This window comes from Cajanus cajan, chromosome 11 (assembly GCF_000230855.2).
Source record: "Cajanus cajan strain Asha chromosome 11, NIPB_CcT2T_4, whole genome shotgun sequence".
Lineage (NCBI taxonomy): Eukaryota > Viridiplantae > Streptophyta > Magnoliopsida > Fabales > Fabaceae > Cajanus > Cajanus cajan.
Genome location: NC_138527.1, coordinates 35,527,373 through 35,599,461, shown reverse-complemented (window position 1 = coordinate 35,599,461; position 72,089 = coordinate 35,527,373). Strand labels below are relative to the sequence as shown.

At 31.0% G+C, this 72,089-nt stretch overlaps 8 protein-coding genes across 10 annotated transcripts in view; 5 read left to right on the top strand and 3 right to left on the bottom strand.

Annotated features, from left to right (window-relative positions):
• The window catches only part of LOC109801032 (zinc knuckle (CCHC-type) family protein), a 4,595-nt gene extending 4,547 nt beyond the window's left edge, over positions 1-48 (top strand). The window contains exon 7 of the mRNA XM_020361999.3: positions 1-48. This exon is cut by the window's left edge and continues 1,125 nt beyond it. The gene's annotated coding sequence lies outside the window, so the exon portion shown is untranslated.
• A 1,360-nt stretch (positions 49-1,408) lies between these two features.
• Positions 1,409-3,149, bottom strand: LOC109801002 (upstream activation factor subunit UAF30). Its single transcript, XM_020361959.3, has 2 exons — positions 2,762-3,149; positions 1,409-1,810 (listed from the first exon to the last, which is right to left on the bottom strand). Exons 1-2 carry the CDS (start codon positions 3,026-3,028, stop codon positions 1,685-1,687), a joined length of 393 nt encoding a protein of 130 aa, XP_020217548.2. The 5' UTR covers positions 3,029-3,149; the 3' UTR covers positions 1,409-1,684.
• A 1,867-nt stretch (positions 3,150-5,016) lies between these two features.
• Positions 5,017-5,782, top strand: LOC109801406 (uncharacterized). Its single transcript, XM_020362463.3, has 2 exons — positions 5,017-5,266; positions 5,380-5,782. Exons 1-2 carry the CDS (start codon positions 5,081-5,083, stop codon positions 5,590-5,592), a joined length of 399 nt encoding a protein of 132 aa, XP_020218052.1. The 5' UTR covers positions 5,017-5,080; the 3' UTR covers positions 5,593-5,782.
• Positions 5,783-14,566: 8,784 nt separating this feature from the next.
• LOC109800756 (F-box family protein) lies at positions 14,567-18,042 on the top strand. Its single transcript, XM_020361616.3, has 9 exons — positions 14,567-14,857; positions 14,983-15,192; positions 15,498-15,571; positions 15,938-16,013; positions 16,185-16,295; positions 16,622-16,796; positions 16,924-17,042; positions 17,483-17,549; positions 17,633-18,042. Exons 1-9 carry the CDS (start codon positions 14,780-14,782, stop codon positions 17,701-17,703), a joined length of 981 nt encoding a protein of 326 aa, XP_020217205.1. The 5' UTR covers positions 14,567-14,779; the 3' UTR covers positions 17,704-18,042.
• Positions 18,043-23,357: 5,315 nt separating this feature from the next.
• LOC109801369 (glycine-rich protein A3) lies at positions 23,358-25,701 on the top strand. 2 transcript variants are annotated; one of them, XM_020362423.3, is made up of 3 exons: positions 23,358-23,514; positions 24,031-24,359; positions 25,284-25,701. In XM_020362423.3, exons 2-3 carry the CDS (start codon positions 24,068-24,070, stop codon positions 25,514-25,516), a joined length of 525 nt encoding a protein of 174 aa, XP_020218012.1. In that variant the 5' UTR covers positions 23,358-23,514; positions 24,031-24,067; the 3' UTR covers positions 25,517-25,701. The 2 variants fall into 2 exon arrangements, with proteins under 2 accessions (XP_020218012.1, XP_082922434.1); XM_083066308.1 differs by lacking the exon at positions 23,358-23,514 and adding an exon at positions 23,707-23,874.
• Positions 25,702-30,192: 4,491 nt separating this feature from the next.
• ABCE2 (RNAse l inhibitor protein 2) lies at positions 30,193-35,523 on the top strand. The gene is made up of 12 exons (XM_020362296.3): positions 30,193-30,453; positions 30,539-30,624; positions 30,716-30,813; positions 30,888-31,005; positions 31,089-31,178; positions 32,487-32,791; positions 32,906-33,101; positions 33,460-33,645; positions 33,729-34,001; positions 34,448-34,693; positions 34,800-34,937; positions 35,020-35,523. The coding sequence occupies exons 1-11, from the start codon at positions 30,351-30,353 to the stop codon at positions 34,917-34,919; spliced, it is 1,821 nt and encodes a 606-aa protein (XP_020217885.1). The 5' UTR covers positions 30,193-30,350; the 3' UTR covers positions 34,920-34,937; positions 35,020-35,523.
• A 565-nt stretch (positions 35,524-36,088) lies between these two features.
• On the bottom strand, positions 36,089-39,364 carry LOC109800467 (Tetratricopeptide repeat (TPR)-like superfamily protein). The gene has a single exon (XM_020361248.3). It carries the CDS (start codon positions 39,048-39,050, stop codon positions 36,216-36,218), a length of 2,835 nt encoding a protein of 944 aa, XP_020216837.1. The 5' UTR covers positions 39,051-39,364; the 3' UTR covers positions 36,089-36,215.
• A 125-nt stretch (positions 39,365-39,489) lies between these two features.
• Positions 39,490-48,557, bottom strand: LOC109801505 (arabinosyltransferase XEG113). 2 transcript variants are annotated; one of them, XM_020362588.3, is made up of 13 exons: positions 48,211-48,557; positions 47,440-47,736; positions 47,082-47,287; positions 46,576-46,681; positions 44,788-45,044; positions 44,476-44,611; positions 43,773-43,867; positions 43,620-43,673; positions 42,064-42,177; positions 40,594-40,692; positions 40,384-40,503; positions 40,106-40,192; positions 39,490-40,032 (listed from the first exon to the last, which is right to left on the bottom strand). In XM_020362588.3, exons 1-13 carry the CDS (start codon positions 48,353-48,355, stop codon positions 39,865-39,867), a joined length of 1,884 nt encoding a protein of 627 aa, XP_020218177.1. In that variant the 5' UTR covers positions 48,356-48,557; the 3' UTR covers positions 39,490-39,864. The 2 variants fall into 2 exon arrangements, with proteins under 2 accessions (XP_020218177.1, XP_082922433.1); XM_083066307.1 differs by lacking the exon at positions 48,211-48,557 and adding an exon at positions 47,832-48,166.
• Positions 48,558-72,089: the final 23,532 nt, after the last annotated feature.

Below are 72,089 nucleotides of genomic sequence, written 5' to 3'. Positions count from 1 at the left end.
TATTTCCCCCTGTTCTAAATGAAGTTTGCTCTTTTGAGATTTTATTCACTCATTGAACAAGACTAATCGAAATGTTTTTCACGCTCAGGCCCTTATAGAATATGGGACTCTATAATCACTAAATTCAAGCATTAATGTAAATTATCGGTCATTGTAAATGAAAACATATTTCTACGTAAAATTATAATTTTCATCCTTAAAATTCCGGTTCTACTTTAGGCTTTTTATTTCCATTTTATCTAATCTAATATAAATAGTGATGATAATAATGATAGTCTAAGATTTGGTCAATGGTGGTTATTTTAAGTCAGTTGTTAGGGTCTAAAGACAAAATTTACAGACACGAGAATAACTTTAAAAATATAATATAAATCATATATAATGCTAAATATAATAATTTTCGATTAGAAAATGATTATAAATCTCAACGAAATTGCAGTGAATCTTTAATAATAGGTTATTAGGTTTTATAATTTATCTAATATTTTAGTTTGAATTATATGTTAAATATTTATTATATAACTAAAATTTAAAATAAATTATATACATAAATAAATATTATTTTTTATTTAAATATATAAATTATATTCAAAATTTAAACAAGAATATATTTTTAAATGTATAAATTATATTTTAGATTTATGATAAATAATTTATATTATAATACAATATTATTTTTATTGATATTTTTTTTTTGTAAAGATAGGAAAGATTACAAAGACTCGCAATGAAAAATAAACTTGTCTTCATGTTTCTAACTATCCCAACCTCCCACCCAACCACTAGGCTAACCCTAGTGGTTTATTGATAATTTATTTAAGATATTAAATTTTAATTCATAAATAATTATGATAAATAAAAATTAAATCAAATATAAAATTAAAAAAAATTCTTAAAAACCTATTCAAAGAAAAAAAAATCTTTAAAAACACTGCACATGATAAGAGTTCTAGATACAGGAGTTGATAAAAGTTAATATTGACTATTAAAGGTTTACTTTAATTTCTAAATATTGAAAACTTTGTTATCAATAAAAGAATATTCCGAATGATTTTAAATTACCTTAAAATAAAAAACATACTCATGCTAAAAGTAAAATATAATCATCATATATAACATTTTGTAATTGAATAATAATATAAAACCTTTAATTCACAACACTGAATAGTACAATGAAAATAGCCGAATACGGCATAAAGAGAGAATGACATGTAAGTTCCTTTTCATATAATAATTTGTCATTTCAATTTCTTTGATAAAAAAATAGTGTGAAGGTAAAAATTAACAATGAATCACTGAATCATGTAATTTGTACTGGTGATACGGAATCGCATTAGTTTATCCATTTATAGCAAGATTCAAAATCAGTTGATATTCATCACACGATGCCAATTGTTAGCCAGTCAAATAATAATAGAATATCGCGAATAGCTTAACCATAAAATTCTAATAAAAAATGGTGATGTTCACAAAGGGCTTGGAAAGATAATGCACATATACTAAAACCCTAACAATGCGAAAGCAGACAGTGACAAAATCACACCACTTTCAAACCTTCAAGTCCGATAACACAAATTTCCATGTTTCTTAACGGTTGGTCTCAAACCATGTACTTGAAGACAAAATAACCTACTTAATGTACTGAGACAGGTTACCATCATTAAGAGTACATCAAAGCTGAAAATCATCCTGATTTCACAAAATGGTTAGACAGCAATCTAGCAATCTCGGTGAACCCAACCTTATCTTTCCCATCAAAAATGGTCTTCAGCTTTGCATCACAGAAGATCTCCTTCTTATTTGAAGGATTCTGCAAAAGAATAGCCTTGTCATGCCATTGTAAAGACAGACAACACCGAAGATACAAAACAGCAGAGAAGAAAAAAAGGGTCATAATCCAAAACAAATTATCCTGCTTCTATAACCAATGTTATGAAAGCTTCACCTTATTTATTGACAAAAAACATTACAAATAAATGGAAAAACGTACTGCAGAAAAATGCCAGCATAAAAGGAGGGCCAACAAACATCAATATTGCTATTAGAAGCTCACAACTGAACTAAAGCATACATCTCAAAGATAATGATCAATAGATCAAACAATGACACCCAAGAAAACTTATAAATAATCAGTACAGTATCCACCTCCGAAAAGCAAATTACCATTGCATAATAACTATCTTATTAGAAAACAAGTGAATCCCTATTTTTGTAAGCATATAACTTTAGCCCTTGCATTTACAAAATCCTCATTTTAGTCCATGACTTAGCAAATCGTCATTCCCTTCAATCCTTTTTGCAAAAAAGACAGTATAAAATCAAGCGAAAAAGGGGTAAAGTGAATGACTTATTCCAACACTAAACCTTTCAGTTTCAACGAGTAGAACATGGTCTCCTCACTACATAGCATATCACATCTACAAATCAAAACCATAAAATGCAAAAGGCTAAAAGCAACAAAAGGATGCCCTAATTATAACAAACAGAGATGAACATTCTTCAACGTCAGAGACAGAGAAGCACAAAACCAAATGAATAGCCTCATTGACGCAACTAAACTAGTAGCGTGACTTAACAAGCACATACATATATTCAAGAGTTAAACCTAACACTATAAGCAACACACACTAACGATTATCACAAATAATGGCCTAAATCGCAAACACGTTGTTTTTTCTCGAGTGCGAAATAGAAAAAATCAATTGAAAAGGCGAATATCGCAAAGAGAAACAACAGCGGTGAGTGAAAACGAAAACGAGACCTGAAGATTTTGCAGCTTGATGTATTCCCAGACTCTTTTGACGGCGTCGGTTCGCGACACTTGAGGAGCGCCGAGGAAGTGGCCGAGCTCGGAAGAGACCGGAACCACCTTCTGTATGCCAGAGATGGTTCTCGTCGGGGACGTCTTCTTCGGCGCGGCTTTCGCGGCGGCTCCCTCGGACGGGGCGGCTTTCTTGGCCGCGCTCTTCGCCGCCGCCGCCATGAAGGCTCTTCCGGCGCTCGCTCCGAAAACCCTAGCAGGTGCCATGATCGCTACGCGGAAACCCTTTTCGTTTTGAGATTGTGAAACGTCGAAACCCTAGACTGGGAGTGTGAGAGTCTGAGGGTTTTGGTTCCCTCCCTCGCTCCTCGATCATCCCACGGAACTTTTCGATTGTTACTAGTTCCTGCAGTCAGGAGTGACGTGGCGGATTTTGATTGGCTGTGAACGTACGTAGAGATGACGTGTTCGAGTTTATGTGAAACCCGCCTACAGTTCTATACAATTCGAATTTTACAAAAATTTATTTTCGGTTTTTTTCGGTTTTTCTCTGCTTTTTTTTATCTTACGGTAAAAAAATTTTAAAAAATTATTTTCAAAACCATCTTACTTTTGTATTAAAATAGTATGTTTTAGAGGAAAAAGTATTTGTGTCTGACTTTGATTCCCATCAACTTGAGAGCTTTATTAATGGATAATTTATAAATATGTTTGTAGGTGTTTATAAAATTTTAGAGTTTATTTTAAGAGTTAATAAGTTTTTTTTACACTAGTAATCAATTATATATTTTAATAGTATTATGTCAGTTGCTTATATAATAAAATAAAAATAAAATAAAATTATTTAAAAGATATAATTAGTTGTCAGTATAAAAATTTTTACACTGACAGTGTATGAATGATTAACTCTTATTTTAATCTTAATAAGATTTCAAAATTCAATTCACCTAAGTTTTTTATAAGCAAAAACAAAATGTTAAAATATTGATAAACTGTTAATAAAATTAGATTCCACCTTCTAAAACAAAATTTTATAATCAAGTTTTGTAGATAGAAAAAAATATTTATCCGTATAAGTTATATTAAAAGTGTATAGACAAATTTTTTTTAAAATTATGACAAAATTAGTTGATAGATTTCCTTACAAAAATCAAGGTTTGTTTAAAATAGGATCTTTGATATATTACAAAGCTTACATTTTCTTAAATAAAGACACCATTATCATAAAAGATATTAGAGATATATAAATGATGGTGTAAACTTACACATGAGTTATTGTGTAAAGGGATAGATACATGTAAAATGTACTTTGATTTTTAAGTCAATAACATTTTTTATCATAATATTAGCATGCAATAATATTTTAAACAAAATTTAAGTATAATTTTTTTTATATATAATTGATGTTATTTTTCAATCAAAATTAAAGTTTTACTTTAATAATATGTATTTGCATGTAGTTTAAACTTGAGCAATATATATTTGCATATATTACCTAAATATATATCTATTACAATCAGAGGATAGCACTAATCACATCAAAAGAAATGCATCTAAGTTTTGTCATAATGTACCCTAGACAATGAGACAATATAATTATAAATATATGTAGGAATGTGAGTGACACTTTATCTAACCTTATTTTACTAATATTTTTCTATTGTTAGTTGAAAGTAATAAATCTTATTGAATAACATCAAAAGAGGATGTGGTTAAAAGAGTATTTAGTGAGAAACAAATGATTCTAAACATATAAAAGACAAAATAACATGGTTAATTGTATTATTAAAAGCAAAAAGATCATAAATAAAACTAAAAATCAAATAGCAATTATATATATTTGTATCCCTTTTATATTGTTATAGATGACACATAAATAAACATAAATATCATTATCCTTTATCTAACCTAATGATGTGTTTAGTAAATAAGATGAGAAAAGAAAAATAAAAAAAGGAAATAAGTAAATAAGAAGTAGAGTAAAAATTAAAATTATTCATTTTAAAATAAATAAATATAAATTATATATATATATATGATTTCGTAAAACATAAATTTTTGAAGGACTTAAAAGTCTAAAACATAATCAATTATTTTTATAATTTTACATATTAGTTAAAAAAAACCACTAACTCAAGACTTTAATTAAATAAAAATAAAGTAATTTTAATATAAAAATAAATACAGTAAACACCAGGAGAGAAAAAAAAAAAAAAAAAAAAAAAAAGAATCGCACTCATTAAAATTATTTTGAGGGACAATGTTAGATGTTAGAAGTTAGAAGAAGGCAGGGTTGGAGCAGCCGCGAATCGTGTTGAAATGGGGCCGTTGGGTCGGAGGAGCATGTCGACGGTGTCGAAAGCGGTGGCGGAAATCACCGGCACCGGAAAAACCAAAACCCGCAAATCTTCCAGTGAACTCTGCAACTTCCTCGGCATCCCTCATCACTCTCGCTCCGAAATCTCCCTCATTCTGTCCAACTTCATCAAACTCTACAATTCCAAGGTTCCCCCATTTCATTATCAAAATCCTTTCTTTCATATCCCTCACTACTCCTCGCTCAATTTAGGTTTTTTTTTTTTTTATATATTGAATCGTTGTTTATGTATGGTGTGCAGAGTCCTGGTATTAAAAAGGACAAGATTTGGGAGCAGAATTTGCAGACGCTTTTGCGTGGCAGAAACACTGTTGGTTTTCCCGAGATTGCGAAAATTCTGTCTCCGGAATTCGGTCAGGGTGCGATTAATATGAAGGGCAGTAATGTGGATTCCTCCGCGGATGCCGCAAAGGGGAAAGGCCCTCAAAGGAAAGGGAAGTCCTCTAAGAAGTAGGACTTGCACGAGGTATTCCTTCTTCTAGGACGTAGTTACTAGTTAGATACTTGAAACTTTGTGTCTTTGCTCAATCTGCAATTTTGCAGCATAATGTCATGATTGAATTCCAGTGACAACCTATTCAAACTAATTTGGCTGTTCTGTTGTTGTCCTTCTAAATAATTTTATTCCTTCTAGTTACTCCATAGTCACAACACATTGCCTTCCACTTTCAATTATTTTATTAAGCTGATTTGATGTGCATTAACTAGGCTTAATGTTCATTATCATTTGGTTTTCAATTCTTCCATCATTTATGCATCATTCGATGACGAATATCACTTGGTTAGTTGGTTGGTTGGATCAATTTCAATGGTATGCGAATTCTTCTAAGCGTTCTAAAGCACCATACAAATTCAACAAAACCTCTAATATCCACACAATTAGAAAAATCTCTTTTATTATGTGCCACTAACTATTGCCCTTTTGAAAAATTATTATTCTGATAAATGTTGTCTCTATCTAACATTATTCAGGGGGAACTGAAACAACTAACTTGTGGTGTCAAAAATGATCCACAACTGTGTTTGAGAGATACAAAACGGTTCTTAGCATTCAATCTTAAACGTCGGGTCATTACCTTGACTTTTTAAGCGGATTAAAATGCATAATGTTATTTTCCTTGCTTGTTATCTTGACTTCATATATATATATATATATATATATATTGCATTGAGGCAGTTGAATTTATGTTGAAGTAGGAACAGAGTTAGTATTCCCTAAATCTATTAAAAATAAGTCTTGTACGTCCAACTCAGTCAGGGAGAGTTGATAAAGTCTCATTACATGAGTTCCATCAGAAGTATACTATTATAGCATTATTCCTCAGTTGAATTGAACTAAAACTTTTCAAATTCTCATGCTGTGTGTATGGGAGCTCCGCCATAATTTTGTTCTACCTAACTGGGTGATATCCATCATGAGTTTCATATCTACTTTTTTCACTTCTTAGAATATGATATCCATCAGCACTAGAATCCTTTGATGAATAATGATGCTTTTTTTTTTGTTCTTCTTTCTATTCCATCTCTTAGAAAGAAAAAAACTTAAATAAAAATACTTAATAACATAGCAATACATTTATACAAAACTTCTATCCCAAGCACACACAATGGAGCCTAGACAGTTCTCAAGTAAAATCCAATCCATGAAATCATTTAATCTATGGTTATCCATATAACTTTTGGAATGTTCAGAACCTTGGGAGGTTTGAACCTTCTATTTTGATCATCAGAATTTAGACTTCCTTGGTAGTGATCAAAACCATAATTTCTGTTATGCTGTTGATAATTGCAATGGGCTGTTGATAAATGCTTATGGCTGCTCCTTTTGACCTTGGGTTGTTTCTGGTGATTAGAATCATCAGATGAATAAGAAAGCTAATCCCTGCTCTTTTTATCAGCATGATCACCAGCATGACCAGATTCCTCGTGTGAATAAGAATGTCTGTTTCTGCTATATTTCCTCTTATGCTATTGTATATTCTTTCGACTTTGATCATCCCTGTCAGAATCTTCAGATGAATAAGACTGCTCATCACTGTTCTTGTAGCTTCTCCGGTATGTTGACTTCTTAGAAAAGTTAGTTAATAACTCAGGGATATTATCCATACCAAGAAAACCTGAAACCTTCTTGGAAATACATCTGAGACTTCTAAGCATATGAATAATTTTTTAAAAAAAAAGCTGCTAGCAGATACCTCCTACTCATCAAATATGTCTTTACCAACGATCTGCTGGTTGGGATCATATGGTTTGAACCTTCCACGAGGGGGACTGATTCCTGGTCTCTGCTTGAGTTCCCATTATAGGGGCTGCATCATTTGCCAAACAACACAAGAAAATATATAACATTATACCATCTTTTAAGAGGGAACGAAAAAGTGATACACATCTTCATTGCATCTAGACTACAATTTGCATGAACAAATATAAGAATTAGTCCCCAAGAATAGACTGTGCACACTAAAGGACATTGGAGGGAGGCTTAATAAAAATTTGTCTATAGACTTTAGAAAATCTGAAGGCATCTAAAATTGTCCTGAACGAGGTTGAGCTTTCATCTAGACTACAATTTCTTACAAGGAATATTTGTATATAAGGAAGTTATGAGAAGTATATCGCAATTTAGTAGCTTCAAACAGTGCAATTGAGTTGGAGAACAATGTATTAATTATTTATATAAAGGTGAAGAAATAAAAGAAAACCAGGGACTTCTTTTTTCAAACTTGTAATTTTGTCAACAATAAAAAATCCCAAAATTTAATGAAACAAAACTCTACTGCTGCGTAAGTGTACCAATCCACAATATCAAAGGCAGTCATAAAGTTTCTTAAATTTCCCAAACAAGGGTTCAATTAAATGTGCAACTAACCTCAGTAGGATCTGTGTGGGCAAGGATAGCATTCAAGGGATCATCTCTTTTCAATCCGCTTTCCTCGTAAGGCATTATAACATCCTTCAAGGGACATTCACGATCACCACTTTGGTGACCATAGTTCCCGCATCTTAATATATTTTACATTACGGACTTCAACTCCAAAATGTTTCACCCTGGCAGAATTCATCTTTTTGTAGATATAGAACTCATCTTTTTGTAGAGCCTAAATTGGTAAATATTTGCTCCATTTATCCTTATTCCAACTTTGATATGTTCAGAGCCACATTCAACAACATAGCCAGCAAGTTATCCAAGAAAGTCAACGGTAAAGAATTTAAGCTTATCGCTGAGATCTATCTGTTGTGTTTGGCCCATAACATGGACAAACCCAACTCAGTGGCAAAATTTGTATTTCTTTTATGGCTTATATGTAGTTTTCGTCATTGTAATTTACTATTCTTTCATTTTTGGTCCATATAAATTTTTTAGTTATCCTTTTATCTCTAATCTTTTATAACGTTTCAAAAATAGATTTTACCATCAACTCTTATTAAAAGATATCTTATGTGGCAAATAAAATATGTTATATTTATTATATTTCATTTTATCAATATCACATAGGTAAATTGATTTTAATTTTTTTAGACAAGTTCAAAACGCACTTTGTTATTGTCACTTCATCATACTCTTCACGTGCACCCTCTCTAAGTCATGAAACATAAAGTTGGACCACCGACTTTCCTTCTTTGATGAGGTGTCCCACTAGTTGCTATCGTAGCAATCCAATAAGTGGCGATAGTCTTGAACTAATCGTTGTCATTCTTCTTGGCATTGGAGGAGGTGATATCGATAGTAATGCCAACAAAGTGGTGGACATTTTAGTGATACATGAGCTCTTGTACGATGGGGGAGTAACTGAGCGTAAGGTCGAACTCCTCCATAGTGAGGTGGCAGTTAGTGACAACCTTGTAGAGGTAGTGGTTGTTGAGGACAAACTCAATGTTAGTGTCAAGATTGCAATATACGAAAAGCAACTCCTCATCGTGGGGATTGGGATTGAGATTGGGAGGTTTAGGATTTATAGTGTCATAATTGAATCAAAGAGAAGTGTGATCTCAAGGTTGAGAATGAGGGTTTAGGTACAATGAAATGCATTTTGAACTTTTATAAAAAAAAAAAAAAAAAAAAAAATTAATTTACTTTTGTAATAATGGTAAAGTGAAATATAACATATACAACGTTTGTCACATAGAACTTCTTCTAATGAAGGTTAACAGTAAAAACTATTTATTAAACGTTATGAAAGCTTAGAGATTAAGCATTAACAACTAAATTTACATGGACCAAAAGTGAACAAGTGACAAATTGTAAGGACGGAAATTCTATTTAAACATTTTTTATTTGCTCACTTATTTGTTGCTATAGCATATAAACAAGACATAGTGTATATTCAAATATAAGTTTAAAATATTTTTTTGAGAATTTTTCAAGACATAGAGTTTGTTCAAATACAAGTTTAGTAGAGTTTATGAGAACTTCTTTACTGGAAAAAAAAATACTCTTTATTTAAAGTAAGAAAGCTCTAAAAATAACACTCGTAAGGTTTTATCCAAAGAATCTCATATTATGATGCTCATCAATGAGTGAGGGAAATGTAGGGAAAAAAAATAGAATGGTCATCTTAACAAATTTGCAGTGCTTGCCTGCTTTAATCAAACCACCAAACTATAACTCAGCCTTTCATTGTATGAGGTACAGTTCATACGGGATGATTAACCAATTGTTTTTTCAAATGTGAAAGTTGCTGGCAACTCACTGATTTTCAGTTGGCATTTTTTTTTCTTTCAGTTAGTACAATAGTTTAAGTTGATTTCATGGAGTTTGAATTCTAATTATTGAGAATACAAAAATATTCAAGTTAGAACGAAATATTAATGTATTTGGTATTTGACAAATTTTTTAAAGAGGTTAGGCTCTTTATTTGTCGAGAGAAACTCCTTTGCAATGAAGAAAATAATAATAATAATAATAATAATAATAATAATAATAATAATAATGAAGTCGATTTTATTTGAATTGATATTGAGATTTTATTTTTAAAAATTAGGTATATTTAGGTATTACATTTAAATTTTTCTCAACTCAATTATATTCTCCATATATTTAAATATAAAGCAATAATATTGTGATTAAAAAATTATAAAATCTTGATTGTTTTTATAAAATAATGTTTTAAAATATTAAACATCAAAAAAGAAAATATACATATGAAAAGAAAAATAATAAAATGAAGTCATGTATAAAGGTGTTGTTGGTCTTGGTATTTTGTATTGGTCTGATACCGAATAATAAAAAGAAAAAACACTTTTAGAAGATTAAAATATATCATTCTTATGTATTCTAATGTATTTTTAAGATGAATGGGATTATTAGCGGCTGTAAACAATTACGAACATGATTTATAAGAGTATTTTTATTTTCTCTTTAATTTTTAAGATTATGTCAAAAAAGTAATTTTCAAGATTATCAGTGACTAATTTTAGGCAAATTTAATTTTATCGTTTATATATATATATATATATATATATATATATATATATATATATATATATATATTGTGCTTTATATCTTTTCTAGTTAAAAATTTCTCTTTTTGTTATGAACTGGGATGGTTTTTAACCGTTAGAAATTATGATTTTTATTTTTTTCAAGTGTGAGAATTACAAACAGACCAAATTGAAAAGAAAAACATTGGGAAATATTCAAAAAAAAAAAAAAAACTAAACTAAACTGAAATAAGAAATAACAATAAAATAAAAGTTAGAAGAGTAAAATATTAGGCGTTCAAAATGGTTAAACATTTTTTTAGTGCAAGTAAATCAAGCAAGTTTTGATTTTTCTCCTCACAAAAAAAAAATATTCTTTTATTTTTCATTTTCTAAGAGCCAAAACTAAAATTTGACCGAATCATATAGACAAAATATATTGTTTATGAGTTTTAGAAGTATTGACTTTTTTTTAATGAAAACAAAATCATTTTATATGAATTAAAAATATTTTTAATTCTCTTATTATAAATATTGTGCTAATAATTTTAGAAATTTAGCACATAAAATGATACTTTAAACATTCTTGCAAACAACTTTGGAACTTTTGGTTATAATATTCGTTTAATTTCTGAATTTACATAGCCAGTGATAAGAGTTGAAAATTAGTGATTGTAATTTTTAAATTTGTAACATCTGAAAACTTTTATAATTAATAATGTTTTTTATAATTATTAATTAGGATGGTTTTAATAAATGCTTTTATTATTGAATTAAATGATTTTTAATTATATACATATTTTATTTTAATTTTGAAGGAACGGAAGTATAATTTGCTTGTATTGTGAAGAATTAGGAGAACCTTAGAGTTTGTGGGAGACTTTAAAGATCCACATCTTTTGTCTAGCATTCATCGAAGTAAGAGGAAAACACGTAATTTCACTATGAGCGTAGAGTTTATGTTAGATAATGAAATTGATCTTCAATCTCTTCTCTATTGTGTGCATTGTATGAGAGATAAATCTTAATTTCTCCATATTGTTACTATATTGCTCATATATTATTATTATATTATTGTTATGTGTTTGATTATCCAATTATATTCTATGTTATAAGTCAAAGTAAGATACTTATCGCTCCCTGTTTTTTATGTTTGTTTTATGTGAATGTTGTTGTAGGTGAGACTTACACATGATGCTAATGATGTTGAAGACAAGGCATAGACTTTGTCTTCAGTTCATGTTCTGATAGGATGTGATATGAAGATTAATTAAGATTTGAATTTGATTATATATTAATGTTGGGATGATTATTAGTTTCCACAATTGTTATTTTATTGGTAGACACTTGTTGGTATTTCATTTTTGGTATCTTATGTGATCTCTTGTTTGACCTAAGTTATTTTTTTAATTATGAACTCCTTTCTTTTTTATTTTAAATATTACACTTAATATGATATGTGAAGTAGAGAATCTCTTAAAAGTGAAAAAAAAAAAAGTAATTATACAAAACTCATTTGTATTAAATAAACTTAAAATGTAGTACTATGTATTAATTTTTGAACAAAGGTAAGTATATATATATATATATATATATATATATATATATATGTGTGTGTGTGTGTATATTCTTTAAAAAATAGAACGAGTACATAAATTAAATTCTTTTAAAAATTAAATTTTTCTTAATTATGTCACTTGTAAAAGTATTTAACAAATGATTAATCATTGATAAAAAAATTATTGGATATTCTCATTTACTTAAAATAAAAATAAGCAATGATTATTAAAAAATTATAAAAGTAGTTAATAGTTATTTGAGGATTTGACATACATAGTGATGAGATAAGTTATCATTCATTTAAGTAAAAATTAAATGAATATAATTACTAATTTACTCATCAATGTTCTTTAATGATTGTAATGATTAACATTAACCGGTATTTCTTTACTAACAACATGGTAAAATACCCCCTTCTTAACTACATCTCTATTGTCACAAGATTCAAATTTAATATCATGTTTAAGGAGGATAAATGACTTATCGGTAAAGTAATATTTTATATTTTAAATTAATTTTAAAACAAGTATATTTTTTAAAATGATTAAATCAACTTTTATTCATTTTACAAATACTATAAATAGTAAGTTTAGATCTTAAATGAATGAAAAAATTTGTAAGGATCAAAACCAAGACTTACATATTTTGTAAAGATTAAAAATATATTTAAGTAATATGTATTGTGAAAAAACTAATAACTTAAAACATTAAAAAAAAAACACACTATACATATTAATGAGTCACCATTGTGTTGTCATTTCGACTTCACTCTTTTAATAACCAATCTCATTGGTTTGAAAAGTGATTTAAGTATTTTATATTTATTTATAGGATTAAACTTTTTTAAAGTAATGACTGTGCTTTTGAAGATAAAATATACCCAATGTTGATTAAAAAAATCAACTATTAAAAATTAAGATAAAATTAAATTTATATATAATAAAATTTAAATTTAATAATATTATCAATTGATAAATTTTAATTTATAATTTTTATTATTTTATTATTTTCTTTAATGCAATCTCTTAATTTTAGAGGAGACAAAAATGATTGTTTCTAAAATATGAATAACTAGCATTTTAATCCAATACACAATAAAATTATTGATTTTATATAATTATATTTATAACAAATAAATATTTTTTATTATATTATACTTAAAATTACAATAAACAAATAGTTTTGAATATATAAAAAAATATTTTATATTTGTGGCAAATAATTTATATTATGATATAAGATTGTTTTTAATAATTTATAATCTCTTAAAATATTAAAATAATATAAAACAATATATTAAAAAAAAGATGTTAAAAAAATATTGAAATGATTATAAAAATGATGTAGAGGAGTAATATTTAAATTTTAAAAATAAAATATATAATAAATCATTTTATATAAAAATATAAAACATAATTGTACATTAGAAATGTGAATCTTTTTTGTGATAAGTAAATATTCAAATAAAAATGAATTAGAGAGAGTGTGAGAGTTTACAAAGTACAAATTTATTAGAATTTATATACAAAAAAATATTTTGGTGGGATATGCTTTATTGCATTTTTGTAAAGCTTGTCACAATTAAGGTTTAGTGCTCACAATTAAAAGTTCATAACATAAATATGAGAAATTTAAACCCAAATAATTTATCTTGAATGTTATTGTTGATATATTTATTTTAACTATTTAATATTGATATTTTTTTAAAAATAGTTTAAAATTTTAATTTAATCTTATAAAATTAATTTATAAGATATTAATTATTTTTCACCTATATATATTATTATAACTTTATGTTTAGATGATGTGAGATTTTCAACGCATCTATTTATTAGACATTTCAAATGTAAATTTTGAAAGATTAAATATATATGGATAGTTTGATAACAACCTAATATAAAGTATATGATAAGTCCAAAAACAATCAATAATTTCTAAAATATATATTCTTATATTATTTAAAAAAATCAGTTAAAAGTGTAACTCAATTTTATAAAATTAATTTATTAGATAAAATTTACTTTTCACTAATATGCACTATGACCTTATTCTTACATATTAAGGATTGATAACAAAAATAATTAAAATAATATTAATTAATAATTATTTATTTTCGATCAATCATTTAAAACTAAAGACATTTAAGTTTTTACTATTAGTATTGATAAAAATGTTTTTTAAGAAAAAAATTCAAATTTTCATATCTAATTACTTGATAATTTGAATTTCATAATTAAAAATGACACAAATCTAATTAAACTCAACCTAAATTATTTAACCAATATTTCATGTATACTAATACATAAATTTTATGTTTTCTAATAGAAAGATGTAAAATTATGTTTTCTAATACATAAATTTTAAGCTGTAATAAGTGAAGGTGCAAGAGATGATGTGGGTGAGACTCTTGGACAGTAGCCAAGATATTTATACCTCCCAACACTACTTGTGAATCGGACAAACCCACATGGTAGTAGATCGGGTCGGGTCAATCCGGAGAAATCCAACCGTCCATTCCGTTTCGCATCTATCATCATCTCTTTGTCTTCCACAACCGCCTTTCATATTCCGGCCACCGGTCTTCTCTCTTCGTTTTCCCTCCGGCCGGTTCTTCTCCTTCGATCTCTCACCAATCCCCTTCCTAGGGTTTCCTTCGCACCATGACTCTTTCCGACGACGAGGACGAGAATCTCGCTCAATTTCTTGAATCAGAAGTCCTCTCCGAGGTATCTGACAAGGTATTCCTATTACGCACGCTTTTTAACTTATTTTCTTTTGTTAAACGATAGATTAGGGTTTTGATTTGGGGGTCTGAGATAAAAAGGTTTGTTTTCTAATAGTTATGCTGGAAACGTTGTTGCAGGAAGAGGAAAATGTGGAGGAACCCAAAGCGAAGAAAAAGCGCGTAGAGGAGGTTGAGAGTACCAAGCTAAAACAAAGTTCTGATTCAGCACCTGTGCCGAAGGACAATGTTGTCAATAATGGGGTGGTGCCGAGAAGGATTGAGACTGGTTCTTTCAGCAAAATTCCACCGGAGCTTTTCCATCATATCCTTAAATTTCTGTCCTCCGAGGTTATCTCTTAACACTTTATTTTATTTTTTGCATTTGTGTGTGTTTTGGTATAGACATTGGGGTAGTCCCAGCCAGAAAGCAAGTATATTCTCGGTTTAAAAATAAGTGTATAGAAATTAGGTTAGTCCCTTTATCTCTTATTTCTGATAATTCTGATTAACCAATAGGTCTATAAACACAGTGGCGATTGGCCTGAGCCAGGAGAGTCCGATGGAAATATATATTTTTAAATGGTTTTTGATAGATGATTCCCTTTAACCGTGGGTCCTCTATGTAGCTGACTATGGTTTTTTGATGGGTGCAGGACCTTGTTTCTTGTTCGTTAGTCTGTAGGTTTCTGAATTATGCTGCATCTGATGAGGCATTGTGGCGACGCCTGTAAGTACATATTGTTTCCTCCTCAAAATTGCATTTTTTTTTTAAGTTTTGTTGATATTTGTTTGAGATTTAGCATCTGATAGGTTACATGGACTTAGTTTGGATTATATAGTATTTCAATTTGGGAGTTGGCTTCTTGGTCAATCAGCTAGTGCTGATGTTCTACTTAGCTCAGGAGTGCTGGTCCCATATCTTCTGGGTATGAGACAGAGAACTCCCCTGTTTGAAGTGGAGCCCCCTACTACCAGCTTGGCTTTGAGGAGTTGGTTCTCCTCGTGTTATTTATGTTTCATGTGTAATGAGATGTGTCATTAAAAATGCATGAACTGTATATTAATGCCTATTGTCATGGTAAAATTTGCTCAGGTACTGCATGCGATGGGGCCTTCTCCCCCCTACAAGAAAGCTAAGGGAATGCCCATGGAAAAAGTTATACATTCAGGTGCTTGGACTTTTTCCATATATATTTATTTTGGTAGTCTTTCATGTGCATGTGTTCATCTATTGGTGATTTTTGGTTGAGGATTTTGTTGGCATCAACTGAAATGGAGTTAATGAACCTTGTTTTGTGAAATTTTGTGTGGATCTCACAACTTCTGCTATTATTATGCAGCGTGATGAAGAGGACATGGTCCAACTTGTTAGAAGCTGCCAAAATGAGTTTAAGGAGTACTACATTCAAATGCAAGCAGCTAAGCGAAGTCAAGCACCTCTTCCTTCACAGGTAATGATGGAAACTATTATAGTGTGGAGTGGAGCTATATACTAATATGTTGGGATCCTTTCAGCTATGTGAAAAACAAAGCTAGATTAACAGTTCTAGTCCTTATACAGCTTTTCATGAAGTTTATACAGCAATGCTGATTGCTTTTGCTCCTAGTGTGTCTATCCTAATTGAGATTTGTAATGTTATGCTAATGTAGTGTGGCAAAGTAAACTTGCATCTTTAATATTATGATCCCTTTTCATCTTTTTTTTTTTTACCTCTATAAAATAGAGGCCTCTTCACTGTTTGTTATTTCTCCCCCCCTTTTTTTTCTGCATGTGAAGTTGAAGGACGATAGGATAATTCTTGACAAAACATTGGCTGATCAAGTGTCATCATGGAAAAGCAGCAGGGGCCTAAATGATACAGTGGTGGCTGGTCATGCTTGTTCTGGGTTTACATGCTCTTTCTACCAAATTGGAGATGTATTTATTTGTGAGAAGACTGGTCAAGTTCATGGTGAGAAATTATCTATGCCAGTGTTTTTATGTGCTTTAATTACTTGACTTTTTTTGAACTTCTATTTTAAATTCTTTGGTCTGGGGTAGAGGTAGAGCTTATAATTTGTGTTTATTTTCTTTTCTAGTTTGCGATGATACATGTAGAGAAGTAGTGTTGGATCCTACAAACTCGCTTTTGGTCTGTACAATATCGGGGCACTGTTTTGATAGATTGGTGTCCCAGTCAGAACTGGAGCCTGATGCTGTAAGTCTGAATGTCCTTTAACATAATTTTTTTATATTGTTTTACTGTAATACATATCCATGCAAATTAATCTATAGAATAAATTGCACATACCCTTTTGTTGTTTCGTGAGATTGCACACACTCCTTGCTTTTTCTACTCTTACACTTGCTCCTTAATTGTTTTGAAAAATATTACACTACCCCTCTTAATTATTTGCAAAGATTAATGGAGGTTTCTGTAAACATTAAATAAAACAAGTGGGGGTTATGTATAATTTCACAAAACTTAAGAATAGTCAGTGTAATTTTCTCTTAATTTATTAAAGAGGAAAGTATCTATTATAATTCTGAATTATAATCTTAACAGTTAAACTTTTTTTATCAAACTTAAGTTAATGGTTACTTCACTTCTATGTAACTTATCTTTCTAATGGTTTCTTATTTCTTTTTAAATTTCAGGAGCAGCAGCAAGGTGGTGGGATTGATGAGGCAGACGCAGAACCATTTATGGGATCTGGGCGTTTTGGTAAATTTATCTCTTTTGCTTTCGTTCCCAAGTTCCTTTTGCACATGCATGTCATTATGACACATCTTTTTCCATTTTAACAGCACGAGCTTATTTACTGGGATACAATTGTGCTGATGAAAAGGAGCTTGAAGCTACTTTGAGGTTTTGCTAATCCCCACTTCGAGCTCTTCTGGGGTGGATAATCCCAGGTCTCACCATTTACGGATTTACCTATTTACTATTTAGTAGTTAACATTAAATATATTGCAGTTTCTCTTGGCAGAGGAATATTTGTTTAGTCTCAGTTATAGAACTTTGCATTTGTCTTCCTGTCTGTTATATTTATAGTTGTATGCTTTAATGTATAGTCGAATTTCTGTAGAGAAAAATATCTTTTCTCGTTACTACATTGTTGGTTCTTTATGTTCCAAAAGTCATAATTAGTGTGACATTTTTCGATCGGTGAGGTATTCACCAAAATAATTCTCAAAATTAATTGCGTTTTTATCCCTATAGTATTGTACATGCGATTTTGGTTTCTATAGTTTTAATATCTTAAATTAAGTACTCGTTCTTTTCAAATTAGTAAAGTTTAATTCAATAATTTATACTTTATCGAGCCTATTTTTATATTATAAATTAAAATACATAATTCGAAATGAGATTTTACTCTATTTACTTTCTCAATATTTTTATTATTATTTGTGTTATATATTTAAAATTGTATTTTACGCACTCCGCAATTAATCAAAAGATTTATCTCTCAAATAACTGTTTATTTATATTGATTTATTAATTTATTTAAAAAAAACTTAAAAGAAAATTATCAATAATTAAAAAATATATATGTATCATAATGGAAAATGTTTATTGTACATTTTGTTTTTGTGAGAAAAAGGAGCCAAAGTCCCAAATTAAGAACCTCTATTAAAAGAAACATAGGTGGAATTTGCAACAATAACAAAGATACAAAATCTGGAACAAAATTAAAAACTTTGAAGTCACTAGCTACGCATAAGCCACGGTTTGCTAAGGCATCTACTACTCGGTTAGCCTCCCTATGAACAAGATCAAAGGAAACTTAACGAGCACAGGCCAGGATCTTGATTTCTTGAATAACATTGAAACAATGATGAGAGGGGATACAACCTGAGCTGAAACTTCCTCACATAAATCCTGACCTTGACGCAATTTTTGATCAAAAACAAAATCATTTCTTCTCCCAAATTGCATCAAGAGTGCATGCAAAGGTTGCGTACCAACCGGCCGGAAGAAAATCCCTCCCGTTAAGATTAAATTCCATCCATTCTTCAATGTTGCATGTATAAAAAATCTGCGAGCTGTTTCCGTCCAACAGACCATCCCATGCTTCCTTGGTTCTGCTAGTCTCTCATAAGATGTATGATTGTTTCCCTTTCCTCCAAGCACACTGAGCAAGTATCACTCACCCCAATGTGTCTCCTGAATTGGTTCTCAATTGTGAGCATCAGGTCCCTAAATACTTTCCACATGATCATGCAAGTTCTTTCTGACACCTTCAACTTCCAAATATATTTGTACATGCCCTGCTTCATATCAACATCAACCTCTAACAATGATAAGTGTGCTTGTTTAGTAAAAAATTAACATCCACTGAACCTCCCCATATCACCACATTATTCCCAAAGACTTGACATGGAAAACTTATTGCTCGTATTTTGTGAATAGTCGACGTGGGTAAAACTTCATTTAGTTGGGAATGTCCCAAGAAACATGGTTATGATTGTAAGCATTTACTGGCTTTTCACATTCCAGATCTGTTATGGTACGCTAAGCAACATTCAACAAAATCCCATTCTTTGGGACTCAATAATCACTCCAAAAGCGGATCATACTACCATTATTAAGCTTCCATGCGAGGTTGTTTTCTAGCATGGGCCAACAAGCTTTTATGCCTTGCTAGAGATTTGGCATTGAGTTTATGAATGTAAGCAATGTCAAATCACGTCTATGATGTTATCTAGAATTCCAATATCTTCTAGAGTTTCTTTAACAAAAGACCAACTAAGCCTATCATAGGTTTTTTTTCAAGTTAATCTTGATTGTCATCCAGCTAAGTCGACCTTTCTTATTATGGCATTGAGTGAAAGACCTCTTGGACAATGAAAATGTTATTCAAGACATGCCTATTGGGGATGAAGTTACATTGACAAGGGGAGACCAGTTTTGGCATCAAACTTCAAAGTCTATTGTATATGATTTTAGTAGCAGTCTTGTATGTCACATTACAAAGACTTACAAGACAAAACTCTCTTATGAACCAGATTAATCTTAAGAATCAAGGATATAAGGTTCCATTGATGGTATTTCCTACTAAATTCCACTAGGTTTGATAGAAAAGTGCTTGTAGTCCATCCGGCCCAGGGGCTTTTAAGTGCTCCCATAGAAAAGATCATCCTTTTAATCTCTTCCAAATTCGCTTTTCTCTGCAACATTAATTTTTGGTTTTTCGACAACACTAATTATTAACCATGTCATGTGAAAATGTCACAAAATATTTAAAATTTTTGTTTGGGTTGAATCTATGTAAAATTTTGTTTATTTTTAGTTCTCTATTTTTAAAATAGAGTTTTCTTCTTCTCTTTTCTAAGATGCATCAAGGTTTTATTTCGGTTACAAAATGAAATTTTAATTTAAGCCAATTATTTACACCATATATGTGATACATGCTAATTGAACGGGAAAAAAAAAGTATTAACTAAGCATTAAATTGGATTAACAAAGTGAATGACAGACAAAATTTAACACATTATAAAAAAAAACAAGAGAGAGAGAGAGCACCAAAAGTGGATGTTTTAAAAGTAATAAACTAAAAATAAACTTTTAAATATTTACATAGATAAAAAAAATTATTTAACTCTTGTTATTTTAATTCATGATCTTGAATTTAAATAATATGTTGAATATTTGAAGGAGGATTTTTGTCGTTTATGGTAATTTTAACATGCCTGAAAATAATTTTTTAATAAAAAAAATACATGTAATTTATAAATAAAAAAATGTTAATTATTGAATCAAATTTACATTTGTAAAAATTATCTTGTCATCTAACGCCACAAAATAAAATGTGATCACATCATGTTAGATTTTAAAAATTAGACAGTTATTAGTAATTGGATGAAATATCATTGATTTGAAAATTATGAAAATCTGATTTATGTAACTAAAACTTCAAAAAGCTAAAATCAAGGAATTAAAAATATGATTAAACTAATACTCTTACGTGTGATAAAAAAATTTGAAAATGTTATCCCATGAAAGTCGAGGATGACTATTGTTGCATAGTTAGAAATGAGAGGATTGAGCAAATCATAAAATTACTATTTAATTGTTCATTATGATAGATGTTTGGGTGGGTTTTACTTAGGGGTGAGCAGAAATTCCGTCCCCGACCGAATTCGAAGTGCCCGCAGGTAAGTTCCTTTGTGCGGCCGGTTTTTTGCGGTTTCTCGGTTTTTCGGGTTTGTTAGAGTTGGTTTATTATGGGTTTTGTTGGTCGGGTTCGGATTAAAAAATTTGAATCCGTAGATATCTATACCCGACCGACCCAAAATAATTCAAAGGTGTATATTTATTCTTTTAGCACCGCGAGAGGAACCCTAGCCGCTGCTTACGAAAGTGACGAAACCTTCTCTTCTTGTGCTCAAAAAACCTAACCACCGCCGCTCAGCCTCAACGCCCTATTAAGCTTGTTCTGAAGAACAAACTTGTCCTTGATTTCAGTGGCGACCTTGAGGCGGTTCAGAAGCTCGCCAACATTCCCACCGCGTCCTTCCTTGTGTGTCGGAGATATAAAGCGAGTGCACCGGAAGACTGGGGAATGGGTTGAGTAAACTCCCCTGGGGTCGGAAGGGAAGGAGGTCCTCATACGGAGTCGCACACTTACTTGAGCAGTGCGGAAGACTGGGGAATGGGTTGAGTAAACTCCCCTGGGGCCGGAAAAATAACAGACGAAGCCTTGATTTTGGCCATCCACTTGAAGGCGTCGTCTAGGGTTTCGGCGTCGGTGAAGCTCTGGAGGAGGTGCTGGTAGCGCTCGAACTTGCGCTCGAATCCGACTAGACCGACCCGGTTAATCCGAGACCCGACAAATCCGAACCCGATAAACCTGAAACATTGTTAGGTCGAAAATGGGTTAAATTTTTTTTTGGTCGGTTTGGATTAGGTTAAATATTTTTTACCCGAACCCGACCCGTGCTCAGGGCTAGTTTTACTCCTCATAGTCAATGACGTATTCTCCTTTTCCCTTACATTATTTTAGTTTACAATTAGAATCGGTAAAATGATTGTCTAATGTGATTTGGTGGGATAATAGTTGAAAAAGTGAATCATGTTGGTCACTTTATGAACAGGTCAGACTTGTGGTTACAATAAAGGGAAATTTTAGTCTAATTAACTTTCTGATGTAGTTTATGTAAAGTTAAATAAATTTTAAATATCTCAATTTACATTTTAATTTGTTTATTCTTTTAATGATATAAATATAACTTATTCATATATTACAAAATAAAAAGTTATTCATTTACGTACTCAAATGTCTAATAAAAAAAATATGTTTAAAATTCTTTTATCAAGACAAAAACATCAACAAACATATATTAAATTATATTATAGGTTAAATATTAGATCATTGTTTTTAAACATTATTTAAACACAAAAACTTAAAAATTCTATGATAATAAATTCATATTAAATAGTTCAACAAAATTACGTTTGAAATTAACATATTAACTAATAAAATATTATACTTTCCAACTTAAATAATTTATTTTTTAATCATGTACAAATTTTAATTATTTATTTGACAATAAAATTTGAATTATAATCATATTACTTCAACGTTATTATTAATAACCTATTATGCACAAATATATAACTTTATATTAAGTTTGAACTCTTTTAAACTCATGATCAATCAAACATTCGAGTCAATCATGCATGTGTTGATCATTACCAATCTAATAATTATCAAGTTAATAAATTAATACTTTTTTATATATAGAACATAGTTATCACAAAATCAAAAGATAATTCACACTGACATAAATGATTCTTAATAATATAAGAAAGATAAGCTAAAAGAAAGGACACATTCAAATTAATACAAATAAAAGACAATCTAAAATATTATATAAAACTCAATTAGGTTTTTACTCCCACTTTTACCTTTGACCGAAGAGAGTTATTGTTAAGTTAAATTTTTTTTTTGGTCTTTTATTGTACTTTTTTTATTTATTTTTATTTTTATTTTATTAAAATATTTATTTTGATATTTTATTTTTTATATTTGAATTAGATTGATCCTTTTAAAATAATATCAATTTTTAATTTTACAATATGATTTTGAATCAAATTTTGACTAATTTAAAATATGAAATTTATGACATAAAAATTCAGTCAAATAAAAATTATGAAATATAATTAATATTTAAATTTAAAAAGATCATAAACATTAAATATAATACAAATTATATAAAAATATATTCATAAATAATTAAAAAATAATATAAAATTAAAAAAATTTAAATTATTTAATTTTTACTATTTTTATATCATTTTAAATTTAAGTTTCAATTACATTCAATTTCATATAAGGGAATCTTATAACATAAATTTTAAGTTTTGACTTATAAAAAAATAAAATTAAAAAAGATAAAATTAACTTAAGTTTAAAAAATAAATATTTTAAAAGATAAATGATGAAAGTAAATTTAAAAAATAAGATAGATGATTAGAAATGTAATTTAGTTATGAAAATAAAGAAAAATTCCACGTGTCTCTGAATGGAGAGTGAATCACAGAATGAATGCTTAGACGCGTCGCTGCCGAGTAACGCTAACTCTTATCTTTGACGCTTCTTTATCAATAAAAAGGCAAACCCCTCTTTCGATTCACCATCGCTAATTCCAAATCCCTCTTTTCTCTTCCGCAAATTTCTAAATCTGTGAGTTCTCTCTTTCTATTCTTTTTCAATTTTTCCTAACTGTTCAATACAACTAATTATTCCTTCGAATATGCTTTCTACCTCTCTGATCTGCACCTAAATCCCTTTCCCCCTTTTCTGTATGATGAAAATAATAATTAACTTTCATTTTCTCAAATTTACTGTATCAAAATTTTGTATTCTTCGATTTCACATTATATTCATGGCCACCATCGCATTGTTGCTTTATGCACTACCTCAATTTATTAATTCCGATATGCTTGGATTAGATGTTATGAACTTATGATGGTTTCTCCTGAAATACAGCACCTTTTGATGTTCATGTGTTCGCAATTTTTTATTCAAGAATAAAAATCAAAGGTCTGCTATTGCATGTGCATGCAAGATATAACTCCATCAGCATTTGTATTGTTTATGGCTTGAATTGGAGAATTCCCATTTTATTAGAAATTTTAAAGCTGTGTCTTTCTGCTTGTGACTATATCTAATCAGTGTGTTACTGTTTTGAATTAACAGATTTCTAGAGCCTAGTCATCAACTTTTCCCCTGAAAGATGGGAGGTGGAAAGGACAAACATAATGACGAAGACAAAGGAATTTTCTCACATCTCGCTCATGGGGTAGCTCAAGCTGCTCATGGGTACCCTCATGGAGCCTACCCTCCACCTCCGGGGGCCTACCCTCCCGGTCATGGGTACCCTCCACAAGCTGGGTATCCTCCGGCTGGTTATCCCCCTGCCGGTGGCTATCCTCCTGCTGGTTACCCTCCCGCTGGTTACCCTCCTTCTGGTTACCCTCCCGCTGGTTACCCTCCACATGGTTATCATGGTTCATCTGTTCCACATGGTATGATTCCTTGTTTGTTATTTTAAATTGGATTAAATATGTTGTAGTTCAATTTGCTCTTTTAAACAAGTTCTATTGATTTTAGTCCTTATAATTTTTTCTTTATGTGCAAAATTCTTGACATCAAGGACCAAATGTTAACGGGAGAAAAAGTTTAGGAACTAAAATTGAAAATCAACAAAAATTCAAGATACTAGAACTAATAAGAATTTTTTTCAGGGACTAAAAGTGAAATCTATAAAAGTTCAAGGACTCAAAACATATTTAATCTTTTTAAATTATTAAATCTTAAGTCGACAATTTTTTTTCTTTTCAATTCCATTGTATAACTCTTGAAGGTTTAACTAGGATTTATTAAGATATTTTTAAACCATTGTATACTATATGATTTACATTGCAAATTCCATACAACATACAAACAGATTGTTTAGCTAAAAACAATAAGATGTGTTATTCATACACCGAATCATACATCAATTTCTAAAATATTTTTTATGTCTATATGTCTATCTCTCACATCACATTACTTGTTACATCTCATATTTCCTTCTTTTTCTCTCTTCTGGTTGTAAAATTTGTTGTACAATTACTCATGCAAATAACATTTCTCAAGAAGAATTCATAAGTTAGACATTCTAACTTGGACCTTTTGTAAGTGATAACTAGTAATTGATTTGTGAAAGCAATTATTGTCTCATTGTTGTCCTCAATCGTTAATATTCTCTACAGTAATGTTTTAATAGTTTCATTTTGTATATACTTTGGCTGTCCTCTACTGTGTTTGAAACTTGCTGTGTGTTTATATGATTGTATTTTACTTAAACTTAGTAGACTTATGCAATGCCTATATGAAAGTTTTTTCTGCTGTCTAATATTTATAGTAATATACTTGATGGCAAGCTAACTTCCCTGCTTTGTTATCAGGATCACATGGGCATGGACACGGCGGAGGTATGGGGGCATTGCTCGCTGGCGGTGTTGCAGCAGCGGCTGCTACGTATGGGGCTCACCACGTTTCCCATGGCCACTATGGTTATGGACACATGCCCCATGGGAAATTCAAGCACCATGGGAAGTTCAAGCATGGAAAGTTCGGTAAGCATGGGAAATTTAAGCATGGGAAGTTTGGCAAGGGTATGTTCAAGAAGTGGAAGTGATTATATTCTGTGTATAATATACAAACTGCCATTCTAGATGATGTTGCGGATTGCTTTTATAAATAAAATCTACTTTGTTTGATGTCTATCAATACTTCGGTACAACTCTAATATTCTTTTATCTAGACAAAGATGTATCACCCTGTTCATATTCTACAAATAGATGCACTGGATATTATGTGTGAGCTTGCATTTGCTGCCGCAGCAATAGAGACGGATGATCCCCTCAATCTTTACTCTTTAAAATATACTTATTATAATAAATATGTAATTATTAAGAAAATTGTTAATTTTTTTTTTAATTTGTTTGAGATCAACTATTCTTGTTATAACTGAGAGATCACATGGATTGTTATAACTCTGAGATGTGATACATTCTATATTGTTGGTGAACTTTATGATTTAAATAAAATAATATTTATATGTTAGCTAAACCTTACACCATGTAGCAAAGCATTGACTTATGGATGCATAGTTTGTTTTGCTGTGTAATACCATTTTAGTTTTAGCCTCGGTCCGTATACATTGGATGTATAATGTACTGGTGAAAATAATTTGTTGTTGGACAGTACACTTCTGGTTCATATGGAAGTGGAACATAAAGAAACTTGGATTCTGTGCTAAGCATCGATTCAAAGCCTATGCTTTCCCGCCGTTCATTTATAATTTTTCCGCTCTGCTTAGAAGAATCGGATACGTTTTGACACGATCTTCTCCTTCCCAGCTGCATGTATATCCTTCAAAGAACCATTTAAAAATCAATTGTTAGATTAGATTTTTTTAGTTATTTTTCATTTATTTTTATTTTCCTATTTTTCTTATACTAAATCTACAGGGTCAAAATGCATGACCCGTTAAAATTTGGTCAAGTATTGAGATTATTAAAACTTAATTATAAATAACTTATATTATTATTTTCGTCATTGTTGTCACTTGTCATTGATGTTATTATTATTATTGATATTGTTATAGTTACTATTGTCAATGCTATCTTCATTGTTGTTATTGCAATTGTCCTGTCATGTGAAGGCTTGGTGGTGTTTTATATATATATATATATATATATATATATATATACACATTTATGTTATCATATCACTAAGAAGACATCATATGAACAAGTTATAAAATAAAAATTAATTTACTTAATAAAATTAAGTATTATATTAGAAAATAAATTAATTAATATTTTTTTAAAATATATATTTTTTTTATTTTTTTTTTATTTTGAAACTTTTGGGCATGTTTTAATGGCTTAGTTTATCAATTTCCTATTTATATAATAGAGGCGACGATGAATAAAAACTTGAAAATAATCTGATATTTGATTTGATAATTAATTTGTTAAATTTGATAAATTTGGTTTATGAATCAAATGAGTGGAACTTAAGTTAAAAATTAAGTTCGATAAATAAATGAGTTAAATTTGAGTTGTGTAAAATTTGACTTGTTTTGTTTATAAATCAGCTTAACATATAAATATATAATTTATATAATTAATTTTTTTATTTAATTTTAACTTATTAAAATTTTAAAGAACCTTCAAAACCTAGTTACAAGTTAATAATAATAAAAGAAATAAATGGTTTAAAATTTTATGGTTATAGAATATGTTCTCAATTATTTTATTAAATGTGAAGTAGTTTTTATTTATATAGAATGTGAGTGTAATTATGTTTTTTTTGGAGTTATACATTGTAATATTGTAAAATTAATAGAATAAGATATGTTTTGTTTTTTTTTTTAAAGTAAACAAATATTTTATCTAAAATTTATTATTAAATTGAATTTTTGAAATATATAAGATTAAAAATTATTTTTTTTATCCATTTGATTTGAATTAACAAGTTGAATCAAATTGTTAATAAACTTGAATCAAGTCAAGTTCGAATTAGAAAAAAAAAAGTTCATGTTAAATGTGAGTCAAGTTGCGAACCGGATCAAATATTATCAAGTTGAATTGAGTTAACTCGGTTCAACTTGATTCATTGTCAATCCTAATATTGACTCATCAACTTATCTAGTGAATGATGATTCTTTTAATCCATATCTAAATTGAATAAAGTATATTTTTTCATTTATTATTTATGAGTGTGTCAACCTTCTTTATCTTAGTTTAGAAAGTTCAGTTTGCTTTAACACTTTAATAAGTATTTATATTTTTCATTTTACTTTTTACTTATTTTATTCATACAAATAAGTTTATATATGAAAAAGAGCATAAGAAGTTAGAGCATGTACATAAATTTATTATAAAATATAATAAATAATAAATAAAATATATGATAATATTTATTATTATTATTATTTTGTTTTCAAATGACTTATAATATTGAAGAACAGAAAAGAATAGGAAAACAATAAAAATATGTTTCTTTTTCTTGTTTAGTATGCTTATAACATGAAAGGAAATAAACAACTCAGTGGAACCCATGATTTTTTATTTCATTGTAAAATGAAAAGAAAATAAAAGACAAATTAGTTTATTACACCTGAAAGATTAAACTACTTTTCATTTTTAAACATTTTTTTTATCAAAAATATTTATGTTATTTTATAGGTATTTTTTTTTTCTTTTCTTTCACTTTTTTATGCAACCAACAAAAAAAATTATAATTTTATATTTCTTTTTTTATTATCGATGAGCGTTTCTAGTGAAATACAAAAATAATCTTTTTTAAAAATTTGATAAATGTCGTATATATAAAAAAAAATTATAACTTTATATATCATTTTACTTTTAACTCTCTTTTCTTTCCTTTCACTTTTATTTTTTGTTTTGGTGAGGGAGAAGAATTGAATGAAATAAAAGATGATATTTTTAAATTAATTTGATAGAAAATAGATATAAAAAAATAGAATGAAATTATGTGAAAAATAGAGAAAAATTTATATTTTAAAATTACATTTTATATAATTAGGTTTTTATGTAAAAAAAATTATTTATACAATTATATTTTTATCTTTTACTAACTTTTTTCAAATATATAATTAGACAATAGTATAGGATAGTTTTGTCCAAATATTTTCTTAAAAAAAATCACAAAAATTCACTCATAAGAGAGTGGAATAAGATTCACATGGTCTTTAAACACACATATTCCTTGATAATTTTTCCTTTTCTTCTTCATTTCCTATTAAATCACCTCTTCCAAACACAACATAAGAGCATTCTCAATAATAAAACTTATTTTGTGTTTTTAGTTGTTTTATTTTTACTCTAATAAAATAATCTAGATTAAATTCTTAATCTACTTTATGGATCTCACATTTTTTTACTATTTTTTATTTAGGTAAAAATAATAAAAATATTATTTTATTGATAAGAACTGATGTTTGAAGGTTCTTATATAAGAATATTTCTTACACATTTCATTCACATCAAGATGCTTCAATACTAAATCTTATAAAAATCAATTCTTATATTTAAGAATGCAATGAAGAACTCCTATGAAAAATGACCCAAAGTAAAAATTGAAATAGGTCAGACTGCATTAGACTCTGAATATATAGGTCAGACTTGTTTTATATAATTAAAAAGTTTGATCTATTATTTATTATATATTTTTTATAGGTCTAAGTTTACCTTTTAAAATTTTTTAGTATGATCCATTATTCTATTTAAAAATATATTTTAGATTAATAATGTTAAATAGGCTAATAAATTTAATTTAAATAAATTAAAATTTATATTTTAAAATATACATGTGAATATATATATATATATATATATATAATTTACATGATAAGTGTATTTTAATTTGTAGGATAAACAAAGAGTTTAATGAAATTTAAAATTAATTGTAATATCTATTATTAGAGTTTAGAGTTTAAAATAAAAAATAAAAGAAATTGATTTCTCTAAAGTGAATGATGCACTTTAGAAAATAAAGTGCAATATTAATCATTGATTAAAAAATTAATGATAGAGAATTATGATAAAATCAAATATATGCATAATAAAATTTAAAATTAATTATAATATTTATTGTTAATTTTTTAATTAACAGATATTATTATAATTTATTCTCTAAAGTGCAATCTCCTCACTTTTAAGGAGTCAAATCCAAACTAAAAAAATTAAAAGACAGATCATGCATACCACGTACATATATACACAAACTTTAATGAAAGAAGATAATTTTATTAGAAAAATCTTTCTAAATATTTATTGTATCCTAATTGAAGTATTTTAAATGACTAACCATAAAAATGAAGGAAAAAAAGTAAGCGAAGATTCAATTACTAACATTTTTTATTTTTGATTTCTTATTTTGTATGAACAAAGAACTTAAAAATGTTTAAGTGTAGTAAAAATGTAAAAATAATTAATAATTTTATTTTTTATATTATAAATTTATTTATTTAATTACATAATATACATAACTTTATTATTATTTCATATAAATAAATACATTATTTTATCAAATTTAACATGTTTTTTTTATAAATTTAAATTTTAAATTTCTTAAATAAACATATATTTTTTAAATTTAAATATAATTTATTTTTATTAAATAGATGGAGTCAAATTTGAAACAATCTAAATAATAAATATCTATTTAAAGTTTGAACTCTTAAAAAAATCTAAACTAAAAAAACAAAAACAAAAACAAAACAAAAAGGAACCCCATGCAAGAACGGATCCCAAGTTGACCCGATCCGCAGACCCGATTCCAGTTGCACGGTGAAGCAAGTAACCCTAATGCTATTATGCTATATGCTTTTCTTCACGTTCTCACCACACGCCTCTCTCCTTCTTCTTCGATCACGCTCGCCTCTCTCTTCCTTCCAAAAGGGAAAACACAATCTCACTCTCACTGCTTGAGGCGCCATGGCGGATCGATTGACGCGTATCGCCATCGTCAGCAACGACAGGTGCAAGCCCAAAAAGTGCCGCCAGGAGTGCAAGAAGAGTTGCCCCGTTGTCAGAACAGGTAAGATCTGATTCCATCTCCCAAACCCTAATTTTGTCTCTTTGTTAATTCTGAAAGGGTTTATGCGCACTCACTGTCACCGCAGGTAGATTGTGTATTGAGGTCACTTCCGCGTCCAAGATAGCTTTCATATCTGAGGAATTGTGCATTGGATGCGGTATTTGTGTTAAGGTATTATTGGAGATGCTGTTTTTGTGTTGTTGTGTTTGCTTTTACTTGGTGAGGGTTTGTGTGATGAGGTGATGTTTGTTTGTTTCTGTAGAAATGTCCTTTTGAAGCTATTCAGATTATTAACTTGCCTAAAGACTTGGACAAGGATACTACTCATAGATATGGTCCTAATACTTTTAAGCTGCATAGGTGAGTTGTTTTGCTGGAGGGATTATGGGGTGTGGGTTTTGTTGTGTTTGTGATTGACTGAGTTGTGGTTGCAGGTTGCCTGTGCCGAGGCCGGGGCAAGTGCTCGGATTGGTTGGGACAAATGGAATTGGGAAGTCCACTGCTCTGAAAGTTTTGGCTGGGAAATTGAAACCGAACTTGGGGAGATTCACTGTAAGAGCTGAAGTTAAGCTTTGTTTGATGATGAATGGTTGAGGTTTTATTGCGGTTGTTTAATTTTTTGTTTTTTGTTGCAGAATCCCCCTGATTGGCAGGAAATTTTAACCTATTTCCGAGGATCTGAATTGCAGAATTACTTCACTCGGATTCTAGAGGATGATTTGAAGGTGATATTCGCATCCTTTTTTAATATGTATGCTTGTAGTGTTGTCTCGATGATATAGACTGTGGCAGTCCAAAACCGACTAAATGATCATGTGCTCCTTCATAGCTCTGTGGTTTATTTGGATTTTGTGTTTTCTTTCTAATCATTTTACTGGACCAGTTGCCTATTTTGCGATGTTTGAGTCTTTGAGCCTAGTCTGTTAGAATTGCTTCAACTGAAAAGGGATACAATACTTTAGGAGTGGGAAATAGAGTCTGGAAATCAATACCATTGTTTGGGAATAGAGTCAGGAAAGTTTATTATTCTATTGCGGTGTTATTTATGGTGCATGGCAGCTCATTGTGGAAAGGCAACTATCCATCATAAAAATATAGTAGAAGGTGTTACAGACAATGAAAGAAGCATGGTGGAAAGTGTATTAAGAAAACTTCTGAATGTTTTAACAAAAAGAGAAATTACTAATGTCATATATGAAGAAAAATAAACTAGAAACATATTAAATTCACCATGAGCATCAGAGTTCTCATGCTTGAGGGGCAATATCACAAGTCTCATCATAATTCTTAAGTTCACTAGAAAGTGGAAACAATCAAGTTCAAGTAACTAGTTGAAGACAGTAAACATCACAAAGATAAATTAAAATTCTAATCCTCCTTTCTAGAGGGTGAGAAAGAAAAGGACAGAAAAGGTAAGGTGGGAGGGAAGACACTAAAAGGAAAAAAAAAACAGGGGAAGAGATCTATGCTCTTCCCTGAGACATGCTGGTGAATGCTGTGCGCTTGTTAGAATTGGCTAGAGGAGGACGTTCAATATGAAGTGCAGTTACATGACTGGAGTTCTTTTGTATTATGTGACTTGGGGGTTACTATTCTTTGAGAATTCAATTCCTGAAATTATAGTATTATTTCTAGGAATGTGAGTTTGCCTGAATTTAACACTATCCATATTATCAAACCATAATGATAGTAAAACAAAATTTGAAGGCCTTGTAATATATAAACATTTGTGTTTGAACTGAAGGCATTGTAAACCTTAGGTTATACTACAACAATTGTTTAACCTTTCTTTCTCAAAATTCCATTTTATCCTTACTTGGTGGGCTAGCTTTTGTTGTGCATACATTTTCCTGAATACTCATTCATGAACTTTAAGTTTGCTTTAATTTTGTCCTCATCAGATATTATACTGATTCAAACTGTTTTGCTTCCTTCTAGGAATACTACTTATTTTAATATATTTGTATATGATGTATATAATATCATCAAGCCTTGGTATGTTATTTTAATATATTTGTATGTGATGTATATAGGCTATCATCAAACCTCAGTATGTTGACCATATTCCAAAAGCTGTGCAAGGGAATGTGGGGCAGGTGCTGGACCAGAAAGATGAGAGAGATATGAAGCAGGAGCTTTGTGCTGATCTTGAGCTTAATCAAGTTATAGATCGTAATGTTGGTGATCTTTCAGGTGGCGAGCTCCAAAGGTTTGCCATTGCGGTTGTAGCCATCCAGAATGCTGAGATATACATGTTTGATGAACCTTCTAGTTATCTTGATGTGAAACAGAGGCTGAAAGCTGCCCAAGTTATTCGATCATTGCTCAGGCCTAATAGGTTTGTGACCTATTCTCTTAGTAATATCTGTTTAAAATCTTGTCTATATCATCTGTTCTTTGCCAAATTACTTCCCAAGATAAATAATGAATTTTTTGGTTTTTCTTTTTCCAGCTATGTAATTGTTGTAGAGCATGATCTTAGTGTCTTGGACTACTTATCAGACTTTATTTGCTGTCTATATGGAAAACCTGGTGCATATGGAGTGGTCACACTTCCCTTCTCAGTCAGAGAAGGAATAAACATTTTCTTGGCTGGATTTGTTCCAACAGAAAATCTTAGGTTCCGGGATGACTCACTTACCTTCAAGGTATATATAATCTTTGCATCTCCCTTCCTCTCACGTGCTGATCATAAACCCAATCTTGGTGATGAAAATGAAAAGATTCAGCATTGAAATTTAGCGGTGTTTGTTTCAGCATGCTAAAATTAATTGTGTAAAAAGCTGAAAATATTTAGCATATAGGTCACTGAATATATTCAGCAACAATTATTTTATGTAGTGTTGCATATTTATATTATTAGATTATTAGATGCTCATTCTTTCTGCACCTTAGTATGAAAGTATTATCAAACTTTACAAAATCAATGCTTAATTTTTTCGTTACTGTTAGTTTCAATACTGTATTTTAAAACCCATAAAATTTCAACCCTGCTCTCGTGTCTAGGTTGCTGAGACTCCACAGGAAAGTGCTGAGGAAGCTCAGACATATGCTCGATACAAATACCCAACCATGACCAAAACTCAAGGCAATTTTAAACTTCGTGTAGTTGAAGGAGAATTTACTGATTCTCAGATTGTTGTGATGCTGGGTGAGAATGGGACAGGAAAGACAACATTTATTCGTATGCTGGTATTCTTTTTGCCATACTTGTTTCTTAATGGAACCGAGTAATTCTTCAACATATCTATTCACCTTGCTCTGGTATTATTCAGGCTGGTTTATTGAAACCTGACTCTGTAGAAGGTGGATCTGATGCTGAGATGCCTGAATTTAATGTTTCATACAAGCCTCAGAAGATTAGCCCGAAGTTCCAATCAACTGTTAGGCATTTGCTACATCAAAAAATACGTGATGCGTATACTCATCCCCAGTTTGTGTCAGACGTGATGAAGCCACTTCTTATTGAACAGTTAATGGACCAAGAAGTTGTGAATCTTTCTGGTGGAGAGTTGCAAAGAGTTGCACTGTGTCTCTGTCTTGGAAAGGTATTATAAACTTTGTCAGTGAGAAGTGCTTAAGATTATTTATGCACCTTAATTCTTCTGTCTCTGCACCTTTTTTCTTTTCTCTTTACATTTTTGAATACTTCCATAGTTTTCTATAGGCTGTGATGTCAGGTGTGTTGTCATTCCACATAATGAAAATGAGTTTGGTGCGAATCCTTTGTCCCAAGATTTTGGGAACTACTTGGATTTGTTGTATGCTTCTTGCATCATAAACGTAGATGGCAATAACATTTCCTTGTGCATTACTGTTCAACTATAGTAGCCACCAGACATCTATCTATGCTAATTCTGTGGCAAGATTTTTGGAACTGTATTTCTTGGTTTTATTGTATGCTGTTCCATGTCCCTTAAAATGCATGCCTCTGTTTATTTCAAACTAAATAACATCCCAAGTTTCCTGATCTGTTGCTATCCTACCATAACAGCCTGCAGACATCTATCTGATAGATGAGCCAAGTGCATATCTAGATTCTGAACAGCGAATTCATGCTGCCAAAGTCATTAAGAGATTTATTCTTCATGCAAAGAAAACAGCTTTTGTTGTTGAGCATGATTTCATCATGGCAACATATCTTGCGGACAGAGTTATTGTTTATGAAGGTCAACCATCAATTGATTGTATTGCTAATGCTCCACAATCATTGTTGACTGGGATGAACCTTTTCTTATCTGTAAGTTTCGTTACCTTTTAATGGTTTCATTATTTTTCTTCAAGTTGTATTGTGCTTTGTGCTTGTACGTGTGTGATATATCCAATGTATTTCATCATTGCTGCAGCATCTTGATATCACATTTAGAAGGGACCCGACTAACTTCCGCCCAAGGATAAACAAACTCGATTCAACTAAGGATAGAGAACAAAAGTCTGCTGGGTCTTATTACTACCTTGATGACTGAGTTCATACTTAGGGGCTGGTGCGTCCTCATGCATTTGTTCTTCCTCTTATAATGTTTGGGTGGCAAATGGAAACTGACTATGTTTTTTCTATCGTTTCAGTTCATTCTCCAACGCAACAATGCATCTGTTTGAGCTTTTAATGGGATCTCAAATTTAGTTCATTTGATGCCTTGAAATGTTAGATTGCCATTTTTCCTGTTGAAGGCATCTTTCTCAATGAATAGAAGACCAGAAAAAAAAAAAAGAGCCTGCATGCAGGACAAATGTTGGTTGGTGCATTTGTATATTTTCCCTAATATCTAGTGCAGTTACTCACCACCAGTTTTGCTGCGACTTGGGTGGGTGAATCTGAATATTACCTGAGTTTATATTGACATGGTTTTCATTACATGTCCCGAATCGAGAGGAACATTCATGATGTCAGATCGGGTTTATCGTCATTTTGGCTCATAATTTCAGTTGAATATTCAGCGAAGTTTATGTTCATTTACATGTTACTTGGTTTAGATGGATGTCTCCTGTTTGGAATATATTGCCGTTGAGAGGGTTGATACATTGGTGGATAATATCATTCATATATGAAATTGCGGTTGGTTGTGACTATTTGAGGCGTTATTTTTTACCTTCTCAATGTCATCAAATATATTACAAAAAGGGTTTTACTCAGAAAAAATGGAGATTATTATTGGTAATGATTCAACCGTTTGGCTACATAAATAGAAGGTATAATAATGTTTAAAAGTAATATCGTAATAGACGTATTTTATTTATTTATTTATTACGGGTAATACATGAGTACGCTAGATGCATTTAAAGTTAAAAAGATTAACAATTTTTTTGGCGGTTCTCACTGCAATAATATTTAAGTATCGATTCATACTATTAATCTGTCTTTTTTTTTTTTTAATTTTTTTTATTGACTGATTTATTCCTGTATGGTAAATGACGCGTAGCTTGTCTTGTCAGACGGACAATCTTAATCGGAGATAAAAAATTTTCATGCGATGTATCATTGTAATTATTCTACGCTATATTAATTTAATGTCTTCATTAAGAATAGTACTTGCATACAATTTTTTAAGTGCTTTTAGTTCTATTTTTCAACTGAAATTGATATTTTACCCAAGTAACACGCACAAGGTTGGTCTTTTAAGCTTCACGGTAAGCATAAGTAATAAAAGCTTCTAAAGAACATTATCTAATTTTTGTTCATGAATGTGGTAGTTTAATTTTGGTTGCTAGCACTCATGCTAGTAGTGCTCTCTCTCTCTTTTATTTAATATTATTTTTTTTTATCAAAAACCAACATCAATAAGACTATATCCTGCGTTTTTTCTTAATCCCAAGTCCTCGATATATTGTCTTAAGTCAGTTGCATCTTTCCAGCTTCCTGCAGCAACATACATATTTGACAAAGATATGTAATATCCAACATTTTGAGGTTCCAGTTGAAAGAGACGTTGAGCAATTTGTCTCCCCAACTTGAGTTCTCCATGATAGTTGCAAGCACTTAGGAGAGTTCCCCATACACCTGATCTGTCACACCCCTTTGCAAACTCGTAAGCCTCATCCAGTCTACCTGATCTACCTAGCATGTCAACCACATAAACTTGATGCTCAGTCTCAGGTTGCACTCCATATTTCTCTAACATACACTCATAGTAACAAAGACCTTGGCTCACAAGTCCTGAATGGCTGCATGCAGATAAAAGGCTAACAAAAGTGCTTTTGCTCACCCTTGCTCCTGACTTGCACATTTCATGGAAGATTTTGATTGCTTTCTCACCATTTCCATGATATCCACATGCAGAGATCATTGAATTCCAACCTGATTCTGACTTTTCCTCTGAATGTCTGAATACTTGGAGGGCAGTGTCCAATCTTCCACAGTTGCTATACAAATCTATAAGAGCTGCTGATATGAAAGAATCATCTTGAATGCCAGCCCTGAACACGCGGGCATGAACTTGTTTTCCGAGTCTTAGGACGCTGATTTGAGTGCAAGCTGAGAGAACACAAACAATGGTGATCTCATTCGGTTCAAACCGAAGATGGCGAAATAGTTCCAGTGCTTCTCTACTTTCTCTATTATGAGATAAAGCTGAGATCATACAATTCCATGAGCATAGATTAGGACTAGAGCAGAATTTAAACACTAATCTAGCACTGTTGATGTCCCTGCATCTGTCGTACATGGTAATTAGCGAGTTCTGAACCCGAGTATCTGATTCCAAAGGAGACTTAAGTGCAAGGCCATGGAGAGACTTTCCTAGGTTGAATAGTTCCAGGTTTGCACAGGCAGACACGACACTTACAAGGGTTATGGAGTCAAAGTTGAAAGGAGGTTCATGTCTCATCAACTTGAAAGTCTCTAGAGCCTCTCTAAAACGGTCACATCTTACACACCCTACAATTAGTGTGTTCCATGAAGCTATATCTGCTAAAGCAGAATTCTCATGCAAAATTGAGAAACTGGCTGCCAAGTCTCCACAATTGATATACATGTGCATGAGAAAATTTATTAAAAGAATGTGGTTCAAAAACCCAGATTTCAACTGCCAGCAGTGAACTGATTTTCCAAAGTGGAGACTATAAAGGGAGTTGCAAGAAGCAAGAATAGCATAAACGGTTGCTGAGCTGCAATTTGGGCCCCAACGTAGCATCTCTCTGAACAAATTTTGAGCTTTATTAGAATACATGTTGAGAGAATAGCCAGATATCATTGCATTCCATGAGACTGAGTCTTTCTCAACAGAGGAATTGAACAAGAGCTCGGCTTTCTCCACAAGGTTGCACTTTGAATACATGTCTATCAGGCTGTTCAGTAACATAACATGACCGGATACCATCTGTCTTTGAATTGCAAATCCATGGATAGCTCTTCCTTCTCTAGAGAGCATCAGTTCTGCACAAAGCGGAAGTATGATAGTTAATGTCACTATATCAGGTTGGAAAGACCCTACTATTTGCATTTCAACCAGAAGATCAAACACTTCATTAATCTTTCCATTTGAAGCAAATCCTTCCATCATTGCATTCCAGGAAACAATATCTTTAAGTGCTATTTCTCTGTACACTCGTTCAGCAGCCTTGATGTCTTCACATTGTGAATATAATGAAATGAGGGAATTAGCAACTGAAACATGTGAGCTGTCCTTGTATCCTAGCTTGATTCCCAGCCCATGAATGGACTGGCCTAAAGCCAGCTCTCCCAAACTCGAAGATGCAGAAATAGCACAAGATAGACTGACATTGTCTGCTGTTTCTTCTGAAAAAGCCATCCTTTTGAAGTAATACAACGCTTTCTCTGGATCATTATTGTAAAGACTACCTCTCATTATTGAATTCCATGAAACGACATCTTTACCTTCCATCTCTTCATATAGACACTCTGAAGAGTTTAGATCACCGCACTTAGCATACATGTCAATAAGAGCATTACCTAAATTGATATCCACAAGCCTCCCAGATTTTACACTCACACAATGAATTGCCCTTCCTTGATGAAAGCTTTTGATGTGTAACGAAGCTGATACCATAAGCATCAGAGTAGTGGAATCAAATCCAGTTTGCGCCTTTATCATTTTCTCTAAGAAGTCCATTGCTGTTCTATAGCAGTTATTTGTAAGACATGCTGCAACAATAGCATTCCAAGCAATCACATCTCTACTGTGAACTTCATCAAACAAATCCTTTGAAGAGGTAAAGTCTCCAGCCTTGGAATAAACAGTGAGTAGAGATGTTGAAGTTGGGAGATGAGCTAGAGCACCAATCTTTAAAGCTGCACAATGGGCAACAGTTGCAGTCACAATTTTGGGTCTTTTGAGGCACGATTTGATGTAATCAACAAGCTCAAAATGAATATCTCTCAATTGTAGAGGTCTTTGTGGCATTTCCTCAAACATCTGAATGGCGCTGCAAAAACGATGGCAACATGATAACAAGGCAGGTGCATGTGGATCAATTGGAACCCTTTGTCGCCTAGCAATACTGAAGTTCCAACTTTGGTAGTTATGTGAAGAAATTGAATGGGAGGATGGTGATATTCTTGGTCCTAGAAAGGGTAAATTTTCATTGGCCAAACTTGTTACGTGCTTCAGCGGCAATCGGAAAACTACCCATGTTCTCATTTTCACTTCATTCTTGATTGTAGCTATGAAAAATCCCGTCTTGCACTGAAGAAAATGAATTTGATAAAATTTCAATGGCTATGCATAGCAATTGAGTAGCTCCCACTTAATATAACCTTCTCTTACTCGTAGAAAAGGTTTTAGCAGTGTTTTAATGTTGCAAAACTTTGATGTTCCGCACTAATTAATGTCGTTGTCTTGGGCTAGCCACACGACACTAGGGATGAAACTAGTTCAACTAACAACGGTTCTTAAAAGTGTGATGCAAGCAACTATGCATAAATATTTAATAAGGTGCATCAAATACTTCAGTTTTCACCTTAGCCAATGTATTTGAGAAAAAAATGCTACTTGAAATTTTGTTTTTAATAAAATATTTTTTATTAGGGAGTTTGAGGATTTTTATTCCCAGCAGCTGAAGCTTATTAGATGACCAAAATTAGAAAAATCAACATCTTTCCAGTTTGAAAGTGGTACATTCAGATGTCTCCTGTTTTTTCAATTACAAGCAATTCAATATCAACTGAGACATCAGCGTTCAAAAACTGCATCCTTATCTAAGAAAATGTAAGTCTCAATTTCTCCAATTTACAATGTTACACATAGCATGTTCTTCCCATTGTTACACAATAACAACATTGTCTCATCTCTCTAACAACTAACATTCTCGACGTGGATACAGATTCTAAACTTCTGTAAGTATACCTCTTGGTTTTGGCATGATTTGGAAACCAAACCAACTATAATTAAATCTCTTCCGTGTATCTAGTCTATTGTTCATAGTGTTTTACCAAACATGAACCTGAAGTTGACCTCACCAAGGTGGATGATCATCTTCGGAAGTTTGAGGAGGAATTGGCTTCCATTCATGTTTCTCATCCCAGTACATATCGTAATAAATGTGACCAGGAGTGTGATCCAGCACGCAGCACCATATACCCACGTACCGTTTAACGCGTTTTCTGAATCTATCTTCCCTTTCCTGATAAAAATAATGCATGGCTTAGGACATAGTAAATGTTAATTTCTAAAGAAATGAGTATAGTAGTCCTTGCCTTGTCGGTGAAACTTGTGAAAGCATCTTGCATTGAAGAGAACTGAATGACTTTCATATCCTTGAATGATGAAAATACTTTCATGTACTGCATGTTCAAGTATATAAACAACCAGGTTCAACATATTTTAAATAGGATAGGACAGTGAATAGACTTGGTAAAACCAAAAAAGATCGGCACACAAAAGATAATCATATCAATGTACTTAATATGGTTTCTTTAGAAGACCTTAAAGTCTATATCTGAAATAATCATTAAATGGATCAAATTTTAAATACCGTTTCTTCATTGCTATGCCTCGGAAATTTGAGTACTCCCCCAACTGTGCTATTATTTGATGCAAAACAATCCTGGGTTCCTTCCTTACAGAGCTGAACATCAAGCCATGACTTCTTCACCTGAACTCAATACCCCAGCCATAAGTTTCGGGAGTGAGATACAAGGAGAATTTATGGTTTAAAATGTAGATGAAAATGACATTTATTCACCTCTGAGGGGAGGGAGGGATTATCAAGTATTGAGTACTCTCTAATATCTATTCCAGGGCCAAACTCCTCCTCTGGGAGTTCTTTCAACATGACATTTACCTGCAATAGAGTACATTTCCGTAGCAGAGCATAAGAAAGTGCCAGAAAATGTTTTGATTATGTAAACAGGGGAGAGGCAGAGAGGAAGAAAAGATATGGAAGAGGTTACATTAAATGTTGTAAACTAATGTGTACATGGAATTAAAAAGGGTTATATTCTGCAGTACTAAGTTGCAAGGATCTTCTCTCAGTATCCTACTTACATGTCTTTCATGATGTTTGTAAGAAATACTATATCTAATTCATGAAAACAGGTGGGATCAGCATTAGAGAAAGCCCAAAATTTTAAAACCATACAAAAAAAAAATCAATTAATTAAATAAAATAGAGAATAGAATTTCCTTATTTGATTTTATTTATATCATCGAAGGGACAGCGTGTTTGAAATCAAACACCAAAAATAATTATACAGGCTTTTCTTAAAAACAATCATGTAGATTATGGACTAGAAGTGGTGAACAATAGTGTAAATGAAATTATAAGGGCATATTTGATCGCAGTCTCAGCAATTGTTTGGGAGGGGTAGCAACTTAGTTTGAGAGATATGTGTACTTTTTACTCAGTGAAAACTGCTTATTATAGAGTAATATTTTAGTGTCTGACCATTCTCTGGAAGCAGCTTCTCAAATTTAATTGTGATTTTTGAGGACTGCTGTTTGAAGCATGTTGCCATATTTTTTTTAAACACCAAATATTACAATTAATTTTTTCCAAAATTATGAAATAAAATACCATTTAAATGTTTCTTTGTCGTAACTTCTATCATTGACTTGTATATTTTCCCCATGTTTGCCCGATATTTCTTTCATTACTCCCGCTACATTTATAACAAAAACCTTTTATTTACATCTATATGAACTTAGTTTTTCTCTTATCATCCCACAAATTGAAATCCAAAAGTTGAACATGCAATTTGATTAGAGGGAAAGAGAGGAATTTTGATGAAAAAACTCTTGTTTGGTTCAGAAGTTTGGAGGAATCCGGAGGAAAAATCACGGACAAAATCCCTTCCCTACAACTTTTGCCTCCATTCCAATATTCAGGGGATTTTATTTTCTCACCCTTTGAAGAAAACATTCTGTAAGAAACTGACATTTTATATGGATTTGATGTCTTTTGAAACCCATTGTCCCCAATACTAAGAACACTTGCTTGCTTTACAATTCAGTTTTTCACATCTAAAGCAAGTACTACCACCACACCTAGTTCATGTGAATTTGTATTTTGTAAAACATCAGTTTCAAAAGCTTTAGAGAGGACCAAGTACTTGTTACCAAAATTTGTTAGGCTATTCATCAATCCAGACAATCTAAAGAACAAGTGAACAACAAAAATAACAATTTAAGAATCACTTGATCAAACTGGAAATACCTCAAATACATGATCCAAAGGACAGAGAAAAGGTTGTCTAGTCATGGACCCCTCCAAAATGCCGGGATGGGGAAACCATAGCCTATCAATCCTGCACCACAGTGGAGGCATGACCTAAATATATACACATAAAGAACTGAATCAAGATCAAATTATATAATTTATGAAGTGAAAATGCACTACAAAAGAGAAACCATCAATCTTAAATCACTAAGAACAACCAAACCAGATGCCTCAGGTGTAAAAGAAGTTGACCAGATTTCTCAACCATAGCAACATGTTAGGCCATAAAGATGGTTTATTACATTTTGATTTTGGATGGTAGGACTGCTAGCACCTTTAATCATGGGAAAGTCAATTCCATGCTTCTTTTTTCTACACCAACAATCTATTGCCCTTTTTTAAACAGAATCTTATTTATTAAAAGGTAGGAACTGATAGGGAAGAAAAGGGGTGGGGTGGGGGTGGTGTAGAAACCAGCAGTGGAAATATGCTTAATAAGAAATCAATTTTTTTGAAGACCAATTCCATTATGCATATATTTTTAAAGGACTAGATTGAGGGTTTTTCATCTTTCCAACAGCAATTCTACCAATAGTAGTGCTAAGAACATGAATCTAGTACCCAACCATTGTACAGGAAGATGCAATAAAAAACAAATCATAATTTTATAACCCTAAATCATGTATTGACGTTGGTCAATATATGTGAAGATCAACATAATGCAAATGGTAGTAGCTTATGATATTCAGTAGATATTGCTTCTAAATCAAATAGAAAAATGACAAATAAAATTTATTGCAGGATTTCAGGAACAAATAGGAAACTTTATTTATGCAAAAATCGGTACCAAATGCTAATAACAACAATTACAGTACATATGATCTTATGATTTCAATAAGTGACAACTGAAATTCAGTTCAGGAAACATACTGTTAAATTTATGAGGTTTTCCTTTATTTGAATTTTGAATAAATGTTAGATAGGATATTTATTACTGTCACAACTTTATCTTTTATATTTTGTTTTGATGAGAAAAATTAGGGATTTTAAATTGATTATATGGCTATACATAGACATATGAATTTTTATGGCAATTTTTCATCTTCAATTTTAATTTCAATTAGTCTACAAGATCTATTTTTCTATTTTTTTTACCAAATATTTCCAACACGTACAATCATTTTTTTTCTGCCACATAAAGTAAATGAACATGCATTGATTTGGTTTGCATTAAGCAGACAATAAAACAGAAATACGCAATTGCAGAGTTAAATAAAGTAACAAGCTAATTCAGAATTCAGATCTTAACGATTTTACTAAATTGTGAACAGTCTACCCTAACAAAAGAATGCCAAACAAGCTTAATAATAATGAGTAATATTGTGCCAAAAAATAAAGTTAATTGCAACTTTCATGTAATTGCTAATGGTTGATAACTTAACATGACTCGTTAGAAAAGTTAATTAACAGTGCTTGAAAGATCTGATACGAGACATTTGCAATTGCACACGTAATATAATAAGCATTATATGATCCCAGAAAATAGCTCTCACCAGTGTTCTGTTCAAAAGGGAAGCAATTGCAAGTGCTGTCCTTATCTGTTTCATCTGCGGACAAATTCACGCACAACATAAATTACGATATGTAACATTATAATTTTCATTGTAAATGCAGAAGTGAAAAGGACCAGGTCGATACTTGCATACTTGGTAATTAACAAGTGTAAAATGTGATTCGATGGTGTGTTTCCCACTTAGCAACAAGCTTTTTGGAATAGATGGCTTAAATGACAAGAAACCCCCTGCAAAAGTTTCTTACAAGGAGTCAACATATCAACCATAGGCAAATTATGAGAATAAAGCATTGAAACATTAGGTGTCAACTTTTGGTTTTCAGCATCAAAGTTATGAATATTTGGGGCTAGCTTGATGGCGGATAAAGTAGAAATCTCTAAATGCATGGTGTAAGTAACAACTAATAGCTTGTTGGGTTCTACATTTGGATCTCCCAAACACAGGATATGAAATCTTAAACTTGAGTTTGCTTCTAAAATTATTTGTTTGGATGTTTTCTAGTAGAATCACTTTTGTTTCTAAAAGCATGTTTGACTAAAAGCAAAAAGAAAAAAAGGTGGCTTCTGCATTACATTGAGAATCTTATACTAAAGTTTTACTAAAAATATTTTTGAGATAAAATTTTCCAAACAGAAATCACTTAATTAGTTCACTTTTACCCAAAATCAATTTAATAAAATCAAGATCATCTAAAATCACGTTGGGCAATATCCCACCCAAGTATACACTAACAAGTAAAGACAAATAATGGAATTAGTGTATTCAAACATGCATTGGAAAAGAAAATGAAGCAAATGATATGCTAACCAAAATTGCAGGAGAAATAACTGATTACCAGGTGGATTATAGTATTCTGGTGGATCATGGAAAAGCATTGCTTCTCGCAATCGGTGACGCTTTCCTTCAGTGCCTGCATATTGAAATGTTGTGTGCACTGCATATGGCTCCAATCTGAGTTGCTGATACATAGCCTACAATAATGGTATGCAAGTATGTTCATAAGGAAAACTGGCACACAGTTTGTTTCTCTAAATCTCAGGGTCCAAGCAAGATTCACTCAGACAGTTAATTGTGTAAAAGAAAACAGAAAGTAGATAATATATAACAACAAAGAAGAAGGAATTCAAAATTGTTAACTAGATTCTACCTGGACAAAATACGTATGTCCACTACAGAAGATGCTTGAAGGCAAAATCCCCAGCTTTAGATTTCCATCATAAGCATAAACAAGTCCACTTTCCTCATCAACTGATGGTCCTAATTGTCTGTGTACAATATCATTAAACCCATTTTGATCCCATATCTTTTCATCAGCTAGTAGCAGCTCTTTCCATTCCTTTGCTAATTTTTTTGCGGACTCAGTTGGTCTCCAATGGAAAATTCCTATGTTGTAGGCAGCATGAACTATACAAGATGGGCACAAACATCAATATAGTATCTGTTCCATTAAAGCTAAGAAAATGCAACAATATAAGCAATAAAATGAGAGAAAAAATGGTGAAATAAGTGGAGAAGAGCATTGAGATTCAATACAAAAATAAGGAAGAAAAAAACTTCAAATTGTGGTATTTAATTTGATATGCCAAAGAATATGCAAGAACTTCAGTAAGATTAGCTCTTTTTTCTAAATAGAGACAAGACGTGACATAATAAAAACTTCAGACTCTTGGACAGAGTTTGCATATCGGAAATGTATTTTGCTAGCTTTTAATCTAAAGCCAAAGCGAAGGAGCAACAAGAAACTGCAAAATAATTCCTGAAAACTGAGTTCATATAAAATGTTCTCTATCATTCATTTAAGGATTCAAGTCATAGATGATAGATGTCATTTGATTTTTACTTAAAAATTAATAGGTTAGAGGTCAATATAACTCATAAGAGTTAAAAATGTCTTTGGTCCTTCAAAAATTGACTCTATTTAGTTTTAGTTCCTTGAAAAAATTTTCCTTGATTTTAGTCCTCCAAATTTATATAATACCTGTTTTTAATCCTATTTTAAAGACTTGTAACTTTTGCTATTAAAATACGTCACATCAGCACCTAAATCACTATTAGTTTTACTGACATAGAACTTTTTTAATTTAAAATTTTAATTATTTCAGAATTAAGTTAAATTTTTGGGTAAAAACTAATTTTACACTTAAAACTTTTTACTATTCACTCATGGACCTAGGCATGAAAGTTTCAGAAGTGCTCTATTTTGCTTTTTGTTTCTCTATTTTGCTTTCATCCATAGCAGAGGAAGCCAATTGTCTCTCGTTTTTGAAAGGTAGTACCTTGAAACTCAGGGAGGGAGAAGAATGAGCGTTGTTTAGAGTAATTCGCATATTGAGGGCCTCGAGAGCCATTGAGAGTGAAAGGATGTCGCCAAAAATTGGAAATTTAGAGCTTAGAGGGTTGCTGGCAAAAGTGAACTTGAATGTTTATGGACATGGTGATGGTGGTGGAGATAAAAAACCTTACTTTGACTTTGTGAGAAGATTTTATTAGAGTTTGGTGGGAGACTCTTTATTCAAGTAAAAAAGGAATTTTTGAAACCTCCATATTTGTGTTTGAGAGGGAATAGTGAAAGATTTTAATTATAAAATTAGTTTTTACTCTAAAATTTAACTTAACCCTAAAATAATTAATATTTTAAATTAAAAAAATCATGTTAATAAAACTATGTGATTTAAATGTTGAGGTGGTCTATTTTAACAGCAAAAGTTAAAAATGTTTGAAAATAGATTAAAAGTAGGTATTATATAAATTTGGAGGACTAAAATCAAGAAAAAAAAATGTGGGACTAAAACCAAATAGAGTTAATTTTTGGGGGACTAAAAACATATTTAACCTAACTCATGAATATGGGAAGAAAAAAAAGCAAGCCTACTACAACAAACCGACGCAGGCACAATAAAAATCAGAGCAGTAAGTCCAGCTATTTAATATTCACCTTCTTGCCAAATTTCCAGACTATCATCAACAACTGTGGGTACAACTTGATCACTGGATGTTAAAACATCTGCTCCGGAATAACGAGCAAGATATGGAAGCGGGTTCTGCTCCACAATCACATAATTGCAGATAAGTTTTAGGAATAAAATATATTTCAGAAGAACAATCACATAATGGACTTGGCAATCTCCTTTAAGATGAATATAACAGATGATTATGCACATTGAATATAACAGATAAAAACTAAAAAGTCATAATAATGGCACAAGTAAAAACTAGTAGTAGTAGGAACAAGATAAAAAGGACACCAGATAGGAACCAAGAATTAACGAGTAACAAAAGGAACTACTACAAAATACACGATAGAAGAAAAAAAAAAAAAAAAGGAAACACCCTTATCAATACACATTTTGCAGCTCCTTTTAAAATTTGGATGATTCATAAAAAAACAAAGCTAGCACATAAATCACCCTTAAGCATATATTGAAAAATGGAGGAAAGCACCTTCAACCAAACCATGTCAGTATCACACATCAACAGCTCGTAACCGAAAGGCAGTATCAAGTTGATCAGAATAACTTTTTCTCTCCCCATTTTATGAAATGTTGGAGATCCCCAACCAACATCTGCTGTACTCATATGGCTGCCCATGTCAAAAACCGGTATCCCTTTCCAATAAAGTGCCTCCAATAACTTGGTATCCATTGCACCTAAAATGTGTACATTTCAAACTCTTTTTTACAAACTATACTCAACAGCACACAACACCAGATATGCATCTCTAACAGGGCAATAAGCCAATAACAAACCTAAACAAAACACATGATAGAGAAAGACAGAAGGCTTAAATCATGACACTCACCAACAATATAATTAGAAACTCCCAAATCATTCAACTGTTGAACCCAAGTCAGAATAAAGTCCATGAAGGCATAGTTACCAAAGGTCACTATTATAATGTTATCTTTCACCCTTTGCTGAACCAATTCTTTGGTCAATCGGAAAGCCTTCAAAGGTGGCATCTTCCTATTGCTCGGAGGAACATCCAACATAGGTCTTGTCCTCACATTCCGTGCCTCCGGAGGAACATAAGGCACAAAATGAACAGGTTCTGACTCAGAACCGTTGAGTGTTTGTTCTGAAAGACGAACATCCTCATCTGAAAAACATGCACAGTTTAAGGTTTGAAATCACACCCACATAAGAAATAAATAAAGGGTCAATGAATTGAAAAGTGTCACAAACAAAAGGCACCATTGACAACCAAAACGTGGGAACTGAACAACAAGGCACCAATGTCAAAGTGTCTGTTTGCATAAGCTTCTCCAGAACTCCAGAAGAGAACAATAGAAAGGAAAATCAAAATCAAACTTCCCATAGATCAAAATTAGCTTCTCCATGAGTTAAAAATATATATATTTTTTTCCTTCATATTTTTCTGTCCTGGGAGTACTTCCCGTGAAGTTTATCCAAACACGCACAAAAGCTTAAACATTATATATCTCCTACGGAGGAAGATTAGTAATACATTTAAAATTGAGAAAAGGGTAATTGACATTGAAGGTTAGTAAGAGAAAAGGTGTGATTTTTAAGGAAGCAATAAAAGTATGAATGAAAGTGTGAAAAAGGGTACTTGAAAGGGACCAAGTAGAAGGGTTGGTGGAGGGGTAGCGAATGGCGGAGAAGACGTAGAGTGAGGAAAGGACGATGCCAACGATGACAACAGTGTAGATCGTGAGGAACAGAGGTTTGGAATGAACCAATTCCTCACACGCCATCGAAGAAGAAGAAGAAGAAGGAATCACTTTCAGATCGGCATTCTCTTATGGAAGAAGGTCAACCCTTGATTCATTCATTTGTGTGTCAACATGAACGTGAAAATGAAACTCTGCCAGAACGAATCTCAACTACTCAAGTTCCTATTTCTTTTTGGATTCGTTACGACAAAGACATAAAACATCAAATGTGGATGTCTTAAAATTCAATCCTCTGTATACCACAAACCTGGCTCATTTATTAAGAACAATGTAATAAAATTAAATTACTTTATTTAAATCAATAATGTCTTTAAAAAAATTATTCTAAAAACATCCATAAAATTAATTGATGTAATGTAAGTACTGTATCCGTTTCTATGCATAACGTGAGATAATTAATTGATGTAAGTACCGTATCCGTTTGTATATATAGGATTTTTTCATTTTATTGTTTATCCATTTTTACAATTTTCCATTCTAATTATCTTTTACATTAATTGTTTTTTATTTTATAGTATTCTTAATTTATATTTTAAGAAAATTAATAAATTTTAAAATTAATAAGATGAATTATTTTTTCTATCTAAAAAATATAAAATTTTAATATTTTTTTTATTATTTAAGCAGATTAGACGTGAACAAGCCATGACAAGTTGGATCAATTAATTAAATTCTTCATTTTTTTTGCAGGTTGGAGGGTCGACATTCTGTACCTAACATTTTCTGGATGTGTTTGAAAAATCTATAAAAATTAGATTAACTCAATAATTGATTATGGAGATATAATTGATTACAATCAAAATAAAATTTTATTTGATTAAGTTGGCTAAAATATAATTTTATGATGTTTAATTTCATTTAGAAAAAAATTAATTTTTATGTAATAGATCAGCTTAAAAAATCATTAAAAAGTAATCATAAGTTTTAAATTTTCAATTTCATAAACACAACTTATTTTTCAAAGAAAAAATTATTTATAAATTTAAATTCTTGTTCCAAACACATTATTTTTTTTTTCACAAACAACTTTTTATCTTAAAAAATAGTTTAAATGAAGAGATTTAATAACTCCCAAACACTCTCTTCACCATCCCTATTAAAAATATATTTAAGTTAAATACTAAATATGCTAAAATAATAAATACCACTATTCACATGGTGATAAAAGAAATCCTTTAACTATAATACCATTTTATGGTATGCAAACTGTTATTAGCCGTATTATTTTATTTTATTTTTTGGTTCTGGTAACTAAAGAAACCAAAATATCCCTCTTTAAAAATCCAAAATAGAAAGCAAGTCCAAAATCCTAAAATAGTGTGTCCATCCTAAAATAATATGTTCTATGTATTCTGAATTCGATTGTAATTTAGTTTATAGCCGAACAAATCCGTCAACTTGAGGGCTACCTTGGCCCAATTTCGTGTCATTCATACCCAAATCGTACAAAACATATTAATGGGCCTAAATGAAGAAAATCCCATAAAAAGATTTCCTTTTGCCCTCACTCCTTCTTAGGCCAAGAAAAACCGAAAAGAAAAATTATCGTTCCTCTTGGTTGTGAATGAAGAATTATTTCAGAAATGATTCACACTTCCTTGAATATTTATCGTAAATGCACAAATAAATTAGACAAAGATTTCCTTCTGTGTGCACTTTCTTGTAAACACAATAGAAATTGAGGTGGAAAATTTATAATTGGTAAGAGATACAGTGTAAAGTTGAAGTTCTAATAGGCACATCGAATCCAAATTTAATTGGGCTAATGGGTTATGTTTTTTTTTTGTGGAAAAGTTATAAAAGACAAAAACCCAATATGGGTTTTATTTTGAACCCATTTCTTTTTCCTTTTGTTTTTGGTAAAGCATTTCTTTTTCCTGTTTTTTTGGTAAAGCATTTCTTTTTCCTTTGATATGCCATGTTCAGTTTTTCTTCTTCTTTGGGTTCAATTACACAATTCACTATATACAACTAATTATGTTATTAGAATGATAGTACTACACAAATTATATACAATATTTTACGCAAATCACTATAAAATATAATACTATTAGTGTTTTTTTATTTCATAAATCACTATATATAACTAATCAATGTTAATATATGATTTTTTTTACGCATCTTAAAGAGTGAAAGCACCAAACTTCTAAGTTTATAAACGATCTATTTTATAAATTTGTTGTATTAGATTTGAATTAGTCTTTGTTATATATTAAATTGTTATGTTTATTACAAGCATTATATACATATAATTTATTATTTGAGAGACTAATGACTATGTATTGTTAATGTAAAAAAAATATACCATCAAAATCAAAAAATTATAATTGGTATAATTTTTAAGATAATTATCGTAAAAATTAAGAATTTATTATACATGGTATAGTATATGATTAAAAGAATTTATAAAATCATTTTACACTATCAATACATAATTTATTTTTCTTATTATTTTATACATAACTTTAATCAAATATCATGTTTTTTTATATTTTTTGGATACTAAAATATTGAATAGCATTTTTATTTAACTAAAAGATAAATTAAAAAAGCATGGATACATATGAGCATCTAAATGACCATAATGTATGAAAAATAGACAATAAATTACTGCAATATGTGTAAGAATCAAAGAACACATATTTTTTCTAAACACAAATAAAAAATAATTTTAACAACATATCAACCCCAATATTAATAAAATATTTAATATATATATATATATATATATATATATATATATATATATATATATATATATATATATATATATATAAGAGTATCTATATATGATGAGTAGATACTATAAAGATAGTTTTTATTCTTGGATCATGATTTTATGCTAATCTTGCATACTCTAAATTGAGGTGAGTGTATGACAATATAAATAGGCCAGGTCATACTCAGATCCCAACGTCAATGAAGGCTAGAGATCCCTCCTCAGTGTTACTGAATTGGTGGCATAGACGTGGCTTGCAAGAAAAACCAGGGAGAAATTTTTTTTTTTCGTGTCCCTGGAGTATCATGGGACTGATAGGCGTAACTAATCTCTTCGAAAGAGGCATTTTAAAGAGTGGAATAACTTGCCTCAAGATTTAACACGGCTGTATACATAAAGTAGAGTTCGAACTCCTGACCTTATTTAAGCGTGAATCAACCCCTACTGCTGAACCACACGCTTGGTATTAAAAATTAGGAAGAATCTATGCACATATAAATATACTTAATTATGTGCTTACTTTGTTTGTTGCGCAAGTGGTTTATTCTAAAACCTTGGTCTAGTCAGCAACGAATCCTTTAGGTCACTGTGTTCAAGTGGTTGACAATTATTAACAAACACAAAATTAACTATATTCAGTAGAATATTATATAGAAAGAAAATTTGAATTAATTGTGCATGCACGATTAATCAAAACATAAAAAAACTGATTGATTGAGACCCTCAATTATAGTTGTTGTACGAATAGCAACTACTACATGTTATCTGTAACATCCCAAAATTTTATTTTTATGTATTGGGATTATTAAAAGGTTTATCATATTTTTATTTAAGTATTTTACTATTTACGTATTTTACTATTCATGTATTTTACTATTCACGTATACATTTTTCACTATTCATAAATACGTATTTACGTATTTGTAAATAGTGTTTTACTGTGCACGTGCACAGTAACTGACGGCTGCGAGGGACGCGGGTTCAAATTTTTAAATAAATTTGAATATAATAATGAATAGTGCATAGTAATTTATAATATTATTTTAATGAATAGTGCATAGTGCATAGTAATTTCAGAATTTCTATAAATAGGGGCTAGGGGCTGAAAGAAATTCATAACTTGAGATAAGGAAATTCTGGAAGAGAGAAAGGAGAGAGAGAAAGAGAGAAAGAAAGAGGGGAGGTTCTGCTTTAGTTCCGGTCCTGGTTTAATAGAAAGAAGAGGAGGTTCTACTAAAATTTCTATTTAATCAGGTACGGGGGAAAAGAGGATTATTTATATGTAGAATACATGAGGGTATTGGGTAGAATTTCTTAGAATAACGTTTGATTTATGTGAATGGACGGCCAAGCCTCCTATTAATTTATAATTTGGAATTTATGTGAATGGACGGCCAAGCCTCCTAATAGTTTATAATGTTGAATTTATCTGAATGGAAGGCTGAGCCTCCTATTAACTTATAATTTGGAATAATTAGGGATTTTACTGTTATTCTATTAATGAAGGGAATTGCTGTATTATTGATTATTAAATGAATGATATGGATGTAATATGCTTGAGGGATATGTAAACTCTACTTTGTTAAGTTTATTTGTTGTATGAAATTATATACGTGTTATAAATTTAAATAATAGGATGAGATGTTATATGATTGAGATATTGATTGTGATTGTGATGTCTCACATCGATGACTAGGATAGCACGGCTCTGTATAAGTGGTGCTACAGGGAAGGCGTGACCCTAGCATGGTGTGGGATGAGAAATACAATTAACACCATCACTTATGTCAGTTATGGCAGCCCTGGCATAGGGTTAATTGCAATAGATTGTATTGATTGTATGTGATTGTTGTTACTCACACTGAAGGATTAAGGATGATACGAACCCTGGGTGGTGGATGATTCAGGGACGAGCGTACTCCTCGTAGATCAGGGATGATACGAACCTTGGGTAGGTGATGCTTCAAGGACGAGCGTACCCCTGGTATGGTGTGAGTAAGGGAGGCAATTAACCTGTATCACTGGTGTCAGATGTGGCGAGGTCTTGGCATAGTGTTAATTGTGATATTGATGTGAATTGTTGGATTGTGAATGATGAATAATTGATACTGTTAATTGTGAGATTGATATGAGTTATGAATGTAGAAATATTATCGTTAAATTATGAAAGTGATATGAGTTATGGATATGGATGGGGAAATAATTGTATGATTGGCATGTATTATTGATGTGATATTATTAATTGTGATATATTGTGAAAATGATGGATAATTGATAATTAAATACATGTATACTTGTATGCATTATACCGTGATGTGTTTGTATGTATTTTGCATATAAGTAACTTTTCTTTTCTCACCGTATAAATTGTGGATATTTTTAGGTGGAGAGGATTCAGCTGCAATTGGTATATAGTATGTCAGCAGTTTTATTTGGGAAAATGCTCTGATAGTGTGACATCGGGGCAGAGGATTTCTAGTTTAAGATATTTATGAAAATTCTGTAATATTATTTTGAAAACAATTTTAGAAACTCTTGTATTTTAGGTTTGATATTTCTATTAATGTGGTGTATTGAATTTTGTTATGTGAACCCTTTTACCAATTTCAAAAGTTTATTTTCTTTAATTTTGTTATATTATTTCGTTATATGTTTTGGGGTAGTAAGGGTGTCACATTTAGTGGTATCAGAGCAGGTCGATTCAATCGGCCTTGAGTTATGAGTCTACTGTGTTTGTTTGGTAAATGAATGATGTGATAAAATTGATTGTTGAACTTATTGATAATATGAAGATAAATTGAATTTATTGTTTTAGAGTATGATTGTTAACTTTTTGGGGGAAAAACAGAAAAACAATGGCAGGAGGTAGAAATGATCAAGCAATTGCCGATGCTCTACAAGCAATGGCTCAGGCTCTGGGTAATTTGAACCAACGACCAGAAGTTGATTGGCTAGAAAGATTCCAACGAAATAATCCACCAAGTTTTCGTGGAGGCTATAATCCTGACGGAGCTACTGACTGGATATTTGAAGTTGAAAAGATATTCCAAGTTATGGGATGTCCTACGACACAGAAGGTGACTTTGGCTACCTTTATGCTCTCTGGAGAAGCTGGCATCTGGTGGCAAAGTACTTGGCAAAGAATAATGGCTCTAGGAACCCAAGTAAGCTGGGATATTTTCAAGCGACTCTTCTTGGAGAAATATTTTCCTCGAGATATAAGTCATAAGAAACAGGTGGAATTTCTTGAATTGAAACAAGGAGAGGATTCAGTAGCTGAGTACGTAACTAAATTTGAAAATTTGGTCAGATTCTGCCCTATGTATGACGGTGTGGGTAATGAGGAGGACAAATGCGTAAAGTTTGTGAGCGGTCTTCGCCCAGAGATTAAACAGGTGTTCAATTATCAAGGGATCACGCACTATCATGACTTGGTAAATAAGTGCAGAGTTTATGATGAGGACAACCAAGCAAGGGTGACTCATTATAAAAGTGGAGGACCAATGAGAAATAATAAGTTTGGTTCATCCAATAAAGGAAAACCTTATAACAAGCCTGTTGGAAATACGAACACTAAAGTAAATAATCAGGACTTTGTGCAAAGGAACCAAGCTAGTCAACTTTCTAGAGGTGGAAATGGGAGTATTATTCCACACAAAAGCTGCTACAACTGTGGAAAACCAGGGCATAGGGCAATTGATTGTCGGATACCAAAAGCAATAATATGCTACAAATGTCAACAGAAAGGACACAAGGCTAGTGAATGTCCTCAGAATAGGAAAGGGACAACGGAGATTGAAGGGAACGCTAGCAAACCTCGAACCACAGGAAGAGTATTTGCTTTGAGTGGTGCTGAAGCTACTCAATCCGAGGACTTAATTCAGGGTATGTGTTTCATTAATGGAACTCCTTTAACCGTTTTATATGATTCTGGTGCAACTCACTCTTTTATATCACACGCATGTGTGTCTAAGTTAAAATTACCTGTCTCTTCCTTATCTTTTGAGTTAATTGTCGAAACACCCACTAATGGTTCTGTAATTACTTCTGATGTCTGTCCAAAATGTCCTCTAACTATTGAAGGTAGAGATTTCCTGGTTGACTTAATTTGTTTACCTCTAAGTCAACTAGATGTTATTCTGGGTATGGACTGGTTATCTTCCAATCATGTCCTTTTGAACTGTGCTTGTAAATCTATTGTTTTTGGTGAACCTGTTGAAAGAGTGAGTAAGGATTATTTGACTGCCAACCAAGTTAAGGTGTCTATGCAAGCGGATGCCCAAGTGTACATGTTGTTAGCTTCTTTAAATTCTGAGAAAAATGTTTCAGTAAATGAACTGCCTGTTGTATGTGACTTTTCGGATGTCTTCTCTGAGGTGTCTAGCTTACCACCTAGAAGAGAAGTAGAATTTTCCATAGATTTAGTTCCAGGAGCAGGACCTATTTCTATTGCACCTTATAGGATGTCACCCATAGAGTTAGTGGAACTGAAAAAGCAAATAGAAGAATTGTTGGAGAAGGGGTTTGTGAGACCTAGTGTATCACCTTGGGGAGCACCCGTACTCTTAGTCAAAAAGAAAGATGGTAGCATGAGATTGTGTGTGGATTATCGCCAGTTGAACAAGGTGACCATTAAGAACAAATATCCATTACCTAGGATAGATGATCTTATGGATCAGTTGACAGGTGCTTGTGTGTTTAGTAAGATTGATCTTAGATCAGGATACCACCAGATTAGGGTTAAGGAAGAAGATGTACCTAAGACAGCCTTTAGAACTCGCTATGGACACTATGAGTATCTAGTAATGCCTTTTGGTGTGACAAATGCTCCTGCAATTTTTATGGACTACATGAACCGGATTCTTCATCCATACTTGGATAAATTTGTAGTTGTCTTTATAGATGACATACTAGTTTATTCCAAGACTAAAGAGGAGCATGAGGAACACTTAAGGGTAGTACTACAAACTCTCAGGGAGAAACAACTTTATGCTAAGTTGTCCAAGTGTGATTTTTGGCTAGAGGAGGTGAGTTTCTTAGGACATGTAATTTCAAGTGGAGGAATAGCAGTGGATCCATCTAAGGTTGAGGCTGTGCTTAATTGGGAGACACCTAAGTCAGTTAGTGAGATTAGGAGTTTCCTTGGATTGGCTGGATACTATAGAAGATTCATAGAAGGATTCTCTAAGTTAGCATTACCCTTGACAAGTTTGACTAGGAAAGGAGTTAAGTTTGTATGGGATAGTAAATGTGAAGATAGTTTCCGAACCCTTAAGGAAAAATTGACTAGTGCACCTGTTTTAGTATTGCCTGATCTTAGTAAGACTTTTGTGGTTTACTGTGACGCTTCTAAGATGGGTTTGGGTGGTGTATTAATGCAAGAGGGTAGGGTTGTATCTTATGCATCCAGACAATTGAAGGTACATGAGAGGAATTACCCCACCCATGATCTTGAATTAGCAGCTGTGGTATTCACACTTAAGATTTGGAGACATTATTTGTATGGTTCAAAATTTGAGGTGTTTAGTGATCATAAGAGTCTTAGGTATTTATTTGACCAAAAAGAATTAAATATGAGGCAAAGGAGATGGTTGGAATTCATTAAAGACTATGATTTTGATCTTAATTATCATCCAGGAAAAGCTAATGTGGTAGCTGATGCCTTGAGTAGAAAATCTTTGCATCTGTCTTCTCTTATGATTAGAGAGATGGATCTTTTGACACAATTTAGAGACTTGAGTCTGACTTGTGAAGTGAACCATAATAGTGTAAGACTAGGTATGACTCGGGTGACTAGTGAGTTGTTGGGGGAAATTAGAGAAGCACAGTTAATGGATTCATTTCTAGAGGCTAGACGAAAGGATATAGGACAAGGGATTGGAGAAGAATTTACCTTGGGTGCAGATGGAGTGGTAAGATTTAAAGATCGAGTATGTGTGCCTAGTAACCCTACACTTAAACGACTGATACTAGAGGAAGGTCATAAGAGCAAGCTTAGTTTTCATCCAGGAGCAACTAAGATGTACCAAGACCTAAGGAAGATATTCTGGTGGCCTAGGATGAAGAAAGATATAGCTGAATTTGTGAGTGCCTGTCTAGTATGTCAGAAGGCTAAGATAGAGCATCAAAAACCTTCAGGACTACTTCAGCCTTTGAGTATACCCGAGTGGAAGTGGGATAGCATTTCTATGGACTTTGTAGTTGCTTTGCCTAGGACTAGGAAAGGGCATGATTCCATTTGGGTTATAGTTGATAGGTTGACCAAGAGTGCACATTTTCTACCTATTAACATTAGGCATTCTCTAGAGAAATTGGCTAGATTGTACATTGATGAAATTGTGAGATTGCATGGGATACCATCTAGCATAATTTCAGACAGAGACCCTAGATTCACCTCTAGATTTTGGGAGAGCCTACAACAAGCCTTGGGGACCCAACTGAGACTTAGTTCAGCATACCATCCTCAAACTGATGGTCAGACTGAGAGGACTATTCAGTCTTTAGAGGATTTGCTTAGAGCCTGTGTTTTGGACCAAGGAGGAAGTTGGGATACCCTTTTACCTTTGATAGAGTTTACCTATAATAATAGTTACCACTCTAGCATAGGTATGGCACCCTATGAAGCCTTGTATGGTAGGAGGTGTAGAACTCCTTTGTGTTGGAGTGAGCCTGGAGACAATGTCATCTTAGGACCTGAGATTGTGCAACAAACCACTGAAAAAGTTAAATTGATACAAGAAAGGATGAGGACATCTCAGAGTAGACAGAAAAGTTATGCTGACAGAAGAAGAAAGGATTTAGAATTTCAAGAAGGTGACCATGTATTCTTGAAAGTCACTCCATGGACTGGGGTTGGCAGGGCATTAAAATCCAGAAAACTTACTCCTCGATTTATTGGTCCTTTTCAAATTCTTAAAAGAGTCGGCAATGTTGCCTACCAAATTGCTTTGCCTCCTAATTTGTCAAATCTTCATGATGTCTTTCACATTTCTCAACTTCGAAAATATATCCACGATCCTTCGCATGTGATTGAGTCGGATCATATTGAGGTTAAGGAGAACTTGACGGTGGAAGCTACCCCGATAAGAGTCGAGGATCGAATGGTAAAGCAACTTAGAGGTAAAGAAATTCCTTTGGTAAAGGTTATTTGGGGAGGAGATATACCTGAAAGTGCTACTTGGGAATTAGAGGAAAGGATGAAAGCTTCATATCCATTTTTATTTGCATCAGGTAATTTCGGGGACGAAATTTCTAAAAGGAGGGGAGTAATGTAACATCCCAAAATTTTATTTTTATGTATTGGGATTATTAAAAGGTTTATCATATTTTTATTTAAGTATTTTACTATTTACGTATTTTACTATTCATGTATTTTACTATTCACGTATACATTTTTCACTATTCATAAATACGTATTTACGTATTTGTAAATAGTGTTTTACTGTGCACGTGCACAGTAACTGACGGCTGCGAGGGACGCGGGTTCAAATTTTTAAATAAATTTGAATATAATAATGAATAGTGCATAGTAATTTATAATATTATTTTAATGAATAGTGCATAGTGCATAGTAATTTCAGAATTTCTATAAATAGGGGCTAGGGGCTGAAAGAAATTCATAACTTGAGATAAGGAAATTCTGGAAGAGAGAAAGGAGAGAGAGAAAGAGAGAAAGAAAGAGGGGAGGTTCTGCTTTAGTTCCGGTCCTGGTTTAATAGAAAGAAGAGGAGGTTCTACTAAAATTTCTATTTAATCAGGTACGGGGGAAAAGAGGATTATTTATATGTAGAATACATGAGGGTATTGGGTAGAATTTCTTAGAATAACGTTTGATTTATGTGAATGGACGGCCAAGCCTCCTATTAATTTATAATTTGGAATTTATGTGAATGGACGGCCAAGCCTCCTAATAGTTTATAATGTTGAATTTATCTGAATGGAAGGCTGAGCCTCCTATTAACTTATAATTTGGAATAATTAGGGATTTTACTGTTATTCTATTAATGAAGGGAATTGCTGTATTATTGATTATTAATGAATGATATGGATGTAATATGCTTGAGGGATATGTAAACTCTACTTTGTTAAGTTTATTTGTTGTATGAAATTATATACGTGTTATAAATTTAAATAATAGGATGAGATGTTATATGATTGAGATATTGATTGTGATTGTGATGTCTCACATCGATGACTAGGATAGCACGGCTCTGTATAAGTGGTGCTACAGGGAAGGCGTGACCCTAGCATGGTGTGGGATGAGAAATACAATTAACACCATCACTTATGTCAGTTATGGCAGCCCTGGCATAGGGTTAATTGCAATAGATTGTATTGATTGTATGTGATTGTTGTTACTCACACTGAAGGATTAAGGATGATACGAACCCTGGGTGGTGGATGATTCAGGGACGAGCGTACTCCTCGTAGATCAGGGATGATACGAACCTTGGGTAGGTGATGCTTCAAGGACGAGCGTACCCCTGGTATGGTGTGAGTAAGGGAGGCAATTAACCTGTATCACTGGTGTCAGATGTGGCGAGGTCTTGGCATAGTGTTAATTGTGATATTGATGTGAATTGTTGGATTGTGAATGATGAATAATTGATACTGTTAATTGTGAGATTGATATGAGTTATGAATGTAGAAATATTATCGTTAAATTATGAAAGTGATATGAGTTATGGATATGGATGGGGAAATAATTGTATGATTGGCATGTATTATTGATGTGATATTATTAATTGTGATATATTGTGAAAATGATGGATAATTGATAATTAAATACATGTATACTTGTATGCATTATACCGTGATGTGTTTGTATGTATTTTGCATATAAGTAACTTTTCTTTTCTCACCGTATAAATTGTGGATATTTTTAGGTGGAGAGGATTCAGCTGCAATTGGTATATAGTATGTCAGCAGTTTTATTTGGGAAAATGCTCTGATAGTGTGACATCGGGGCAGAGGATTTCTAGTTTAAGATATTTATGAAAATTCTGTAATATTATTTTGAAAACAATTTTAGAAACTCTTGTATTTTAGGTTTGATATTTCTATTAATGTGGTGTATTGAATTTTGTTATGTGAACCCTTTTACCAATTTCAAAAGTTTATTTTCTTTAATTTTGTTATATTATTTCGTTATATGTTTTGGGGTAGTAAGGGTGTCACATTATCATAGTTCTGTCAAAGCATTAAATGCAGCTGGGTTTTGTGTGGCTTTGACTCGGTGCCATTTTTGAATAAAAAATTGACATACTCTGTAACAAGGATGCTTCCCCCAGTACTGTATGTCTAATAATAATTCAGCCTTTCCATGCATTTGTTTTATATGTATATATACTTGTGTACAAATTGTGTACTTGAATGTGTACACCACATTAAATGCAAGTATATAAGATTTTCAATATTTTTTACTCATCATATGAGCACCTTCTTAACTCAGTTCTGGTAACTTAAAACATGTGTTCCTCTAGTTGTAGTTTTTTTTAATATAAAAACCTTACAAACTGTCAAATTCACTTAGAATGTAAATGATTATTATTGAATAACACAACTTGCATGTTAATAGTCCATAATAACATGTTTAGAAAAAAAAAATCTAAAAACAACTCTTACACATGGAAATTAGTTTCATGAATGGTTCAAAATGCATTAATTCAACATTAGAGAATATTTTCTGATTAAAAAAATATTTAAATATATTTTTAGTCTATCAAATTTAAAGTAAATTGATTTTTGGTTTCTCAAATTCAAAATTTTTATTTTTATTTTTTGAAATTTTAAAAATTTTATTTTAATTCTTTATTTATTAATAATATATTTATAAATAATAAATTGAAACAATTATGTAATATCAGTTGGATTCAATATGATGTTTTTATTAATAAGAATATTAATAGATAGATTTCATGCAATATTATTTGTTAGATTTTTTAACAAAATTTGAATATAAAAATTAAAATAATTTTTTTAAAATTATAAAAATTTAAGAAATCAATTTTAAATTTAAAATGCTAAAAATATGTTTTATCCAAAACATTTTGTATGTTATCTAATGTTTCGTGCGAGTACTTTATAAAACATGCATGGTTTTTTTTTATAAGTCTAATTGACGTTTAAAATTTTAAAACAAGATGATATTTTTTGAAAAAGGTGTTTATTTTGTTATACTATTGTTTATGTGAGTTGCATTGTCACTACAACGATTTTTATCTGTGACAACAACTGAAAGCTTTTACTTAAAGTTAAAAAGTAGATACAGTATATACTATATATATAATATCAACACAAGTTGCAAAGTTATATTGGCTGCATTATTAACCCAATCTTTTGCGATATGTCAAAATTGTTAATAAAATCTGCGTAAGTTACCTCAACTCATATGTCATGCTTCAATTTTTTTCCTGTACCTTGCAAGTAATTTAATCATTTAACTTTTTAAATAATATATCATTTTGCAACATCCTAGCTAGCTAATTTTAAAATTTTGTGATTTAAATAATTAATATTGAAGTATATATATTGCAATATTAAGAGAGACAAGTAATTAACTTACCACATAACTATGTTTGCGGATAGCTAGGTTAGGCTGGGATGAATTTGCATTATATAAAAAAAGTTAAATAATTATTTTTAGAACTGTTTAGTACTCAGAATTGAGACCTTGATTAACTCATAATTTTCTCGTGTTATTAATTACATATAAAAATGAAAAATGAGAGTATAAAAGAACTAATCTTGGTTGTTGAATTTTATATAAATGATTCTTCATACTTCACATATATATGGATACGTGGTTGGTTTGAAGTTTGAAGTTTGATTAACAAATTGAAGTCTGTGGATGCCACAAAATTCAATTTATATTAATGTTTGGTCCCCCTTTAATTTCCTTTTCTGGAGTTAAAAGAAAGTACGATCAAAATTGTTTTCTAAAAAATGGAACGAAACGAGAAATGATCATCAGGATCTATGATTTCAGATTTCAGTATTGCTGTATACTCATAAGGAAATGGTGCACAAAAAAGTAGACTCAATTCAAATTTTCAAGATTCAAAATCATCATGGTTTACTACTCTTACGAATATGAATATATATATGCTCACTTTAAAAATAAATAAATAAATAAACAAAGTACGTTTGATGCATTATAAATTTATAATGACATGAGATTTATAAAAATTTAATGACTTAATACTTTACTAGAAAAATATCATTTTTCTGTAAATTTTTCTTCAAAAAAATATTCACAAAATTTTTTTGTGAATTTTCCTGCAAAAAAATATTCGCAGAAATTTTTTGCGAATTTATTTGCATAATTTACAGATATTTATCTTACAATTTTAATGATCATAGAAATTTTTTTCATGATAAAAATTTGTAGAAAATATTGTAAGAATTTTATTTTGTTTAGATTTTCTTGCAAAAATAAATTCTCAAGTAATGTTTACTAAATAGTAGAAAAATTTTGCAAGTAACTTTTCTTGTAGATTTTCCTGCAAATTTTAATCCATAGGAAAAATAAAAAAAAATATTTAAATTTATAAGTTTAATATTTTTAAAAAATTTCAAGTTCCACATCGATTGAAAATAAAACAATTAAAGAGTATATAAATTGGGGCAACACTTACCTTACAAGTTGATTTGTATAGTTGAGTGTTAGGCTTATAATCTACAATCTTAAAATTTAAAAGATTATGTATCACATGTTAGAGGTATGGAAACAAATGTTTCGGATGAATTCATTGTGAACATTTGAAAGTTGAAGAATTATTGATAGAATTTATAGTAATTTTTTTAATTTTTTTCATAAAAAATATTCTTGCAGAATTTCCTACGAATTTTAAAATTCACAAAAATATATTATCCACGAAGGTATTATCTACAGATAAGATTTCACAGAAAAATTTGTAGGAACAACGTTTCCTGCAAATTTTTCATAAAAATTTGCAAGAAAAGTCGCATGTAATAAGATAAATTCTAGTAGTGTAATTGCGTTTTTTATTCGTTAGAATTATAATTGTATGATTTTGATTTTTATAGTTTTAGTTGAATAAATTTAGTATCTTTAATATTATAATTGTGTAATTTTACTATTTTAAATTTTAATTAAATAATTTTAATCTTTTAAGTATTGTAATTTATGATTTTAATCTTTCAATTATCATAAATATATAATTTTTTTTACTTATTTAAGTTACACATATTATAACCCCAAGCGTGTGGTTCAGCAGTAATTCATATATTAAATGATATATATATATATATATATATATAGTTACCAAAATTACTAATATTTGTAATTTAGATAGGTAAAAATTTATATAATTATAATTTTTTAGAGATTAAAATTATACAATTATGATACTCCATGAACTAAAATATTCAACTAAAAATTGAGGACCGAAATTACACAATCACAATATTTGAGAGACTAAAATTGTTTCATTAAAATTTGAATATTAAAATCACATAATTATTATATTTTAAAGACAAAAATTCATTTTAAAGTAAATTTAATTAAGGGAAGTAAAAAAAAACTTTTAAATCTTTAATGATAAGGATTAAAATATTTTTAATAAAAAATTAAATTTTAAATCTTTAACCATATGTCCATATATATCCTAAACACATTGATCACCATCGATCTATCTATCTCTCCTTATATATATATAAAAATGCATCTCAGTAGACATATAACAGTTATATGTCTTTTCTTTTCTCCAAAATAAAAAGACATATAACAGCTGAGAGTAAGACAATTAACCAGTAAACTTTGCTTCTTTCTTCTGTTCCTTTAGCAATTAACAGTATGCATATAAATATTAATTCAAGAAAGAAAAGTTATACATTTATATTATATATTTGTAGTCAAATTTAGTAATATATATTATTAAACTTATATAATTGATATTAATTAAACCATAATATTTTATTTGAAACTTGATAGGAAAACTTGTGAATAATAGAATTGGTTTGCTTTTTCCTCCCTCTTTTTCACTCTCTTATGGATAAACATTAAACACACTTAGAAAAAGGAGGATTTTGATTTGGATAAGAATCTAGAGACTAGTTAAAAAAAAATGCATAATGAGCTGTTAATTATTAAGTGAGAATAAAAAAACAGTTTTATAATTTTATTTTTGAAATGCAGATTAATTATTTTTCTTCCATTTCCGGTGCCACTTTCTCTCTCCTAGTATTCACTGTTAAGATGCAGAAGATCCAATTCCATATTGATTTAAAAAGTGAAAGTTGCAAACTAATGGAATGATATGAGTGTAGGGTCATGGAAAGCAATTAAATTTGTTATTTTTGTCTTCACTCCCATATCTCATCCCATTTCACTTTGTCCTATAGAATAAATTATATAATAGCAAGAGAGAGGAGGCAACATTGACTAGATTGTATTATTGAAATGCCAAAAAGTGGGCATGCACACACATATTTTATGTTTGGCAATAGAGTCCATTTTGTAAGAGGAGGAAATTGAGGATCTTAATTAGATGCCAAAATGGTTAAGGGGGACAAAAATAATTCAAAAGAGGAGGATTTGAACTTATCTTATTCCATGCATACAAACTGGCTTTGACCCCCGGTTTTGGTCCTTGCAGTGGTTTTCCTCTCATCAAACTCTCATCTTCTGGTTTTCTTTTGGCCCATTGGAATTCATCATCATATATACTTTTGCTATTGCTTACAGCTAGCTAGCTAATTAACCAGTTTCAGGCACATATCGACTTCCACAATTCGACAATAGCATTAATGAGATATAATGACCAAACTCTACTATTTTTATACACCACTCTTAATTATTTCACACACGCATTCAACTCGCTCAAACATTGACCAATCATAGATTCAAGTAAGCGCTACTGAATCATGCATGATTCTAGTCAAAATTGGTCGATTTTGAATTGCTCCTGGTCAATCAGTACTACTACTGTTAATTAACCACATGTAAGAATTTTAATTTAATTTAGACAGAAAAAACTTTGCCTAAAGAGAGAAAATTTATTAAAAGCAGTCGCTCATTTTGTTTTTTTTAATAAAAACTAATTATTAACATAATTGGTGATATTTCACGTCAATAATATAATTATAATTAAAAGAAGAAGAAAAAACTAGCTAGGTATATGACAAAATCCAGTTCTATATGGTTCTCTAGCATTTATAATTAGTCTCTATCAAATTTGCCTCCCCGGGACGGACCTACATCTGTAATATGGACTATGGAGGTACATGTCTCCATACAGATATATAAAAGTTTTTAAATACTATTATATATAGCATTAAGTGGTCTTCAATATAAGTTTCGTTGTCTTTAAATTTATCTTTATCATCCTTTTTCCTAATGAGAGAGTTGGTTTTGATAAAGAAAATATTAAGGGAATTAAGGGTGTCAATTTTAGCACGAAACAGTGTAGGGACTTGAATATTAATTATTACCCAACACTGTTGGTTAAAAAGGGGACTATATGTAGCTAGAATGTTGCACTAAAAAGAACTTTTTGGCACATTTATTATTATAATGGATGTGTATGAATTAAGGGCCAAATGGCTGAAATCCATCAAAGGTTTTATGGGATTGAGGTTAATTACATCATATCCTTGATCTGAATGTCCATTTTCATCAAGTGTCACAATTAAGTGGAGAACTAGCTAGTGGGAAGTGGCAAGTCTCTATCATCGTCTCTTTTTTATTTTACTTTTACACAGTACGAAAGATACAAAATGATAGCTGGAGCCAAGTTACAACTCCAGAAAAGGAAAGCGGGGCCAAACATTATTATATATATATAAAAAAATTCTATTTAATTTCTGGCATCCACACGTTCAATTTGTTAATATTCCCAAACCTAGTTTTCTTTTCACAAAACGAAAATTAATTAAAACTAGTCCACACGTATCCATGACTAACATGCTCTCTCGCGTCACAAAAAATTAAAAAGAACTTGAGAACGTATTAAGTGAAAAATATGTGAAGTATGAAGAATCATTTGGATAAAATTGAACAATCAAGATTAATTCTTTTATAGTCTCGCTTTACCTCTTTATATATATATAATAATAATACGAGAAAATGATGAGTTGATCAAGCTAGGTCTCAATTCTGAGTGCTGAACAGTTCTAAAACCGCACTAAGTTATATATATGTGTGTGCATAATCTAATGATATAATGGATTAATTCTTGGAAGTGTTTAATTGGGAAAATGTGGTATGTACTGCATGCACTTTTTGATTTCTTCTTCTTTTAAATGGTATATGTGTGCAACTTAGTTGCAATATTGTATACGGTTTCTTTTATAAAAGATTCGGTTGATCTTTATTAATTCATTGTCATGCATGCCGTGATGACACCTAATTATTTGGTTGTCTTATTGTGATATTTATTACAAATGATTTTGTTAAAGACTCGGCCAATTATTGAATATAAAACATCTTTTACAGTAAAGACTCAATCTTAGATGATTATATTGTGATATGTTTAACTTATTTATTTATTTTAAAGAGTGTTTCATATTGTTCACTAAGATTTTTTTTCTCGAGAAATATGAAAGTACTAAAGAGTGAAAAAAAAAATCCATTAGGTTTTTCTGTACACAAAAGTTAAGATTATCAAATTCCTTGTTTAAGAGATTCAAACCCATCGCTACTGAGACCTGGTAATTTTCTCCTGAATTGTGATGTTTAATTTGGCGAGGTGAGACAATTACAATTGTCTTAATTATTCTGTCTCTAGCTAATTGAAGTTTCGATGGTTTTGCCAAAAAAAAAAAAAGAGAAAAAAGAAGTTACAAAAAAACAAGAGAAGAAAGTATTTGGGAGATCATTACAAGCTTTAGCCAATGTTATTTTCCTAATATATATCAATGATTGCTTTTTAAGCGTCACTAATTGTTTGATGCATAGAATAAAAAACGATACGACAATATAAGGAAATAACACAAAATCTATAACTATTTTAGGCGATTAGAATTGATAAATAAACCTTTAAGCAACTTATTTCGTTTATAATTCTATAAAAACCTTGATAATTAATTAATTACATAGACTAATATTTAATTACTAAAAATTGCAAATCTTTTATACTTGTAAGTTGAAACCCAAAAACAACTGTGGCAGCTAATTTAAATGCTCTCTGGAGAGACGGTTTTCATGCCTGCCTAAAAATTATTTCGTGTAATATTTCAAAATGAGGAGAATCGATTAATAATGGTGTAAGATTTAATACCGATATTATTTAATAACTTGATATAGAATGTGCTTTTATTGATTCAAGTTATTTTGTTACTTTGGTTATTTGATACTTTAATCAAAATTTGTAAACATTAAATAATAATAATAATAATAATAATAATAATAATGACAACATAATCAAATAGCTTGATTTTCTAAATTTTTTTAAAAGAATTATGACGTTAATATTGCAATACTAAGTATTAATAACGTTAAATAAATGAGAATTTTTAATATAATTGTGTATTTTGACAGTATAAGTTTAGTTTTAACTTAGATCGATATAAAGTAATTCATTCTCTTTCAAGAATGTGAGTTAACTAAGAAAGGGAATCTAAACAGTACATATAGTTTAGTTTAGTTTAATAACAATGATTTTTGTATTGAATATGCTTTCCTTGGTTTTGCGCATGACGTACAAAGACAAGTAACATTAGCATGGCATGGCCACTTGCCCCTTTATCTCTCGTGGTTCATTATAAAACAAATCTATATGAACATGACATTAAATGAGCTCATGCATAATTCAACAGAATTTAATATATATATATATATAGAGAGAGAATACTATTCAGTGTTGAAACACACGAACTTAGGAATTTTCTTTTTTAATTCTATTACAGTAAGAGTAATTTATCTTATCCTTACCAAGACAACTAATATATCAAATTAAAAAAAGGGGGAGAAAAATTAAACCGCTAGAGGTATTAACAAGGGTGGGAATTGAAGTCAGAATGCATCAATTGCACTTGGACATTTTGACTCCCCAAGAGTCAAGTTTTAGATTGATCTAACATGGCATCTTAGCATGTTGTTAGCATGCTTATAATTTAATTGCTTACAAACAATTTGATGCCGTGTCTGTTCAACAAATACTAGATATATTATAGTATAAGACCCAGGTATAATTCTTTTTGTGTAACATCTAACTAATTTCTTAATGTTTCTTCCTATTCCCTTCTTTTTCTTTATTTTATTTCTGAACAATTAACTTGGTATAGTAGTAAACAAAATAAATGCATCGTTACAACTCTGTCTTGAACTTCTAGCTAAATTGACAAATACATATAAATATTTTTTTTTTAAAAATGGACAAATGAAAAGAAATGAAATGGATATCTTCTCAAAGAGTCGGACAACGAATCTTTAAATTTATTGAACCAATTTACATAATTAAATACAAAGATACTAATTATAAAATATCACCGAAAACATAAAAATTAAATAATTTTGTATACATTTTGATTTTTTAAAATAAAAAATGTGTTTATTATAAATATTTACAATTTTCCATGAATACTTGCATGTTCTCTTTCATAACGTTGTGGCAGAAGCATCGCCTCGTGATGGTGGTAGCCCCATGTTGGATGACACAGTTGGTGCCTAACTATCTGAAATTGTCTTAACCATTTTATTCGGTCACCACTTACCATGATGTCTAATGGTGTTGCATCGAGTTGCAGCACCCTACAAAGGCATGATATTGTGGCGGTGATAGCTTGAAATCTGCACCATAGACAAGCATGTTTATGCGTTTAGAAAGTATATTTCAGGGATAATTCATGATCTTTGGCGTGGTGAAATACCAAACTAATGTTAGTTATTATCTTTACTTTATATATTCACAAATTTGATTTATGTTGGAATATACAATTAAAATTTCATATTGTTGAAACAAGAAAAAGAACGTTCGAACACAAGTTTATAAACACACATACTACAAAAAAATATTACATATAATAATATATAAAAATTATTATTATAAATATAATATATGTATGTACAAATTTATTTGACATAATTATACATGATTTTAGTATTTTTTGAATGAGATTTAATAAGATATTATGTATTATTATAATTTATTATACTTACACTTTTTAATAATATATTAACATATATATATATATTATATTTAATATATATGCGTAAACATAATCATTAGTGACAAATATTGTCACATGAGGAACTATATAACAATTTTTTTTTTAGTAATACAAACTTGCATTTGTATGAGATGTTTTAGATAATGACAAAAAATAAATCTACAAAAACTTCAGTTCAAAGTGAATAATATCATATTGATGTAGAGAATGTAAACTCTCAATGTAAAGTAACCATTAACATGGGAATTAGGAGACATATTCCATTCAACAAGTGATATGTAAGCTTTATGAGTCATCAATATTGAATCCTTGTAGATTGAAAAATATAACTTTCATCAAAGAAGAAAGTGAAACCATAGTCCTTTGAGCCTAGATCTATCCTCAAGATGGATAATATTACATCAATATGAAAACATGCATATGATAATGTTGAGATTTCCGTTTAAACACTTTTGTTTTAATCTATAAATCAGTTAAATCTATTAACGGTCTCAAACACGACAAGTATACCGGCCGTTCAAGTAGTAAAAATATTGTATCCACAGGGATTAGAAGGTAATATAAGCATTTATTGACTATTCGTGACTAAAGAATAATTCCAATTTGTAGTTTGTCATGTGAATGTGAATTAAAGATCATGACTACTGGAATGAAAATTATAATAATATTTGGTTGTGAGTGGAAAAGGTTAGAAATGATATTGTGGTAGTATTGTGAGGTTGTGGGGGTCAGATTTCACCAAACGTAACACTAATGTATCCTTAATCTCTTGTTGAATTCATTGCTTAGTCAACCCAAGAGTTTACTCAAACCTAATCCTTTAGAGAAAGAGCCTAGGTGCGGATATTGAATATCAATTCCTTGAGTACCCAATATCTACACCCGCATTACGGGCTAGGGTTTAAGACTACTAATGGGTCAAGCTCTATCCCTAGATACAATCACCACTAGGCATATGTTTCAGAACTAGTTTCAAAGGTTATTTTCCAATACCCATGGAACCTTAAATCATGCAAAGGGTGATCAATCCAAAGCAAGCATTAAGAATAGAAACAAACACAACAAAGAATAAAACAACATGTATATATATCATTAAAATCGTAAAGATTACAATAGAGTACGTTGGTTACATCTAACCCCACAAAATGGGTGAAATCACTCACAACAATGAGGGCAAATACAAAAATAGAGATGGAAGAGGAAGTGAAGAACCGAAGGAAAGATCCGCACACGGACGATCCCAAGCCCTGGGAATCCCTTCCGCAGCTCCTAGAGGCGCCCAATGTGAGAATGGGGGTTTCTCCCCCGAAAATGGCTTCAAATACGAGCCAGGGAGATCAGATTAGGGTTTCGCGCCCGGCGTGTAAGTCTTCGCGCCCGGCGCGTACTCTTCTGTGCACTTTCTGCCTCAGTGTAAGCTCGGCGCAATTTCTTTTTCGCTCGGCGCGATGTCTTCCAGAGAGTTTCAAGCACTCTCTGTCTCGACCACGCCCGGCGCGTGTATTCTCTCGCCCGGCGCCACGGCTTCCAGACTCTGTTCTTCTCAAGCCCGACGCGAGTCATCTTGCGCCCGGCGCAATTTCTTCTCTGCTCCTTAGCCTCTTGGATTCCCAATCCTAAGAATCTTCAATCCTCACTTCTCTAGCTCAATACCTGCACAAAAATGAGGTGTATTAAAGTATTGTTAGCTAAATTTGGGTTAGTTATATCTGCACACAAAATGAACCAAAAAGAGAACAATTATATTGCAATGGTTCAAAGGATGAGTGGAATTTGTTCAATAAATTTCATCCAAAAAGAAGTAAAATTGAGACTTAACAGACAACAATTTGGGAAAATGTCTTGTATAAAAATATATGTAAAGATCTCTTTATTTTCTCTAATTTAGTTCTTTTGTAAGTTAATTTTTCTCATTTACTAATTAGTTATCTCTTATATACATTTTATCATATGTGCTCTTGAGAAGCGTTATAACTTCACTGTTTTTTTTACATACTTCTTTTAATACACTTCTTATTATCGGTTAAAATTGATCGAAAGTTGCAAAATAAAAAGAGAGAGCCATTAAAGTTTTCAAAGAAAAAAAAATATAAGTAAACAATTTTTTTATTAAATTAAAAAATATTTAATATATAAATTAAGTTATAATTAAGATAATAGTATTAAAAATACAAGTTATTGTTTGTTCGGTTTTATAATATTATATTATTTATTTAACAGTATCAAAAAAAAAATTGTTCATCTCACATTTAAGTTAAATAAAAATATAATTTTAATGTATATGTACTAAACAAGTGTTCTAGTGGTTCCTATGTTGATGTTAGAGTTTAAAGCACTTCTTGAATATCTTTTGTAATATGGAAATTTCATTCTTGTTTGGTATGTCAATAATCTACATTAGTCGCCTACATCAACATAACATATCAGTACAACGTTAATTATTATGTCAGCATATTAATATTATTATCATATCATATCCAAATAGGTCATATTTAACATAATTATATTTCATGCAATGTAACGTCTTATTCTAGAGTCTAATACAATTATACATGTGATGTTATCTCAAATATCATAAAGTAATTTAGAAATAAATGTTACTCGACACAGACAAAATTTCAACTCTTGTTTTTTAAGAAAAAAACTCCTTATTCACTTTTGAGTCCATTAACCTCCAAAATACATATTATGTAATTAAAACTACAAAATAGGTTATTGAATAATTACTAACGTAGTTTTTAAAAGAAAACTGAGATGTTACATAAATAGACGTCATTGATCCACCAAAGTAACTGACACTTAACTTTAGGTTATAAATATCAAGACTCCCTTTCTCACGTAAATATATCTTCTAAAACCATTTATAATATTAACTTAAGTGATGAAATATTTGCAAATGCAACC

Coding starts and splice junctions, on each gene's coding strand:
- LOC109801002 (XM_020361959.3), bottom strand. CDS start 3,028: ATGGCACCTGCTAGGGTTTTCGGAGCGAGCGCCGGAAGAGCCTTCATG. Junction 1,811..2,761: donor TCAAGCTGCAAAATCTTCAG/GTCTCGTTTTCG, acceptor ATTCTTTTGCAG/AATCCTTCAAATAAGAAGGA.
- LOC109801406 (XM_020362463.3), top strand. CDS start 5,081: ATGGGGCCGTTGGGTCGGAGGAGCATGTCGACGGTGTCGAAAGCGGTG. Junction 5,267..5,379: donor TCAAACTCTACAATTCCAAG/GTTCCCCCATTT, acceptor TATGGTGTGCAG/AGTCCTGGTATTAAAAAGGA.
- LOC109800756 (XM_020361616.3), top strand. CDS start 14,780: ATGACTCTTTCCGACGACGAGGACGAGAATCTCGCTCAATTTCTTGAA. Junction 16,014..16,184: donor GGAAAAAGTTATACATTCAG/GTGCTTGGACTT, acceptor ATTATTATGCAG/CGTGATGAAGAGGACATGGT. Junction 17,043..17,482: donor CAGAACTGGAGCCTGATGCT/GTAAGTCTGAAT, acceptor TTTAAATTTCAG/GAGCAGCAGCAAGGTGGTGG.
- LOC109801369 (XM_020362423.3), top strand. CDS start 24,068: ATGGGAGGTGGAAAGGACAAACATAATGACGAAGACAAAGGAATTTTC. Junction 24,360..25,283: donor TGGTTCATCTGTTCCACATG/GTATGATTCCTT, acceptor CTTTGTTATCAG/GATCACATGGGCATGGACAC.
- ABCE2 (XM_020362296.3), top strand. CDS start 30,351: ATGGCGGATCGATTGACGCGTATCGCCATCGTCAGCAACGACAGGTGC. Junction 31,179..32,486: donor TTCTAGAGGATGATTTGAAG/GTGATATTCGCA, acceptor TGATGTATATAG/GCTATCATCAAACCTCAGTA. Junction 32,792..32,905: donor TCATTGCTCAGGCCTAATAG/GTTTGTGACCTA, acceptor TTCTTTTTCCAG/CTATGTAATTGTTGTAGAGC.
- LOC109800467 (XM_020361248.3), bottom strand. CDS start 39,050: ATGAGAACATGGGTAGTTTTCCGATTGCCGCTGAAGCACGTAACAAGT.
- LOC109801505 (XM_020362588.3), bottom strand. CDS start 48,355: ATGGCGTGTGAGGAATTGGTTCATTCCAAACCTCTGTTCCTCACGATC. Junction 42,178..43,619: donor CCCTTTTGAACAGAACACTG/GTGAGAGCTATT, acceptor GTATATATTTAG/GTCATGCCTCCACTGTGGTG. Junction 40,693..42,063: donor CTTTGGATCATGTATTTGAG/GTATTTCCAGTT, acceptor ACTCTATTGCAG/GTAAATGTCATGTTGAAAGA.